The 72,089-nt window shown below is 39.3% G+C and overlaps 1 protein-coding gene across 1 annotated transcript; it reads right to left on the bottom strand.

Annotated features, from left to right (window-relative positions):
* Positions 1-40,688: 40,688 nt before the first annotated feature.
* Positions 40,689-43,448, bottom strand: LOC146002756 (alpha-2 adrenergic receptor-like). Its single transcript, XM_083140691.1, has one exon. The coding sequence runs from the start codon at positions 41,433-41,435 to the stop codon at positions 40,689-40,691; it is 747 nt and encodes a 248-aa protein (XP_082996817.1). The 5' UTR covers positions 41,436-43,448.
* Between the last annotated feature and the right edge of the window lie 28,641 nt (positions 43,449-72,089).

The raw sequence follows: 72,089 nt of genomic DNA, 5'->3' as shown, positions 1-72,089 counted from the left end.
TAAACCTAATATCAGTCCTTTTGTCTTCAGCTAGAATCAGAAAACATTAATTCCTTGCGTTTGTCGGCTTTTTTTGGCTTTTACGTCATTTTGAGTAGTTTTTGCATCTTTTTTTTTGTTACATTTTCCTTAATTTTGAGGCTTATTTCTCTCCTTCCATCTTGTTTCGTGAATTGTAAGTGCATTTGCTTGTATAACTTGTAGGTTTAAATTTCCTCACCTGGTCCTTTTATCAAGTTCGTCATTAAATGAATATATGGTCAACTGAAAAGAACAACTATCATTTTCAAGTTTGGCAATGCATTAAATAATTAATTATGATAAATTTATTTTTCCTACACGAAACTTAAGATATGCTGTGTGAACCAACTTCGTGATTCCCTTACTAGCCTCTATTGTCGCTTTAATCAGTGCTTTTAAAATAAAATTAGTCACAATATTAAAAAAGATATAATCTTATGTACGCCAAACACAAATGTATTTTCAGTGCAACAATATAACAATATTCCAAACTTTTGTAGCTAATGTAATAATATTCCAAACTTTTGTTGCTAATACAACAATATTCCAAACTTTGTTGCTAATATAACAATATTCCAAACTTTTGTTGCTAATTAACAATATTCCAGACGTTTGTGGCTAATATAACAATATTCCAAACTTTTGTTGCTAATATAACAATATTCCAAATTTTGTGGCTCATATAACAATATTCCAAACTTTTGTAGCTAATAAAACAATATTCCAAACTTTTGTTGCTAACATAACAATATTCCAAACTTTTGTTGCTAATATAACAAAATTCCAAATTTTGTGGCTAATATAACATTATTCCAAACTTTTTGTGAGGACTGTGTTATAATACTGCCATCCAGTGGCGTACGGAGGATTATTTTTTTTTCCGGGAGGGGCTGCAATTTTACAAGCGGATACTACATAACCGCTTTCTAGGGACGGGCCATACAAAATGTGATGTTTCGTATTTTCACATTTTCCACTCTCAAAAATTGCAATCAGGGGTCATACTCGAAAAGAAATGGTTAGCATCCATTAACGCTGGTTAATTTTTAATTGGAGTCCAAACTCGAGTATCTAAATTTTTAATCCATCAGTAGTGCTATTCGATGCATTTACATGCCTATTTACTTTTGTGCGGACGTGTAAACAGCGTTTGGATGTATTACCGGGCACCGCAATGCCTCTTTCATCATATCGCTAAGCCAAACGAACCGATGAGGAGGACAATGTTTTTGAAGTTCTGTCGGCTGCGGTTCTCCGGACAACTTCGCTTTCCGGGCTGAATGCAGCGAGCCGAGGCCAAAAGGGAACGTGAGAAAACTTGTATGACGGCGGGGTTAATTCGGACGGAGGGATTAACGGGACGCCCAAAACTCCGAAGATAATCGCCCGAACGCCGGCCGCATGAATGTGTTTGAGCGCCCCGCAAATGATCGCCTGGTTAACTCCATTTACCGCTCAAAAGCAAAATTCCGGGGGCGGCGCAACAAAGCCTTGTGTTTGTTTGTTTCCTCAATTCTCTCGGGCTTTTGAGGGACAAGTGCCGGGTGACGCCTGGTCAGCGCTTCGATTCCCATCAATGCTTCCCAAAGTTGCTCCATGGCAGCGCTGTCGTCACCATGAAACTTTTAACTTGATTTAGACCAGTGATTATCAAGCTTCGTGGGGCTAAATTCGCTTTATGAAATTTGATGCCCGGATCACAACCATTTTTCTCGTAAATAGCTTATAAACTTTCTTTGACTTTATACATTAATGTCAGTCCGTCAAATCATTGTATGAAATTGTATTTTTATTGTGTTTTTGTATTTGTATTTGATTTTAAAATTTTGGGTGCGTCAGCACTTAGGCTATTTTGCACCCGTCACATTATACAAGGTCCAGCCCCTTACCGTTACAAATAACAACTCTAACGTTGCATAACTAAAATTTAAAATATTCTGACTTCCGTTAAAAGCTGAGGCTGTAAACGGGCACTCAGCACACATAAGGACAAAAAAACAGGAAAACACACAGAATTATACTGGTCATAGGGCCAGTCGCCAGAGCCTCGTTTGTCTGCAAAATGCAGTCCAGCGTGTACTACATGGAAGATCACCCCTTCCACCAATCTTTGTAATTGTAGTTAAACACTTTGTATATTCATTTAATTTTGTGCATCTCTTACAAGTATATACGTATTATTATACATGTAGGCCCATATGCAGTTTAATATGTGTTAGTTACATTACATTGACAGGGGTTATATGCCAGAGTAGCCTTATGCTGAACCCACTTAATAAAGAAATTTATTATTATTATTATTTAATGTATACCGTTGAAATGTAATACTAATAGGGCTGAGTCGATACTAATACCGATGTATCGGTATCGGCCGATACTGGTGATATTGTTTTCGTAAAGTATCGGTTAGAATTCATCTACCGATACCAGTCGATACTTTCACGCCATTTTGGTAATTCACTGTGTGTCGCAATTATGTCGCGCGACACTTTCGCGATGTCGAATTATCCTGGAAATTTTGCAAAATTTAAACTTTCTTTTTATTTTGCACAAATTTTCTTGGAAAAACTGTATTTTTTATTACATAACATAAGTCTTAAATTTCTTGGTAAATTCATACATATAATTGGAGAAGAATATTTACACGTCTACCGCCGTATACCCATCTGAAAAGGTTAACCCTTGCACCGCTGGACCTTTTGTGCCGAGCAGGTGAACCCGTGAATAAACACTTGTGAATTGTGTATGAGCGAGTATGTCTGTAGGAAAAAATATCCATTGTTTCTAGTGAAAAACGCGGTCCACATTTATAATATTCTACTGAGAGTCAAGCAACATTTTTCTTATAGTTTCTGTTCAATGAAACATGAAACTAAACACTGCTGATTAAACGTAACTACCCTTAAAATACTTTCCCTGATTTATGGGTACAAGTGAACTATTTTGTGTCACAATTGGGACAGACGAAACACTGCCTCTTCAATTAATAAGTTTATTTTAATTTCTGTAAAATGTCAAATGAAGAGAAATAAATTATTTAAGACAAAGAGAGAAGGTAATTGACCTCTGAATATTCTAGTGGAGTTGAGGGGGAAATGTAAACAGTTAAAAGAGAAATCAATTGTTTTTTTGGTGTCACACGTGTGACACAATATGAAAAAAAGGTAAATAAAAAAGTTATAATCAACCAACAATATGTAAAATGTCTTCTAACTTAATTATGTGCAATACTTACATTTTTATGCAAATGATAATTTTAGATTGTTGACTGACAAGATAAGATAAAGTTACAGAATTGCATTTAATTTTAAGAATTGATATTCAAGAGCACTTTCACAAGGAATGCTCCGTATCGAAATCTCAGTTCTCTCTATCAAGCAGAGGTCCGTGGGACTATGTCAGGTTTCGTCTGATTGGTTCTTTAAAAAGGAAAATAAACATTGCAGGTGCGTGATTAGATTAGGCTTACCCTCAAGGAGGTGTCTTACTGTGAGGCGAAAGGCCCTTGAAACTCCGAGGTTAGTTAGGCCCTCTCTGAAGAGCCTCCACTGTACAATTGCATTAATGAACTTGTTTATGCGTTACCACAGCAACGCCAATTGGAATTCCTCCTCCGAGCACTTTCATTAGGACTTCCAAAGGGGGATTTGAGGAGGCAAAGACGCCGGAAATGCTTCGCAGCGGGACAATATGTGAAGGAGTGCAGGAGGAGTGGGTGTAGTGCGTGTGACAGAGGGAAGAACCAATCATGTCTTATTTATAGAACTAAACGCACGGCCATGAAATTAGGCGGGTGGCAGAAGTTCGCGCTGTTGCCACGTCGGAGCACAACCTCGTGTGTTCGGAGGTTTAAGAGAATGGAAGATCTTGTTTGTCGAGTTGGTCTTTGTAATCCATGTGATACAAACTGACAGTATTTGCTCTAGGGGCCAGGGATGACACAAAAGTACCCCGGAGAGAAGCCGATCTGACGCTCGAACTAGGCAACGCAGCCCAGTCGACGTTGCCACACAGTGCGCGGGAACCAGCGACTTTTGTCCCTCTCTCGTTTTGCTTTTCCCACATGTGGCACCAGCGCAATTCCGTCCAGCCGCCTAGTTTCATGGCAGTGCGTTTAGTCAGCTAAAAATATGTATATGTGAACGCAATTCCCGTATATCTTTGTCCATTGTATATATAACGTTCAATATCGAAACAATGAATTGTTATTGGTAAATCGTAGCCCATACCTGCTACTTTCGTTGTGTATATTCATTTTTTTAAATTTGGCGATTACACCATTGAGCTTATTACCGTCAAATACTTCTGGTTCCACGTGATCGGGAACATAATTCCAAGAAGGCCAATCAGTTTAAGCCACAGAAATATGTGATGATATGGTTCCAAAACCACCTTGATGAAAATGACACGATTGTGCAAAACGTTCTTGTGACAAGTGTGGTGACGTTAGAAACAGCATCAGAAGACTGTACTACTACGCCTTCAAAGCATTTCCCCCCAGGTTTATCATTTTAGTGCTGTTAGCAATATTAATAAAGTTATTAACAGTATTAAAACACCTAAATTCCGTGCCGCGCTTCTTTGGGTTGCGCGTGGTCAGCGCATCGAGTCCCTTTGCAGCTGTTTTCTGGCTTTCGAGATCCGAGCCCGCTACTTCCCATTTTCAGTTAGCTCCCCAACTGTCCTCACGACGCTGGGCAACGCCGAAATTTTGGGGGAATCGCGCCCGGGACCGCTCCCACCAAAGGCGAGAGCGTTAACCACTTTTTTTCTTTTTAAAGGAATACTCTAAGCGTTAGTATCCCCCATTGTTCGCTCTTTTCTCAATTTTCAGTTTTTCTCAGTAGGACAAACACAAATAATGATGTCATGTCTTACACGGGATTCGAACTCGGAATCCCTGGCGTCGCAGCGCGCTGCTCACCACTCCCCAACGGAGGTCGACTTCTTCTATGTGCCTCCGCCGGGTATCGAACCCGTGACCCCTTGATTACAAGGCGACGACGCTACCACTCCTGCGACATCGGGGAGGCACGCCACTTGGCTACGCGAGAGCTCCTTATTAACAGTATACAAATCGGCAATTCAACAAACAATGTCAACAAGAAAATAAAAATACAGTAGTAGCATGCAGTACAATATCCTTTATTACGTCCAAATGCAATGCACTTCATATTTTGAAAATGTTCCCTATTGTAATATACCTCATATATGCCAAGTATGAGTATACCATCATCATCATCAGCCTTCTATCACCGATGGTGTTTTTTTCGCAGAAGTTAAATGTTTTCATCCTTAAATTTAACAGAAATATTATTCAAACTTCATGGACACATGGTGTGCCCTTAACGTTTCACGAAACTTATATTGTACCCTGTATATGTGTGTTTCAATTTGGTGCAATTCCAAACTTGGCATGACTAAGCTATGGCAATTCCATTAGTGCGATCACAGGATAATCCCTCTTTTCAGCTCACTAAACATGAACAATGATAGAGGTTACCTATTCAACACACGGCGCAATATTCATAATATCCTGTTGCACTCGAGTTTATGCAGCGATGCGAAACACTGAGTAACGAGCCCTTCAGTTTGGTACGTCCGGATGGTGATTAGTGGCAGTTATCGAACAAGAGTAACTGCTGATGGTACATTTTATAAGGTAATTTTTAAATTACCACAATAATGTTTCGGTTTAACATGGATTACCAACTGCATTTACTTTACCCTGAAGTTCTATGAACGTTGGTAATCACACAACTACTGTGGAGGAATCTGTCAGGCCGCTGTTTTGTGAACTGTGCAATAGCTGTTGTGCTATTTTCAATTTCTGAAGCGTTTCTTGTGACTTGATATTGTTACAGTAGAATATTCTAAAGCAGTTTTAAATCGTTATATTTTAGTTAAAGAAACGTAACGTTATTTATGAAGAGGTTAAGAAAATCGGTCGAAAATTGGAAAAATGGCTTCTTTATTTATCTTTTTGAAATTCCAAATTCTTAAAATTTCTATAGTGGAACCACACGCAAAGTGGCCAGAACTCGCGTCACTACTATGGTACGCCAATCACACCGCTCGCTGAAAATAGAGTTCAATAAGATTTGAAAAATTAAAGGCAAGGCCTCGTGACTTTTACAGCGTGTAGCAAGCAAATCAACTGAAGGGTGCGAGAAATAAAGTAAAAGAGAAATTCAGAGCGGTCTGAGAGACTGTCAATAGCAGCAGTTAAGGGTTAAGTTATTCATTTCCGTATAAAATAAATATATTTAAAGTATTTCCAGACGTTCTTCCAATTTGTTTCGAGGCTGTTGTAATTTTTTCATCCATTTGTTATTGTTATTATTAATGTTCTTATTTGCAGGTTAGTAAATGTCTGGAAAAAGTATATGCAGAATGTAGGGATCGTTCGTATTTCGTTCCATTGTCCGCAACAGATTTGGAAACGAAACTGAAATGTGGGCCGAGGAGTAGGTGATTAATTTTGTAGTAAAATCAGACAGGTCTGTCGTAGGTTCGATTCCCATCAGCTGAAGATGAGAGAAGATGTTATCTGTCGAAACGTAGTGTTAGAATAAATAGAGTTAAAAGCATTAGACAAGGGATAATGTCCAAAAAACATTGCATACTACTGAAAAACCATTCGCACAAAAATTCAGAAAATTATTAACTTTACCATGCGACTTCTTCATACATATCAAACGGCAAATACATGACTATTTATAGATAAGTAATTTTGATTGATTGATTTTAAGTCCACTTTATGCACAGTAAGGCTAATCAGGACTGGACCTACAGTTTAAAGTGGGATCCGAACCACTATGTGCCTCCACCGGTTATCGAACCCGGGACTCCTTGATTACAAGGCAAGGACGCTACCACTGCGTCATCGGGGAGGCCAAGTCATTTTGAAATTATTTATTTATTACGTTGTTTATAATTTATGTATTATTTATAGTAGTCCCAAAGTCAGTAGAAGCATCTATGTTTCGTTTCTGACCGAAATACGAAAAGTGAAATAATAGGATGTAATGTTCATTTTTCACGTTTTTTTTAAAAAAAGGGAGAGGTGCATTTTATTACCATATTTTGTCACTAAATGATCCGAAATTAACATTAAAATGCGAAATGAAACATGAAATTGAGAGTTTATTTACCAACACGACACTTTAAAAAATCTGAATTATCCTGTCAATTACTCAAATCAAAGAAAATTATTAAATTCTGCTTAAATATTTGAGAATCAAAAATGGTCTTCTTTACACAGGAATTAAGTTGATACTTTAACAACTACAAGACAACTACTAGAAGGGAAAACATATTTTGTGTAAAACGTGTAGTTTTTTAATCAAATTTGGGCTTATATTCACCATTTTAACACCGAAATACCATTTTACATACAGCTTTTGAATCCGAAATGTGCCCAGTTTTTGTACCAAAATCTTGCTTTTTTATTCAGCATAAATATGTGACTATTAATCAGTGATAATTGTGAGCCTGTGCCGCATGCTTGGATACAATCAGGATAACCTTCAGTTTGGAGAGGTTTTGTTCAACAACAAATAACTTTACTAATAAAAATTGCTTGACTTAAAATGGCCTCTATACATAGAAAATTTGTGTGGTGTACATGTTGCATATATACAAAAAAGATACGTAGATCAGTTTCTTGTACAATAAATTGCAACTCTTTTCTTCCATCTGGGCATTGATTGAATAATATAGCGAGATATCTGGCACGCCTCATACTGCCCTCTGACACGACCAGTGTTGTCAGCATACTCAAAATTTTGGAAAACACACATTTTTGTGAATATGTCATAATTATCGCTATAAATCATATGCAATACATAAAATGCGTTTATAAAGTCGATAAATACCCACACAAATCATAAACACACATCGACATTTTTTGCAAGCGACTACACAGCTGTCTTTTATCCATATTTCTTTTTGCTTCGTACAAAATCTTCTTTGCAGTTTAGTAACTTTCCGCACACTGAACGTTCACGTGAAGCATGATTTTCTTGTGTAATGTTTCAAAAATATCCACACAGTCAAAGTCAATGCCTAGTAGAAGATCGCGTCTGTATTGCTTTTTTTTTTTTTACAAAAGTTGCGTACGTTCGAAATCTCGCTTGCGTGGCATTTTAGACACCCTGTACCATATAACGATAGTTCAATACTCGAGACATATTTAAAAATTGAAACGAAACCGAGAACGAGAAATGCATTCAGAAGTCGAGAGGAAATGTACGTGAATCAAGAAATGCAGTCAATATTTTATGAAATGCATTTCCCCCATCAACTACCATGGATCATCCCATCGGATTTATACCAACCTGTCCACGGCAGCGAAAAAAATTGGTAATGACAGTTATACAAGGCGGAAAAGAATATGCAGAAACAAAGCATTTACGTCGAAAATGGTTGGTGAGCCATCAATATTATTTTGGGCCCTGCGTGAGAAAATCTGGCTAATATGCCGGTTGTGTTTTGTTAGTTGCTGTAATCCCCTCGCCGTTCAATGGTGCATAGTGCGGACGCGTTCCCATCGGAAAATGAGTCTCTCCTGATCCTATAAATTGTTTTAAACATGATATTTTCCCCCAAAGGCTGCCGATTTCTAAATCCAGAGATGGATAAATATTTATTTACGGATAGCAGCAGGTGTTTCGAATGCAACGCGAATCAAAAATGAAGTTAAGCCGTTTCTTGTTTGGCCGACTAAATAAAATAGAGTTTGGTGAAATGCGAAAAGAGTTTTACTCTACACGTCCGAAAAAACACGGGTCTCACATATTACACAAGCGTCAAACACTTTCCCACCCTTCGCCTTCTGACGTCAGCCGAAATGCCTTCATTGTTAGGTTAGGCGTGTTAGGATCAGGTCTGATATTCATTGTTAATTGGACATTATCCATTGTCTACTACTTTAAACTATGCTTATTATATCACTACGTAACGAGAGATCACCTCTTCTCTCGTATTGAGGTGAAGAAATTTATTTTGCCGGTTGTGGGAATCGAACCTACGACAGACTTGTGATTTTACTACAAATCCGATGCTTTAGTAATCTAATTACTCCATGGCTCCAAGGCATCGGATTTGTAGTAAAATCACAAGTCTGTCGTAGGTTCGATTCCCACAACCGGCAAAATAAATTTCTTCACCTCAATACGAGAGAAGAGGTGATCTCTCGGAACGTAGTGATATAATAAGCATGAGTGTTACTTTTAAGTCGTTAGTTACAAGGACTTTGCTATAAGAACGCCGCTTTATTACAAGCTTTGTCAGAAAAGTTCCAGGACTGATTTTTTTATTCTTTACCTGCGAAATTCAAACACAACAAATGGGTGTTATGCAGTCACCTGATATGTGTTCTGAATAGAAATAGCCTTGGAAGTTTTTCCATGTAAACAGTAGGTGGCAGGGCTGTGCATAACAGCCCACTCTTAGTTTGTTCGCGCATTTAGTTGGAAGTTACACAAGTGTCGTGATGGACGTGCATTCCGAGCAGAGAGTTAACATTAAGTTTTGTGTTAAGCTGGGAAACCCCTAGTGAAACATGGAATATGATACATCAAGCATTTGGTGACAAGGCATTACCGTGAAGCCGTATCTTTGAATGGCACAACATGTTTCGGAAGGGCAGAGGTTCAGTGCAAAATGATACAAAGACAATGTTGATCCCATTTTTTCATGCTAAAGGTTTGGTGCATCATGAATACCTGGCCGAAGGACAAACGATAAACAAAAACCTTTATATTGACGTACTGAAATATTTGCGTCAAGCAATTCTGAGGCGCCGTCCTGATTTGTGGGCATCTGGGCAGTGGTTCTTATAGCACGACACTGCAAGGCCACATACTGCTTTATCAGTCGAGGAATATCTGGCGAATCATCGTATCTCTGCTCTACCACATCTCCCATATTTACCCGACAAGTTAGCGTGTGATTATTTTCTGTCTCACCGTGTGCAAACACCGCTGAAAGGGAAGCATCATGAAGATATTGGTAGCAATTTAAAAGATTTTGTGACAGATGTGCTGAGAAGCATCCTAGAAGAAGCTTTCCCTGCTTGCTTCCATGACCTCCAGAAACTGTGGCAGCTGTGTATAGATAGCCGAGGGGACTATTTTGACAAAACCTAGGACCATTAGTTCATAAGTTGAATAAATTATTTTTTACGAGCTCAGTCTTGGAACTTTTCTGACAAAGGTTGTATGTTTATATGTTCAGGACGCTCCTATACTACGGCCTCTTTCCAAATCTCAACATGTTATGAAGATCAGTATGAACGCATGTAAATTATATTTTAATAAATAAATAACGCTGCAAATATTAAAAAAATATATAAGTTATACGGATTGATAAAAATTAAAGAATAATCTTAATATCTTAATTGTGAATTATGAAAAGCCAGAAAGGCAGGAAGCTAAATTTTCTCCTTGGTTACCTCAGATAGTTGAAAATCGCTTAGCAACGTAACCAACAAACTTCCGCTATAAAAGCGAGAAATTCAGATAGAAACATTGAGACATGTGTGATCTTAACCTGTGCGTACTCAGCTCCCAAGTCCCTCCAAGTGAGGATCTTAATCCGTTGGATGACGACTTGGCTGATTGAGGATCACTTCGGAAACCTGGAAGGGGGACGAGGTCTTAACCTAAACCCAACCAGGACCTTTCGACTGATAATCACCAGCAGAGTCAGTAATAAGGCGACCCGTGGTCTTAACCCACGTACCTTTTTCTCACCCCTAACAAGCATTTTGATCTTTTCGCAGGAAACAGCAACTTCAGGAAATTCTAAGCAAAGCTACGTCTTGGAGACACATAAATCTGGTGATATCAGTACACAAAATTGTGATCAGGGAAAGCAGCGACAACATCGACAAAATTCAACCAACAATAGAAAACAAGCCGTTCGAGGATTTTAACGGAAGATTTCGACCTGTATCTTTGGCAACGGACTAGGTGTTACCTTAGCCTTAAGATCAGAGTCCCGATATAAGAAGGTAACGATAGCTGTGGTGTCCAAAGGAGCCGAACGCGGATACGTGACAAATCATTGAAGTGAACAATGTGTGTACGAATCATTCATGAACATATTCCCCTGCGAGTGCAAATCAAGCGGGTCACTATTCCCTGTAAAGCACTGATTTTTTATAACCCACTTCGAAATTCAGTAGAAAAACACCAGAGAACAGTTACACTTGACTTAGCTTTTCTGCCCCTTCTCGCCAATCGCGAAGATGGGGATGTGATGATGATATTATTAAATTGATGACGGGACTCTCACAAAGAACGCACATGTCCAGATCTGAATTAGAACCCGGTACTACACTTGCAGAAACCAAATAGAACGAAATCCATGAAATTTGGAAAAAAAGTGAAAGTGCGCAAAGGAGTGAATACGAAGGCAATTTCATCATGCTAACATACAAACACAGCCTCGCAGTATAGACACAGACACGCACAAGCAGACATATACACGTGTGTGTGTGTGTGTGTGCATGAATATAGATCGAAACACGGATTCATCGCTTAAATACACACAGCTTTGGAAATTGGCTGAAATGGACTTCTTCAAGAACAAACCACCCAATCCCTTCCATCAATAAAATAATAAATATAAATAATACTACTACCATAAGTTTTTATAATTTAAGAAAAACAGTGATCTAAATCACCAAAGAATTAATAAATCCAAAAACATCAAGGGAGATATAATAACATCACCAATAACTCCCAAAGCTAATTAATTAAACTATCCCTTCCCACTCATATCTGTGGTCCAAAGAAGGCAATTTTTTTAGAATCGAGGCATTGGGCTGATGATGTTAATTTCTCCGTTCTTTTAACATTGAATGCAGAGGAGACTGGGGCACATTTGAATTTGAATTTCCCGTCAAAACGAAGAAATTGTGGGGAGTTGACAGCAGTGGTGTAGATTACAGCCCTGCAGATGTGCTGTCAGCCGATAGCCGGACCACACATCAGTTCGTAAACATTTAGGGTGAGATCGTATGTCTAACTCCTTGAAAAGTAATCCTTCTCGTCGAAAGTTGTAAGAAGATAACAACCACGTGGAAGGCCAAGAAATGTGTTTGGTTATAGAATATTATTGCTTGCGGATAGGTTTGGGTGCTACTATTGTGAAACTTATTAGGTTTCTCTATGATGTGTGTATTTGCCTGTGGACAGATATCAACAGTCCTGTCGGGGCACATTTGAACAATGAAAATTCCCGTAAGTTCATCATAAATAATTTAACTCATGCATTTCACACCATTTTAAATGGTCAACACTCCATGTAGTTCATGGATGGCAGAAACTTGTTTACAAAATTTCTTGAACTTTTTAAGAAACTTGCAAGATGTAGCAAACTGTAGCCGCCATTGCACTCTTAACCTTACTTTGGTCAGCTTGTCCACACTGTCAGAGCAGTTATAGAGATAGCACCTACCCAGTGGCGTAGTTGCGACGTGGTCACCTTCTAATCAAGGGGTCCCGGGTTCGATACCCGGTGGAGGATCATAGGGGTTCGGATCCCACTTTAAACTGTAGGTACAATCACGATTAGCTTATCTGTGCATAACGTGGACTTAATACACCCAGTAATAGCAAAGTTTGTGCCCAAATGACTTCACCAGGGAAAATTTGCAAGTGGACAAGGAAACTTGCGACTGAACGAAGTAAAGGTTTTACAAATATTGACGACACAAGATCCCAACCTGAGCGGCGGTGGCACCAATTAAGGTAGGTTCGGATGATCTCAATTAAAAAGCCATTAGTCACTGCCGTCCCGAAAGGTGCATTTAAATGATTTTTCCGTCCCTCTTTGATTTCCAATTACAGAGGGAAACCAAGAGTTTGGCACGACCAACGTTGGCCTCTCGCCAGAAACGATTCCGAAGGCTAATTGATAAGTCTTGCATTTGTTGGGCCTTTGCTCCCTCTGTGTGTGGTCCTTATTCCTCGCGGCTTTTGATTTCTCTAAGCACGTGGATCGCTAATTGGATAAAGCCACGGGAGGCGAGTCTCTTTATGCTGGCACGCGTCCTACAACTAATCCAACTGCTTATTTCTAAAAGTGGCTTCCATTGTAAGAGTTCCGGAAATGCCGAATGTGATAACTAAGATTCGGACTTTTGTTTTAACCCTAGCATATACGAATCGGAGGGGGGTGGGGCCTGTTAGACCCACCACATCTATTTTCTTTGATCTTTCAACTGTAAAAACTTTTTTAAAAAATGAAAATAAATTACATTCTTCGATAGGGTGTTATGAATATTTTGTATTAGTTTTGTTAATGAAAAACACAAATGAAATGTAAATAGGAGGCAAAATGCACTTGGAGGGCGTATCAGGCGCCATTTTTAAAACAGTGTTATTCGAGCCACTCATGCTAGTGAAAGTGTACAATTGGTTGGTAATAATGGTATTTTTTTGGAATTAGTATAATTAATAAACAACTGCCTCTCAATAAACAAAGAAGCATTAATAAAAAATATTTATGGCATTTGTGAGTTTCAGCGAATGGTTAAATATGGGTTAGACACTCTTCCAAAAATTGGTTATTATTTTATATAATTGTTGTAATCAATATAGTTAATAAATAACTAAACTTCTAGAAACAAGAAAGCAAGAAGGAATTCAATAACAAAATGGTTTCTTGAATTAGACTGGTCTGAACATGTACTGAAACGGTGTTGTAAAGGATATTCAGTGCTGAAGTGCCTTTACACGCCTGTTGACTTTATTTCACCCAAAATTATATTAAATTTGGGCCAATCTTTAATATATCCTCTCTTCGACTATTGTGATGTTGTTTACGAGCCAAGAATCACAAAAAGCCTCTCAGGCAAAATTCAGAAAGTCCAAAATGCATACATGAAGTATGTCTACAGATTTAGAAATCACGAACACGTTCTCCCTGTGCTTATTACCACAAAATTCTCAACATGGTAAGACGGAGGGAACTGCACATGACCTGCATTACTTGCAAAGTTATAAATAAAAACATCCCGGACTATCTGAGTTTAAAGCTTAAAGCCAGGAGTGAAACGCACTCATACTCCACCAGAAACGCTGCTAATCTCCATATACCTCGCTGCAGAACTTCTGTTTGGCAATCTTCGTTTAGTTACGTGGCACCTGAAATCTGGAATGCACTCCCGAACGAAATAAAACTACTGAACTACAAAAACTTTCGTAGGGCAGTATATGATTCACTGATTGATGATCAGAAGCAAAGTAACTGTTTCCTGTGAATTATTGAAAAAAAAAACTGGACCGGAACTAAGTAATAATACATGTATATTATTATGTTTTTAATTTATTTGCACACACACGCACTTTATATAGGTATTTCGTCATCTAATTTCTTTTTGTGATTCTCTTTATATAGTTTCTTTTTTTTATGTAGTGCCTTATAATCTTCATGTATAATAATGTACCTAGGTACTCTGCTACATCTCTCTTTGTCGGGTTTGGTGGTAGATCAGCATTTGCTGTACCTCGCACAAGAATAAACACCATTGAATTGAATTGAATTGAAATAAGTGTGGCCCTGTGAGCTTCCCGCCCTTTCAGGTAAGTAAATTTCTCGTACGCCACGGGTAAGCTAGGGTTAACCAAAGGAAAGTAGAGCCGGCCTCCGTGATGGAGTGGTTAGCACAGCCAGCTAAGACGCCAAGGTTCCCAGGTTCAAATCCCGGCATGGCATGGGTGTTCTTTGTGAGTGTTCCTTCATCATTTCATCACATCATTATTCATCTTCATCTTCGCGATTAGCCAATAGTGGCAGAAATGCAAAGTAAAACAAACTAAATCAATCAGAAAGCAAAGTAGATTAGTATGTACAAAAGTACGATCATGAATGACTAACCAATCGCATTTTTCGTCCATGATTGACTGATTGATTGATTGATTTGCTTGACTTTACTTCGCTTTTTGTGCCAATTTTGGCTAATCTGCGAAGATGAGGATTAGTGATGATATGATGAAATTGATGAATGGGCACTCACAAACATTCATGCCCAGGCCGGGATTCGAACCCGTGACCCCTGGCGTCGTAGCGCGATGTACTAACCACTCCGCCACGGGCCGACTTTTCGTGCATGATTTTCATTTGTGTCACCATAACAAACTAATTTATGAAGGGTAACCCTTTCGTCCAGTAATAAAATGCTGTGTATGTGTGATGGTCTGTGCACACGCGAACTGAGTACACCTTGAACATATTGGTGTAATTAATACCTGGATATCGTTCGAGCACCGAAAATTACTCTCATGGAGGTCAGATTTCACCTCGAGTCCTTCTCAAAGTAGTGAATTTAGTGAGCAATGTTATCTGCGAAGGCACCAGAAAACAAAGTTAAACATGGATGACTAAGGTGGACGAGAATGTTTTTTTTGGAACGTGATCACATTTAGGATCGATGAAATATTCATATTTAGGCTAAAATAATATAGGGGAAACCGGGGTTATTCCGAACACAAGAGGTAATGGCGAACACCAGATTTTCTGCTTTGCTTACTTGATAAAAGTGATCCAATTGATGCTGCCACATATCACCTGTCACAGACCATGCGTTAGGCTCATAGCGTCGAAGCCAGTGGACAAAGATTGTTCTCTTCAACTTTGCTTGTAATTATGCTGTTTACTTCGAGATATGTGGAGGATGCTACATTATTTTTTTTATGTCATTTACTCTTGTAGATTGTATATTTATTTAGGCAATTTTCAAGCACACTGGAATGCTCCTATACCTATTATATGCAGCACGTGTATTAATAATTAAAAGAAAAATGCGCAGAAGGGGTTAATGGCGAAAAGTTGTTCGGTGTACCCCATTTTCCCTGTATTTTCGTATATTTATTGCTAGCTCTCGCCCTCCTTCCTTCCATGGCACCCTTTCTAAATGATGTTCAATGTAAAGAGCTGATCCGGATGTCCGTGTTAGATGAAACATTAGGCAAGACAATACACTGTCGCCACTGATTACGCACTGTGCTCGTTTTCCACATGCGGGCAACACACGCAATCAATTAAAAGTGACGCAACCGGACGAGTTGCAGATTTTCCATTGAGCAATTTTTACTCCTCGGGGAAAAATGATTTTTTTTCGAACACCAAGGACATTTAGCTCATTAAGGCGTTTTGATGTTTTTACCAGACGTGTTTCCTCCTAACGAACACGCATGACTAGGCTATGGGTCACATACTCGTTGAGGAACACACACTCTCTCGCATTCATACGCAATTGGTCCGCAGGAAAATAGGATTTTAACAGTCGCTAATAGAATAATAAGCAATCCCCCCCCCCCAAAAAAAAAAGGAAGCACGCACAATGAAAATCTGATTTTGTCAACAGACAATGTTTGTCTTTCACAAGATTGTTCGGAAAACGTAGCAAATTTGACACTCATTAACACAATCCCCTACCACCGGCTTCAGTTGAACGCGTTGTTAGCTCGCCTATATTAAAAGCCTTATGAACTGCCTTTACTCTCAGAACACGTAAGTAAATTATGATTCTTTTAACAGTTCCGAGATTTTCGATCACGTCACAGAAGTTTCAGAGTTCGAATCCCGGCCTCTTCGAAGGTGTTCTTTGTGTCTGTCCACATTTAAAAGAAGCTTCAAGCAATTACCTGTTGGAACGACAAAGGGGGAAAAACTAGTTAAAGGACCAGTTACTAAAATTTTGAAATCTCTTTGTCACTTTGTTGACAGATGAGAATAATAATAATAATAATAATAATAATTATTATTATTATTATTATTTAAGTGATGAGCACGATTTGACAACCAGGTACATCACTATGTCAAAATGGGTCATACAAAATTACAGAATGAATACAGAATTATATAATTTTGGGGGAATAATAATAATAATTATAATAATAATACGCCTACTTTAATAAAGACGTTTATTATTATTATTATTGCCGGTTTACGTGGCGGAGTGGTCATCACAGCGCTCTACGAAGCCAGGGGTCCCGGGTTTTTTCCCAGCTTGGACATGGGTGTTTTTTGTACGTAAATGTCTTTTCATTAATTTCATGTAAAATAATCCAAATCAATAAATCAATCAATCATTCTCATCGTTGCAATTACCCAAAAGTGGAGGAAAACGTACGTAAAGTAAAACTACAAATATGGAAGTTGCAGCAGACAGGATGGGGCACTTGTCGCTTCGGACTGAAAGCTCGCTTAAATACACTTCATCTTCTTCAAGAGGAACACTTTCCATTTTTATGTAAATTTTGAGTCTAATGGTGTAAGGTCACGGTTTTCCGCACATTCGCAGAATGTGGTGGGGCAGCATCGTGTTGAAAGGTACTTTTTCACTGAAACGCAGCCATCTCTAATGTGCTATTCATCAGACACCGCTTAATACGGCCTCGCTGCTTTCACACCTAGGTCTCGCTTAGTCCCAGAATTCAGTGCCAGGCCAGAGTTGTATCACCGCTCACGTATACGATATCAATGCAATCTGTCGGGCGTCTGACTCACACGAAAGCACTTTCAGCGTCTTTCAGAGCAATATCACAAAAAGCCTCAGCATTCATTCTCGGAGACCTTGAATCTCTCATTCATTTGCATTCGATTTTCTTTGCCTTGAACACGATACATTAGATCAATGGGAAATCAATGCTCGATATAAGTTGTTTATTTATAAGCCGTGCCTTTCTGGAAATAGCCTACGTTTATATAAGGAGGTTTCAATTTGCACTGCAAGGACAGAGACGACGTATGGGCGCAAGCCGGGCGACTTTTTAATGGATTTATTCATTTGGTTTATTATACTCTTATTTGGCATGATGAAATTGATGAAGGGACAGTCACAAAGAGCAGCCATGCCCAGACATGATTCGAAACCTTAAAAAAAAGAAAAACATAGTTGTTGACAAGAATAACATAACATAACATGAAAAGTATACAGGAAAATCATGTAACTTAAGAGATTACTGTTACTTAGATGGTATTGTGTAGGTATTGAATATACACATACGCACAATAAACGTGTTCTTTAACAGTAACACTCAATATATGTTATTAAATGTTATTTTTCTTCATTGAAACCGTACATAGGTATTACATGGTCATGTTTTTTTCATTGGAAGAAGGTAGAAAGTAGGATTTTGATTGATTGAGATGGTGTTTTAAGTCCACTTTATGCACAGTAAGGCTAATTGGGTCTGGACCTACAGTTTAAAGTGGGATCCAAACCACCATGTGCCTCCACCGGGTATGGAACCCGGAACCCCTTTATTACAAGGTAGAAAGTTAGAGAACCAGGGTATAAACTTGGGGTGGTGGCAGGGTTGAAAATAGGGGGCGCCGAAGTCCACCTTGTCCGGTGCAAATTTTATCGTTAGCCGCTCCTGGTAGGAGAGACGAAGCAATGCCCTGTCTAATTATCTTAACAGCCAAGATTCATAATGAGACCGCGCCCACGTGTGATTTACAGCAGACAAGTTGAAAATTTTACCAGAATTTTCACGAGATAACTCGTTTTGTAGGTGAGAGCCAACTCGAAACCGAAGGTTCCCAGTTCGGAATTCACTATTCATCTTCATCGTCGTGTATTAGCCACAACTGCGTGAAGCGACGTAAAAAAAAGAAAAATGAAAATTATTTAATATCCAGGGATTTTCTTTATAAACTTAAATTTAGGTCGACAATTGTAAACATTTTCTGACAGTTCTGTACAAGTCGTCCACCCGTTGCATCGTGTCACAACTACGAAACTTAACCTTTACAGCCCGATCTGTCGTGTGCTGACCTGACCGATGGCATTTTTGGCCACAGTCCCGGTCGGTCATACATTGACCGATGGAAGAGAATCTTTTTTCGTCACCTTGCAACGCTGTTCATTTTCTATGCTCATGACTCGAAGTACACTGGAAATCTAAGGAAACGTCCCCTCTTAAGGTTATGCAACCCAGAATTTTATATCATCTAGTTTCGCCAGGAAGAGCAGCTCGCGAGAAGCGTAGTGTTTCCAACTCTTGAATCTAGCCACATATTCACGCGACCGGGTGGAGATCTTGCTTTCCTCTTGATTTGATTTCAAAACAAGTTTATTTTGTGAATGTCTCTGGTAATAACAACAAGTGTTATTTACATTTATGCTTGAGTTTTTTTATTATTCTTTTACTACTTCCGAACGAATATCTGAAGAAAGGAAGTATCACGGATTTCGTTATCGCTCGGATACTTGATACCTCCCATGAGAAAGTCATGCAGACGAAAATATAGCATTATGACTAATTCTGTTATCTATTTCAGAAAAAAAGCCCCTTCCGATAGCCTAAAGTCGCCTTGTAATCAAGCGGTCCTAGATTGAATTCCCACTGATGGCCCACCACTCTAGATCATAAGTTCCGATTCCATTAATGTATCTGTGCATAAATTGAAAAAAAAAATCTTAAAAATTTACTTGTGCTCGGAACAACCCTTGAAAGGCAAAAGTAAAATAACGTGGAAATTGTGATTGGTTTTTACATCACACGCGCTAATGCTGACCCCCGAACTCCATTGTTGCAGTTATTCTTTTCGAGATTTTTTCTCGTTGGTCCTGCCACCATCGGTAAGTCCAAAGACAGGATTCTGACCCCCATAACCACCCCCTCCCCGTTCAGTGTGCTTATGCCTGTCACACTTGTCTTTTCCCACTGTATCCTATTTGCACCCATTAGACTTTTTTTTTTCATTTTGCAATAACGCTTTCTGCATTATTTCTTCAGAGTTATTCCTTTTGTTTTTAAATTTTTGGCGACATCTGTTTTGGAAAAAGTTCCACGAAGTTTGTTTTAATTGTAAATGCATCTGGACATACAGTGTAGAGTGGGATTCGGACAACAAATATGAGCTTCCGTCGCGAATCTAACCAGCGATCCTTTCATTATGTTTTTTTTCCACGTTTATTGAAATTGGCTTCCTTCAGCCTACTTCCGATTGTCGTATATTTCAATTCGTATTACAACCTTAGTGACAATGAAGTTCGACCAGTCACAAATATAGGAGTGCGTTGTGAAAGAAGGAGAACACATGCATATGCTGAACATATTTTATTCAGCAGGCTACATGGAACAAAGGAAAACATAAATTTCCGCTGCAACGCAGCAATGTATGGTGTCCACACAAAATAAAACATTTTCGTCCATCTACACGTGACATTGAAGTTCGACCACTGTTAGAGGGGATCCTGTTTACCATGGTGTGACGCCGCCCCGTCGGCGAATAACTGTGGCAATGCGTCGGGGCATGCTGCGGACGAGTCGTTCAAGGTATTTCACATCGATGCGGTGCCATTCCTCCTGCAGGCAGGCGATAAGAGTAGCCAATGTCGTGGGTCCCCTCTGTTGCACACGTCGCTTAAGAACACGCCACACATTCTCAATGGGCGAGAGGTCGGGACTCGATGGTGGCCATGGCAGAGTTCGCACGTGATGGCGAGTCAACCATTCTCTTGTCAGCCGCGCTGTATGAGGCCTGGCATTGTCGTGTTGAAAGATGAGACGCCGCCCGTGGAACAGGTGCCTTCGCACTGTGGGAAGATGCCGCTCCAGTATGCGTGTATAGGCGTGTGCATTCACAATGCCCTCACAGACGTGTAGTGGGCCAACCCCAGATGCCGTCATGCATCCCCATACCATCACTGACGCAGGTTTCTGTACCCGACGTGCATAACATTTTGCTTCATTCTGTTCCTCCTTCCGACAAATGACTGTTTTCCGTATTTTCCCGTACACAACATTGAAAATGGATTCGTCCGTCCACAAAACACTGTTCCACTGCCGAAATGTCCATCTCCCGTACATTCGCGCCCACCGTAGTCGATTGCCTTTGATCAACATGGAAAGGAAGGGTTTACGTTTCGCCTTGTACACTCGGTAACCGCATAGCTGTAGGTAACGGCGAATGGTTCTGGTTGACACTTCAATGTCAAAGCGTTCTCGAATCCACAGTCGTAATTCGGCCACAGAAACATGATTGTTGGTCTGGATATAGCGCCTAAATATCCGTAGGTCGCGCACGCTCAGCAGGCGTTTTCGACCGGGGGCCTTACCTGGCTCTGTAGCACCCGTATTTTGGTGGTGTTTGATGATGCAGTGGACGGTTGAATTGGGTAAGTTCAGTTTGCGCCCTATTTCCCGTTCACTGAGTCCATCCCGTTTCAACTCCACCACTCTTCTCCTCACGGTGTTGTCAATAGGTTTGCCCCTGGCCATGGTGATGATGCACTGCGGTTCCTAGGTGCACAGCACGCGCTTATATACGGCGGACTCCCTTATCGTGTCCGTGACGTCATGCTTCCGTCGAATGCGCCACTATCTGAAATTTTCCGTATGGGTCTGGTGCCGGGTCGAAGTTCAATGTCACGCGTATTGTTCCCCGTTTTCGTTCTTTACGTGACCTTGGGTGCAACATGCTGGGATCACGATTCTTGCCTGCTCACACGCCTCCTCTTACACACATGCGTCACTTCTGCGGGTCACCCATTCCACCGCCTATGCCTCTGTGCATTTAATCACGTATTCCTTTCTGGTCGAACTTCATTGTCACCAAGGTTGTAGTTCTTTTCCCGTTTTTTTTGTTTCATTTGCATTGTTCGAGCCGTGATAACTTTCTCTATTAATCTGGTTATTCGAATACTTTAATACCTTTTTTTTTCCTTTTCTCGATTTTCCCTTCGCACTCATTACAGATTTCGGTATCGCGCTTTTCCATATTTTCAGTAATTTAATTATCTCGTGTATAATTCATTTGACTATTTTTAATTTGCCCTTAGTCCGAATCAAGAAAATATGTTAGGAAATGTTTCCCGTGTAAATCTTATTGTATGGTGGTGTAAAATTGATGCCAGCTTTTTCTTGCGATAAGAGTTTTGAAAGTGCAAGGGTCTCATTTATTTACCATGGTGAGAAGAGGGGGGGGGGGCGAGCGGTTCCAGAAACCTTCCAGACGGAATATGCTTGAAACGAAAAGTAAGTGCAGCATTTGACCGCCCTCTTCCATCAGCAGGTGGGGTGCTGAGAAGGTTACCTGCGAGAGAGGGGGAGGGGTGGCGAGCAACACTGCCACAGCGAGTCGCTGTAAATGATTTCATCGTCTGTGCTGGGTGAAACCGGTTCTTGGTGCTCCTATACTTTTCCGATACATTTCTGCCAGCCTTTTTAGCGAACCGAGGTCATATGTTCCAGATTCGAACTCTGGTCAGGCATGAATGTATCACTGAGTTTGTCCCGTCACAATTTTATAAATTGATAATTCATCCGTATTATCGCGTTTAACTCAAGAGGCAGAAGAGTGATGTAAAATAACCGAAATAGAAATTGATGTATTTGTGCCTGGTGCTAATGTAACGTCGAAGTTAACTCTTTATAAATGATGAAATAGGTAGCCCTTGCGCTCAAATACACTTATACCTTAGAAAAGAAAAAAAATCCAACTTTTCGCTGATCTCTTACTACATTTGGAATACAGCCAAGAGCGACGTAAAGCAATGCAATTACATTGTGAATGTTCACATTCTATAGTATTTCTTTTTCTCGTAGCGGGAGCGGGGGATCATTCATTACAAATATCTAGGAAAGGATTTAGCAGCAATCCGGGATATACTTAAATATCATAACATGCTGCGTAGCCAGGGTTCTTGGGTCCTAGCTTCTGATAATTAGTTTTTCTTTTTCGTTGTTTCTTCAATCTTCATCAATTTCCCTGAAGCATCATTCATCCTCTGTCGCCATTGGCTATATGTAAAGGTTGACATAAAATGAGTAAAATTCGAATAGAAAACACAAGGATCTACTTTTCTCATAGCTCGCCAAACATGCACATTTCCGTATTTTATGCTTTCAGCGCTATCATTATTCTTGGCAGACAATGAAATTGAAGCAACTCTCACAACTAACGTAAACTACATTTCACTCAGGCATGACAATTCTCGCGGGCAAAGTGGATTTTTTTGTATTGGCACATGGTAGCGCAATAACTATCTTCTGGCATCCTAGATTTAAATCCGTACTTTTTATTCCAGTTGAGTGATTGACTCACAATTTCGCCATTGAAGGTTTGGGTTGTATTTGGGTTATACGTATTGTGTTTTTGGTGCGCTGGAAAAAGAAATCCCAAAGGTTCGCACTGAACAGAAAATTGTGTGCTTTCCCTCTCTCTCTCTTCCAACTCCGTCCCTATCTCTCACCCCACGTCCCCACTATTTAGTTAAACTGTTGTTAGAAACATATTTTCCGAAGAATATCCACATTGAAAATAACATTCCCAATTGTTTTGATAGGGCATTTCTGTTGCTCCGAACGAATTATCCCCGTAAGAGGACTAGGGCCTCCCCGTAGGCGCAATCGTAGAGTCGTCATCTTTTAATCAAGGGTTCCCGGATTCGATACCCGGTGGAGGCACATAGTGGTTCGGAACCCACTATAAACTGTAGGTCCAGTCCCAATTAGCCTTTCTGTGCACAAAGTGGACTTAAAAACCAACAATTCAATTCAATTCAATTGAATCATCTTATCAATATTTTTAAATCTGCATGCACCTGCTTAATTTAATACATTATACATTTATATTCATTGCGGGCAGAAATGTGAGAGAAAACAATGCATTTTTTTCAGGGAATGCATGAGTCAATAATAATGTATATTTTACGGTAGATACTCTTTTATATTTCATTGATTCAATAGTCCTTATTTCCCAAAGCAACGTGAGTTTCTTTGCACACACCACTAAGGCCCTGCTTGACGTAAATCTCAGATGCAGTAACTTCACGGTTGCCTTTTGCCACCACGCTTTGGCTTTAATTCGAGCCCCGGTGGGTGCTTCGTTCGAGATCCTGCAGCAGTTTTACTCGTATCTATGCCTTGAGTATGTCACTTGCAACGGAACCAATAAAATGAAACTTTCTGCACCGGAATGGGCGTGAAACTCTACGTGCACCAATGATAAGTTGTTTTCAAGAGGCATGTGCCACGTGTAGCATGTCCCTTCCGTCTGAATGTCCCTTTACGATATCATTTCATCATGCCTTACACTTCGGAATTTACAAGAGAGAAGATAGTCCTGCATGTTCTTGTGCGGCGGATCTGGTGCACTACAGATTGCTACGACCCTTGGTGTGGAAGATTCATGCGTCAGGCGTTGGATTCGGTGTTACGAGGAAGAAGGGGACCAAGGAATGAAGTCAAGACCAAAAAAATGCCGGCCGAGGAAGACAACCAGGGAAGAAGATGCAGGCATCATTGAGATGATCGAGGGCAACCCCTTCATGGCTGCTACGAAGATTCGCCAAGAGTTGAAACTGGAGTGCCATGCTGCAACAGTTTGGCACCGTCGAGCGGCAAAGAAAGAAGTAATGATGCATTTCCATCAGGAAGCACGGTTCAGTTTTACTTTACAATATTTACCAGCTCCTCAAGAATTTTGGCAGAACGTAATTTTGAGCGACGAGAAAGTATTTTCGTCTGATGAAAATGGTCAGGTTTATGTTTGGAGGCGCAACAACACTCGCTACGGCCCCGAGAACATTTCTACCCGTGCTAGGAGTGGTAGGATATCCGTGGCGGTGTGGGGATGGATCAGTTCGCCTGGAGTAGATGGATTGGTGGAAGTGTCCTCGAGAATGAATTCGCAGGAATACGTAGCAGTGCTGGAAAACATATGCTTCCCAGCGTGCGAGAGAGACACCCTGAAGATGAGATACCTTACGTGACTTTCGATCAAGACAACAACAGCGTCCATACATCGAATGCGACCACCACCTGGTTTAATCAGCTCCCAGGAATTTCAAGAGTAGATTGGCCAGAGAAGTCTTCAAATCGAAAACTTTTGGGCGTTGATGGTGAGAGAGTGGGAACCTAGACAGCTGAGAACAATGAAAGCTCTACTGGCTCACGTGTTTGATGTTTGGGAGAGTTTAAGGAGAAGACAAAAATCTGCTCGTGGAATCCTTGTCTCGTCGACTAGATGATGTGCTTGAATCCAACCGCGGGTGGACACAGTATTGAAACTCCGCACGGTTTAACCGATGTTCTTTGCTACATCCCAGAACAAAACTAATTACACACATCTCCATATGCAACTTATCTTTCCAATTCTTTCTTATTGATACGTTGGTGCTCATGGTTACTTTTTCGCACACCTGCACCATTATATTATATTCTATAATATTAATATTCACATTATCGACAGATTTGATTCACACGAAATTCAAATGCGTAGCACACATGCACTCATTCCTAACACTTAACTGTAAGTTACATTACACCTATCACGTTGTCACAGTTCTAAATCAGGGGTGCCCAGGGGCAGGGGCATTATGGCGCAGACTGTGATGGAAATTTGACTGAGTAAACAGGGCACAAGTTGAATTACGTTTTTTTGAATTAGCCATTGCTGTTATACAAATAGTAATCTGTAGATTGCCAGGGGAATTGTTACGGGTAATAAGTAATATTGGTGGGGGGCGATATCCAACTCTTACATATTAGGCCTTAGATTGATAGGGAAATTTTGGTGATCGATTAATGAAGTTAGTTGGATTTCCAGGTAGCGGAATTGATAATTATTTTGGGGGGCAGGGAATCCCAACTCTTGTGTATTACTATTACGTCTTAGATTGCTTTTTTTGAGGGAGTAATATCAACAGGAAATATAAAATTGGCATGGAAATTTTGTTGGGAAGATTGAGTATTAAATTTGAGGTGGAGGGGAGGGGAATGAAGTTTTGATAAAGTGTTATGTCTTAGATTGTGAAGGGATTTCTGAAGACTAAGAAATTGACAAAGATCCCTGCGGTACTCGAACCCAGAACATTCGGTGTCTGGATCGTCAGTCCACCACTAACCACGCTTGGCCGCTTAGCCGGTTCCCTTTGGTGGCCAAGTGCGTTAAGTGGTCCACTTCCGATACCACGAAATTTCCGGGTTCGAGCCACGGCTTCAGTATTGGTATCATGGTATCAATTTAATCCAATCGCCACTCATCCTTATTAGCCGAAAGTGACAGAAGAGCGACTTAACATAACAAAAGATACAAAAACAACTTTAACACTGTAGTAATTTCTGATCAATAGATGCGTATTAGCTTTGATTGTTGACTCTTTAATGATAAGCTTACGATTATTATTGTTAATATGAATTGCCATCCATCAACAGAAGGACGGGTCAATCGATCATTTAATTCATGTCGTTTTTATGGTATTTGTTGTCCCTTCGGATCAGCTTCCAAACCTAAGGAAATTATTAGATGTTTATCTCAAGTTAGTGACAATGGTTCTTTAATTTCCCGTCGCTCTTTCAGCCGGCGCGGGAATCACTTTTATGGCAGTGAACCTCTGTTGCCGCGTTTACCTACGAAGGAACTCGTCGTCATCAACCAATTACGACTACCGCTTGGCCAAGAAACGATAACTTCACAAAGCCCTATTCCCCGAAGCAGCCAGCAGCGAAACAGGATTTTGTCAAAATAACCCTTCTGCTCTGTGAATGAACACCGGTTCTAACAGCGTTTCTACTTAATTGGATATTATCCATTGTTTTTCTTTTTGATTGACCATATATTCTATCTATATATTTCGAGACATTTTAAGAGATCACCTCTTCTCTCATTTTCAGGCGAACAATTTTTGCTATGTCTGTAGTGTGATTGGAACTATGACAGTCCGTGATTCTGCTAGGCAACCAGTCTTAGATGCCCATTCGAAATCGACAGCTATAGAGCAACATATGTTTGAAGTGAAGAGTCTTATGAATGAAAGATAGCTCGACTCACCCTCACATTTGAATTTTTTTAGATAACTTTCGTGCACTTCGTATAGAACGCACCACGAGACTGAAAATTCACACTATTTGGCATGGCAAATAGACCTTATTCCAGCTTCGCTGAAACTTCGATGTATATAAAAAAATTGTCAGTCATTAAGTTCAACGTCCTCTGCGCGTGTGTTGTGATGGGTTACCGTGTTCCAATTTTGTTTTAATTCCATTTCATGCTCAGAAAGACTACCCGAAGTGGGACCTACAGTTCAAAGTGAGATCCGAACCACTAGGCAGTTGTGTCTCCACCAGAAATCGAACCTGGGACTCCGTGATTATAGGGGGCTGACGCGTTCATGACTTTACAGTTTCGTGAATTCAAGGAAGCCAAGATGAGAAAAATGTGAAGAAATGTCTTCTACATGGAACTAACTATGTGTGTGTATGTATGTAAAACTTTCTAGCACATCCATTTTCCTACCTTCATTTTATCATCATTACGTTGAATTTTGCACCAGTGATTTTTCACTACGTTCTAGGTCACGTCACTTTGAGTCGCAAAGTATTGTCTGTAATTCAGTTTTAGTATAGTTTGTAGCCTCTCGCCCAAGAATTTTTAAGGTGGGAGAAGGGAGCTGGGGCTCAACTTCTGGAAAAAATAGTGCGAGTTGAATTGAGAATATGAAAATGGAGCGGAATGATTATATTGCTACAATACGAGCTTCAGAAGAGTAAAGCGTAAAATTGAATTCTGCCTCTGAGTGAGTCCATGATATTGTTTATGTTTGAAAGTAATATATTAAACATGACTATGAGCATAACCGAACGCATATAATGAGATGATTTATTAGTGTTACCATGCTAAAGGTGTGGAGTGCGGCCTGTTGCCTCTTTCATTACGGAATTCCACATGTAAAAATTGATCAGCTCTTATTGCGAGTAACCATTATAGGCTTAGACCAAATTCTGGCGTTTATATTTCAATTCATTTCCTCAACAAATCCTTTCTCGATTCACTAGATTTTAAGCGAAGCGTCATTCAGTTGTCTGTGAGTTATCTTTTTGCAGAAGCAACAGCAGCTCGCTCGCACCCACAGTGCGCCGCCCACTCGACGAGCCGGGTTGTCTGTGCAGTGCAGAACAGTGACAGTGTTGCCTCTCTATTCGATCTTCGTATTCTCTTTTGCCTGCCACTACACACACATTTCACACAATTCTTCCCATACAACTAATGGATAAGCAATCAGGCAACTGTTAAATGGCTCTTTTCTAGATTTTGTATTAACACTTTCCACGGTCAAGATATGTTAACTTGGTTCTGTTTCGTATTCCCACAATTTGGCTTCGTGCAGTAGGTGTTCATATTGCAATCTTAAAAAAAACGTAGGCAGGTATTTTAACATTTTAATTTTCATCCGTTTCATGATTGTATGAAAGAGTATGGTGGAAAAATACACTACTTTAGACAATATCACTAATAATAATTGGCCGCCGCTGTGCCCGAGCGTGGTAAAACGTCGGCTTTTGATCTAGCTGTCGAAATTCCCGGGTTCGAGTCCCGGCCTGGGTATGATTGTTTATGAGTGTTCCTTCCTGAAATTTATCATACACTAATCCTCATCGTTGCGATTTTCCAAAACTAAAGTAAAAAAAAGAAAGATATAATAGTAATAATAATAATATGAATCTAGCCACCCATGGTTTCTTTATGACTGTCCTTTTATCAATTTCATCGAGTCATCATTTATCCTCATTGTTGCGATTAGCCAATAAATGGTAGAGAAGCTGCGAAAAATAAGATGTAAAATAATAACAGATTTTCTCCGCAGAAGGAAAAATAAATGCTCCAGGAAACATGCAATAAAGGAAAAGAGTGTCCTGTAATGTCGGTCTGTAAACTAAATGTAACTCACGAATGAAGAAGTTTACGTGAAGGTTTCGTCTTCTACGAAGCAATACAGGCTTGGATGGCGCAATGTTAGCGTCGTCGCCTTGTAATCAAGGGGTCCCGGTGGAGGCACAAAGGGGTTCGGATCCCACGTTAAACTGTAGGTCCAGTCCCGATTAGTCATACTGTGCATTGTGGACTTAAAACACCAAATCAACAACCAACCAACCAATACAGGGTTGGAAACACTACAGTTATAGGTTTGGAAACACTGCTCCTCTCGGGAACTACACTACCAGGCGCAACTAGATGATACAAAATTCCGGGTTGCATAACCGTAAGGGAGAGCGTTTCTTTCGAATTCCTGTGTACATGGAACTTGAAACCAAGAGTGGATATGCATCGACAGCGACGCTGGTGCTCATCAACTCCTTTATGACGTCAGCAGCAGCTGGCGATTCGGAGGATGAATAATTTCTTCCAGAGACATGGTAGCGGCCAGGGGCAAGCAGTGTGGGGCCTACAGTCGCACAATTTCATTTCTTTTTTATTTTTTTCTTCGGATGGCAAAAGGCATTAGGAACAAAATAAATATTGAATTATAATGTAGACATGTGGTTGCAAATAGTACATAGAATTTCTTCTTGTTCCATGTCTCAACAGGGAGGGGGAGGGGCAAAATGTTGTCTTTCATTTTCTTTTTTTCAATTTTCACATTTGAAGCCATAAATAATAACAAATACATACAGATAGCAACACTTCGTCTTTTCTATGTCAAAGTTCATTTTATTGTTAGTAAAATGTTTCTTGTTTCACTAAATTATCTGCTATAGGAAGGAAGCTATAACGATTTTTGCTAAACCGTACAAAACTCTTTTAAATGGCCTGGGACAGAGAAAAAACTGTATAAGCGCCACGGGACTTTTAAGATAAATCAATATATAAGACGTTCGAAAAGTCCCTGCACTCAAAGTTTGAGAATTTTTTCCTCGTAATTTATTGAACTTGTCAAAAAAATAATGAATATATCCATTTGTTAACCATATCTTGAAATAGACAAAAAACAATTTGTAAACTACATGTGAGTAATATTGCAATCTCTGAGGTCGGTAACTCACTGACAAGACGACAAACCACTTTCCGCGCGTTGATTTGACTTCATTTGATTTGCTTCGCTAATTTGCGAAGATGAGTGATGATATGATGAAATTGATGAATGGACACTCACAAACATCCATGCCCAGGTCGGGATTAGAACCCGGAACCCCTGGCGTCGTAGCGCGATGTGCCGGCTTTCAGCGCGTTGAAATACACAAGAAGAATATTGAAACTAAATTTGAAACAGTCATCCATTGCGGTTTTAGCTGGTCCCGGATAATCGGAAAATATACTTCGCCATTTCTCCACACATATCTCATATGGCATACTCAAAATATGTTTCCAACATAGCGATTCGCTGTGAGCGCGTAAAGCTTAACGCCCATTGAGACGCAGAGAAACGCCGGAACAGACGCGTTTCCGGCGTCTCAGTGGGCGATAACGTGTAAGATAACCTGCAGATTTCTGGCACGGAAAATCCGTGCTTCGGTTCAGCGTGTTTCCCTGTAGTGAGCGTTACACCATTTGATTTCAATAGAAGCAGACAACAGAAGTTCTGTTGCCGCAATTCTCCACGTCTCATAATAATAATAATAATAATAATAATATCGTCTTTATTGAGAGGGCGTGTTTCGGCCTCGCGGGCCGTTCTTACAACAAACCCTTTAAAAAAACATATTACAATTGACACTTTCCACTTCTTGAAAATCTTTGTTGCAGTAGAAAGAATAAAAATACAAAAAAAAAAAGAAATTAAAAAAAACAACATTCCTACTTATAATGTAAACAATTAATGTACTGAAGGTACAGAGTTAAATACCACAATTAAAATACAATTATCACAGCTAAAACTACAACCAATACCTCATTCCCATTCATTACAGAAAAGACAAAGCCAGGCACTATTGTTTGGACAGCAGATGTTTCTTTAGATTTATTTTGTATGTTGCAGGGTTAAGCTCCCCTGAGGTCAGTGGTGGGGGGAGGTCATTCCATTCTTTTATTGCGGTGACTATGAAAGAATTCCCATAGAATGTTGTTCTGTGTACAGGAATCGTGAAGTGTGTTTTTTGACGAAGGTTAATTTGTTTTCATTTCTTCCTGTACGGAGCAATTTGATCATATAAATATCTTGGTTCCTTATTGTTCAGGATCCTGTACAATAAAGACAATGCCAAAAATGTTCTCCTATTCTTAACGTTTAACCAATTAAGTTCCTGTAAGTACGGGGATATGTGTTCTCTTCTTTTGACATTCAGTATAAATCTTATGCAACTGTTTTGAAGTTTTTGTATCTTGTAATTTAGAGCACTGTGGATGTTTATAAAAACTGGGGAAGCATAATCAATTTTTGGCATTACAAGTGTGTTGACTAGGTGAGTTTTCGTTTCTTTGCTTAGCATATGTTTTATTGGAAAAAGTGATTTCAGTTTGGCTATTGAGTTTTTAATTATATGTGTGACATGAGAACCCCATTGTAGTTTCTCGTCCAATATTATGCCAAGGTTGCGTGCTGTTTCTACTTTCTTTATTTTGGAATTATTCAGTGTAGGGAGGGGGAGTTGTAATTGTTCTAACTTTTTGAGGTTACTCGTTGTGCCTAAAGTTAAAATGTAAGACTTGGATGAATTCAATTTGAGTGCATTACATTCAGACCATTTAGATATTGAATTTAGGTCCTGTTGCAATGCTTCTAGGGCCATTGCACTGTTTCTTAATGGTGTTTGTATATATATTTGTGTGTCATCCGCATACTGGTGGTATTTGCAGTATTTTAGTGAATCATTAAAATCTTTGATGTATAGCGAAAATAGGATAGGTCCTAGAATACTTAGTGCGATATGTGCTTAAAAGGTATTGTTGACAAACTGTGATTGTAAGTCTCACACCGAGAACTGTAATATCGGCACTAAATATACGAGTATAACATAAACTTGTTCTTCAAGGTCAAACCAATCCCTAGTGGCAAGGTTGCCAACTCATCCAGATGAATGCCTCAGTAGCTTCTTTTTAAAGTATGAGTGCGGGGACTTTTCGAACGTTTGCTAACATACTCACTTGTCATAAGAAGTGCTGGAAATGGTCCCCGTTTAAATTTTTGTTATCATATGTACGTATTACTTATCTTTTACGATTTAAATTTCAAAGGATTTGATTGATTGACTATTTTTTTGTTTTGAGCCCACTTTATGCACAGAAAGGCTAATCGGGACTGGACCTACAGTTTAAAGTGGGATCCGAACCACTATGTGCCTCCACCGGGTATCGAACCTGGGACCCCAAAATTCCAAAGGAAAATAGACCATCGCGAAAATTGTATCAGCTGCATGCGACCCAGAGACTGTGCTTTATTTTTCGGCTTCGACGTGCAGAACATGTTTCTGCGTTTGTTGTTATGTAGCGTCACATTTATTCCACCTTTGGCTAATTGTGACCATGAGGATGATGACTGTATGAATTGATGAAATGGTACTCACAAATAACACCCGTGCTCAGACCAGGACTCGAACCCGTCAACTTCGGCCACGATATCGAAAGCCGATCAGTTAACACATGCATATTTTGAAATGGTAGCCGGACAATTGTGATGACGGACAATTGTGATAACATTCTAAATTTTCTATCAAATTGAAGGGTGACTTATCACCTCGTACAATATTTCTTACAAGAGAATTATGTGAAAAACTGATATTTTTTAATAGAACACTCATTTGCTCGCACTTTGTCCAGGCTTGAGATTCGCTGTACTTGTAAACGTACTTGCATTACAACCACTTTGGCGTGTTTAAAATCAGTGTTGTTCCACACACCGATAGTGATAACTATTTCCCCATTCTAGTATTTTTGTTATTACTTGTTAAGTTGCGTTGGTGTTTTAAGCCCACTTTATGCACAGTAAAGCTAATCGGGACTGGATCTTAAGTTTAAATTAGGAAACGAACCACTATGTGCCTCCACCGTGTATCGAACCCGAGACCCCATGATTACAAGGCAACGACGATAGCACTGCGCCATCGGGGAGGCTTTTATTATTACTTTTCTCTCGTTTCTTTATCTCTTGTCAGCACAGAAGTGTTTCGTCAAACTTGGCTGGGGATTTGGTTCAATCAAGTTTTTGAACAGTCACCTTTTGAAGTCAGCCGTTTCCTCTAGATTAAGTTTCGTCTGCATGTACTTGATTTTGGTGTCTTGATCTTGGCTCTTGAGGCAGACCAGAACATCATGAATTTTTGGATGCGGTCTTCCAAGCAACCTATTTATTATATTGTTCCAACCTTCTGCAGCATTATTAGTTCTGTGGCGCCTTTGGTTAGGTCGCAATTGTCCAACCATTAATTTGTAAAATGACCTTCCCAAATAATCGCAATTGTCTGTGATTTTAGCTTCATCGCAATTGTCCGCCATCGCAATTGTCCTAGATTATTTTGAAATTTTATACTTCAAAGTATATAATTTCAAAACTGTCAAAACTACATAAGCAATAATTCCTTTACTTCCTCGCAAAATACGACGACTTAGCAGAAGAGCCAATGGTAGAACGAAGAACGCATGTTTCTTGCGAGGAAGTAAAGGATTTTTTTTCTTACGTAGTTTTGAAATTATATTTTTTAAAGTTATATTTTACTTACTGTTATTAATAATTATTATAAGGTGCCTTTATCGTCTCGAAGAATAGTGGATTTTGTTCTTGAAAATTTATTAATTTCATTAATTTTACTTCGCTTTTCAACTTTTGGCTAATTGCGAAGATTATGAGAGATGATCTGATGAAATTGATGAATTCACATAGAACAGCCATGCTTAAGTAGGAATACGAACCAAGGAACCTCAGGCTCCCGTGGCGGAGTGGTTAGCACATCGCGCTACTACTCCATGGGTCCCGGGTTCGAATCCCGGCCTGCGAATGGATGTTTGTAAGTGTCTATTCATCAATTTCATCATATCATCACTCATCCCCATCTTTGCAAATTAGAGAAAAGTGGCACAAAAAGCGAGGTAAAAAGAAGAAATTCAATCGATCAATCCAATCAAGAAACCCTGGTTTCGTTGTGCGCCGTGCTACCCACTCCGCCACAGAGGTCAGCTGCATTTTCTTGCGAAATATGGAATATTACACATTTATATTTCACACCAGAATCCAGCTCTGGATCTCACCTACCTCACCGCGTTAAAAGTTTCATTCGTATACTGAACACGTGCGAAAGATTTAAACAAGGAATATCAGATTGCGTGAAGAACACACAGAATGATTTCGTGAAAGAGCACTTCGTTGTTTTTCAGCTCCCGGTTGCATGTGTCCAGCCTCATTTCTAAGCAGAAGACAAGTGAATAAATAAATCGTGTGAACGCGCCTGGATAAACTGTTTCCAAAACGTCCGTTGGAGTGAGATGCTGACAAACACCGACTGACTTTGAGACAGGTTGGGGCAACTGTTGCGTTGGACGAAGGGATACCCTACGTGACACGGTGGAATGGGTACAAAGTGGGCGGAAAATCTAAAATTATGCCGGTGGAGATAACAAGGGAACGAGGAAAGTGGTCTGCGAGCTTTGTTGGCAAAGCAACTTACTACCTAAGTATTTTACATAAATCGCCGCTATTATATTACTTATTTAATTCAATCATCCCCAAACCAGGGTTGTTAGAGATCCAGGCACCCATCAATTCTAATAGTTCCTCCTACAGGGTTCCGCAACGGGACCGGAACATTTCTTTCTCGCATAATTTAAATTCGGTCCAAGTTGCGTATTGTTCATTTCAATACGGAAATTGGACCGGATTTAAATTGATCGTCAACTAAAGGTTCCTGGACCGTATTTGCATTGATCCGGAAAAAAGATTCTGGACCGTATTTAAATTCACCCGGAAAAAATGTTCCTGGACCGAATTAAACTATTTTACAGACAAAAGGGTTCTTTACGGTCCAGAACTAATTATAATTGCTGATATTCTCACCTGGACCGGAATTTGATTTATTTAAAATTTCTGCACCTTGGACAACCCTGTCCTAAATTACTTCCTCGATTCATATGGAGAAACAATTTGTTTAGACATATTGCGAACAACTTCTCATATTTCGTCCACAAGGACGGACGTCCTATCAGTGTGAAAGAAACCACGTTACCCCTGTGTTAGTTCGGAAGTTATTTTGTCCATGAATATCTTGGTCACAGATGTGTAACTCATTACATAAGGTCCCACAATTTCAATATAAGAGCTACGTATATTGAGTGGTATGTACATTCTTACGTGCAAAATTCCTACACCCCTGCCAGTCGAACAACCAATATGATTTCTCAGGATACATGTCTATTTGTTTAGATCGACTTTGATCTTATAGCGGACATAGTAGTGTTAGAAGCAGGCATAGGTATTAGACTCGCGTACTTTCGACATGGCCTTGCGCGCTCGCAGACGTCAATTTCGGCCATTTTTTGTGGGCTCAGAGACGTCATTTTTAGCCACGTTTTGTGGGCTGGCAGACGTTATCTTTAGCCACGTCGTTTGCGCTCCCAGACGTCACCTTCGGCCATGTCTTGTGCGCTCCCAGACGTCACCTTCAGCCAAGTCTTGTGCGCTCGCAGACGGCACCTTCAGCCACGTCTTGTGCGCTCGCAGACGTCACCTTCGGCCACTTTTTTTGCGCTCGCAGACGTCCCCTTCGGCCACGTCTTTTGCGCTCTCATGTTAGAGATGGGATTCCTCTATGCTCTTAATATCTGAAAATATCTAGCATTGAAGAAAGGGAAACGTTCGCTTGTCTGAAAAGTTTAGAACGTAACTTTATACGTGTATGTGCTCTAATGTTATACAAAATACTGGAAATATTTTTTGTCTATTTTCTTATTAATAAACTGGGTAAGTACTGTCAGTTTCAAAATATATAGATAGATGTTTTATACACACGCATTCAATAGCGACACCTAAATGGAGAAGCAATATTTACTCCTTTTGTTATTTGTAAATTTTTACATTTTTAAAAATAATTGAAAAATCATTGTTTTACGTCATGCCTCTGTAATAAATTCCGAGTCTGATATTTTGAAATACGAAAATTCAAATATGACTCACCGTAATCCTTGAAATTTTCTTGGTGGCGAATGATGAAGAGGTTTTATAGGGATATCATCCAGGTGATTTCCGGATAGACTTCCGAGCTTTCGAGAGCTAACGTCACTCTCACCTCCATGGATTGAAGTCCATTATCGCCCTCATCTTCAATCTCTGAAGATGAGAGCGACATTAGCTCTCGAAAGCTTGGAAGCCTATCCGGAAATCACCTGGATGATATCCCTATAAAACCTCTTCATCACTCACGTTATCCTCGAGATGAAAATAACCTTTCTTTAAATTCCCTAGCAACATTCGTTTCCAACAACAAACGTGCAAAACACGACAATGCTGCATCGCTCAACATTTCATTAAAACAGCCATGATAAGGCTATTTTCGTACTGAGAATCTCCTTATGTAGATGTCACTCTTGCTTGATACACATTTTTTAATTAGGGACTGAATCATCTGCGTTGCTGATCTCGAGGATAAAGTATGAGAAGAAATGTCTGATTTCGGGCCTGAAAACAAACATTGCTAGAGACAAAAAAAAGAGGTATTTTCACCCTTAATAATGGGGTAAATGAGAGATTTTTAAAAAAATTCTCGATGTTTTTAAACAATTTCATGAGGCGCCTCCGAGGCTTGGAGAACGTTTACGTCAGTGAGTGGTGGGATTGGGACTGTGTATATACATTGGACAACTGAAAGTGTCCTGGCCTACAATATTAAAAAAAAAACAAAAAAACTGCCATGATCTCCGAAAAGGACGTTATAGGGCATAGCAAACGTGAAAACCTACAAGAAAATTGATCAACTGTAAAGTTAACAGATGTCATTTTTTTCGGGGTGAGGACAACTTTTGACAAATGAAAAGTGGTAATACGGCACATTTCTTTAAAACAGAGCTTCACATTTTGGCCGCACCCCACATTTTTGCACAAAAAATTGGCGTAAAATCTGGGACGAAATTGTGCGGTGAATTACGTCATTATTTTCTCGCATTAGGATGAAACGGACTCAATGACTTGGAGCCGACGTCACAGAACGGGCCTCCCTCCATTGCCACCCTGGTTACCTGCGGCTGTCATTAGTCATTAACAACAATATCCACATACAACATTTGTCGGACAGATACATGTGCAGATCAAGAGCTCCAAAGGGAGAGCCGTAAATACTATCTAGACAGTATAAAATTGGACCAGACTTAGTTATTAAATGCATACAAAATTGAAGGTCTAATATTTGTGTGAAAGGGTTTATTAGTAGCCTTGTATTATTTCTTTCGGCATTACTATTATTACTATTGTGGTGTTTTCATTTATTGATTCGCGTTGCATTTAAAATTGGATCGGGTTGATTTGTTGTTTTAAGTCCACTTTATGCACAGTAAGGCTAATCGGGACTGGACCTACAGTTTAAAATGGGATCCAAACCACTATGTGCCTCCACCGGGAATAGAACACGGGACCCCTTGATTACAAGGCGACGACGCTACCACTGCGCCACCGTGGAGGTCCGTTATTATAAAAGAGAGTTTCTCTCGTTACTATTATATGTAAGATAATTCCGCGAGAGATTCCCCAGCTAAGAAAGATGGGGAGTAAAATTGTTCAGGATAATAAAAACATACATTAAATTACATGAAAAGATGGGAAATTTATTCATTTTTAATGTTTTAAAAATGTGCGTCTCTAAATATTAAATATCTTAGTTTGAAAGGTAATAGTGTAACACCTTTACGTTTGGCCATTTCTCCCAAGTGTCCGGGTGAGATGCCCCACCTACAAATTACATTACATAAGGAAAGAAACTCACTATAAATAAGAAAAGTACTTCACTTAAAGTATTTTCCTATTCTAAGCTCTTCTTTCTTCCCTTCCACACTTCTTTGCACATTTTCCCGTACATTGTGTTGGATTCGTGCAACCACTTTGTTGCTCCGTAATAATTTTCGTAGCGTTTGATGTAGTTATGATCTTCCAAATTGGAGTTGCTCTCGTTGGCATCATCAGTTTGATGTTCAGATCTTTTAAAAGTTTAAAAGAAAGCTTTTAAAACTTTTTTTAAAGTTTGGGTAGTTTTATATTTTGCTTATTTTACGTTACTTCTCCCCACTCTTAGTTAATCGCGACGATGAGGATCAATGTGATCGGATGAAATTGATGAGAGGAGTCTTACACGTATGTCCAGGCTGGGATTTGAAACCAGAACCTTTGGTGGTGACATCGTGAGTCGAGCACCCAACACACTAGTCCACCAAGGTAGGCGTTACGTTTACGATACAACCTACCCTTCCGAACGCCCATGCACGGCACCTGGTTTTCCACCTGGGGGGGGGGGGGTAAATTCGTATTTGGCGGTGTAAGTGTAAATTTAGAGTCGAAATGACCATAAATTGCGCCTTTCTTAAATATTTAAAGGGGGTGTTGATGAAATTTTGGAGGGTTTTAGGTAGGGCGACCATAATATTTTGACACGAAAACGGGGCATTTCAAGTAGGTGAGTTTCCCCCTCCCGAAAAGTCGGTTAGGCCTAATTATGAAATTATTAATATTATTAACGTTTTTTTATTTATTAAAGTATTGGTCACATAAATGATACATCATAAACAATAAATGGAGCATAATCTCCAGTTGTCAAAAGGTATCAATTATTATAATCTCGGTGTGAGTTACATAGTGCTTCTGGTCTTCTAATCAACCTTTGACGTTAGTCCTACGCTGAAGCAGAGGAGTGCCAGAAGAACCAATCTTCTTGAGAGCAGCTTTATTCTTCACCAACCGTTCATAAAACTACGCACATATCTGATATCTAACGCGAGATTTGCCTTTTGAGTTTGTCAACATGCAGGAATTTAAATTCTAGTTGCAGGTTCACATTGAAACTGGATATACGCTTCTTGGTCATGCTTATTCATTGCTCTACAAATAACGGAACACTCGCACAAAGCAATACAACTCGAGAGGAGAGATAGCTTGAACAGTAAACTGCTGTCTGCTCGAACATTCTCGACTACAATGGAACATTTTGATTGTCATGAACACTGTGTGAAATAAACATCTTGCTTTTGGGGGACACGGACTCCCGGAGTATTTTTCCTCGGGAGTGGGCATAATAAGATTTCACGTCTTGCCCTTAAGTCATACAAACTTGTATCTTTGTTGTTTTCTTGCTTTATTATTGCTATTAGTATTATAATTCATTATTATTATTATTATTAATTTACAAATCATAAATTAAAATTAAATTTAAAATACTTTGGCGCTGTATACAAGTTCAGACAGCAGTCTGCTATGTAGATAGAAACTGGATTCGTCTTGCCTTTCCTTAAACATCTAACAGTTCTTGGTATTTTTGTACTTCTTCAGAAAGCACTTAATCTACTGTCCTTCGTGGAACCTCATCCATGTTTTGGCATGCCGAAGGGGGGTGGCCCTGCTGGCGCCGTTGGTCCACTCAGTGGCTTACTTGTGATTTCATTTTGGATTTTAGGTCTGCAAATGTTTTATATGTTACCAGTCAGTAAACTAAACTATTGCCCTATGGTTCTAAGTACCTTAGAACATTCATTCTAACCTAGGTCATTAAATCTTATTTAATACATTTATGACGTAATTTAGAATCAGTGTATTTACATTATAAGAAAACCCAAACTCGTACACAAAGAGCGCTATCGAACTACTAACACCGGAAACTTATGTAACTTTCCATTGGCAGGGTCAAACTTAATGCTCTAGGCAGGTCTCTTGTGAATACTTGAATACATATTCTGTGAGATTGGTCAGTTGCGGAATGGTCCTCCTTTAATCCAGACGGCTGCTCCATACTTTTCGACATGGAAATCTTTGATGACGACAATTAATTTTTCAATTGCGTTTGTTACAGTTAAGAAATTGTATGCTTTCAATTCAATTTTCTTTGCGGGAGATAAAAACATCCCTGGCGGGGATAAAAATATATTTCGGCGGGGATAAAATGTTTTGTGGAGAGGAGAATCTTCGGCATCCCCCTTCCCCCCGTTAATTCGCACACTGGTCATAAAGTACTTGAAACGCAGTCGTTGCCATGGCGCTAGTTTTAAAGTTCCATCAACATTTATTTTAGCATGAAATGTCTTCAGTGTGCAAGGAAAGCATTATACTATACTGATCTTATCTCTAGAGTACAGAAGAAAATTTTGAATGAATGGCTGATTGGTGTCGAATGATGTTTAAGAATCATTCAGGTCATTTGCTGAATCAAACCACCCAAACAATGGTTGCATCATGTCAGTGGTACAAGGAATGTATTTGTATTAATTAATAGACTGAGATCACGTCATTTATGTACTAGGCAACATTTACTCAGAATTGTAATAACGAACAATAAGAGATGTGAATGTGGCTGGGAAAGTGCAGACGCGCAACATATAATACTGGAATGCTCAAAATATAATAGACAGAGAAATATCTTATATAAAACAGTATATAATTTAAAGGTTCAGTATCTAAGTTTAGTTCTCGATCCGGATGTTTGGATTGGTTTTAGTTTGTTAACATTTTACAGAAAGTTGTAACGTAAATTGTAAAGGGGAATGTTTTTCTTCTTGAATCTAATGTCTGTGAAAAAAGGGGAGAAGACGGATATTTTTAATGTAAAGCAATCTTGTATATTTTATATGTATATTGTAATGGACATAAAACGGTATAAAACCATTAGGTCACAAATAAAATGAATGAATGAATGAAATGTCTCTCAAATTTAGATCTGGTTTTCAAGGTAACTCCTAGACCTTTGGAAAACGGGACTGTCATGGTCAGAAAGGGACGTATGGTCATCGTAGTTTTTGGGGATGTGCTAAATCACTGGAGTCAACACCCCGAAGACCACAGGGTTCAGAAAGAAGCCGAGGAAAGGACCTTGAATGCCTTTTTGCGATTGGCGAGGGGTTTTAACACTTACCTCGCATTTCGGGAACGTCTGCTCCGGCCGGTCCACCTTCCACCCCAGAAGCGGAGGGATGCAGATGAGACCACTGAGGATCCAGACGAGGGTGATCATGATGGCCGCCCTGGCAGGGGTCCTCTTCTTCAGGTAGTCCACCGCCTGCGTGATGGACCAGTAGCGGTCGAGGCTGATGAGGCAGAGGTTCATGATCGAAGCCGTGCACAGGAGGACGTCCATCGCCGAGTGGATGTCGCACCACCAGTTCCCGAAGATCCAGTAGCCCATGAGCTCGTTGGCCAGGGAGAACGGCATGATGACCAGGCCCAGGAAGAAGTCCGCCACTGCCAGCGACGCTATGAACCAGTTCTGGATGTTCTTGAGAGCCTTCTCCGTTGCTATGGCGATGATGACCAGCATGTTTCCGACGACCACCACTATCATCAGCAGAGTGACGACAATGGAAGCGATGATGATGTGCGGGATCGAGTATCCGCTGGGGTAGGCGAAGGTGTAGTATGTCTCATTGGTGTCGTAGGTGATGTTGGTGTTGTTGCTGTAGTTCGCAAAAATATATTCAATCGTCTCGAGTCCCTCTTCGTTATAATCGAAAAGAAATCGCGTGCTGTTCGTGTCGACCGACTCGAAGAGTTCCTCCATGCTTCGGCCTTTCTACAACAGTCTTCTGGGACAAGTTGCCAACACTACATTGTCTTCCGCTGGTCCTACCTTCACACGAACCGATGCATTGTTGATTTGAGCCACATTGCTGTGCATAGATGGAATTGGGCTTACGCTGAAAAGACTTAAGTTGGTCCAGACACTTCTAGCATTTACCAAAATCGTGGAAGGATGTCGATGGACAGGAGTTGGTGCTGTGTTTTTCGTAAGGACCGGAAGAATTTGAAGGGAAGAAAATATGCGGCCTCTTTCCTACGGGAACACTCGATTCTTGCAAGCACAAGGGTGCCAACACTGTGTGACAACATTCCTATTCAACCTTCCGTACACCACCTCCAACTCCAGGGAGTAAAACAAGTTTTGATAAACCAAACCGTGACTTAAAAAAATGGACGAAGACACCAAACGAAATGAAAAAGTTAACAATTGCTACACCACAACAATGATCAGTTAAGAGATAGTCAAACGAAACTTATAAAATCGAAGACCAAGTCAAATACATCCTTTGGAAAGTTTTGTTGGGAATCAACAACAGAAATTATCAAATTGGAAGTACTTCTGGGGAAATTATATTCGGCACAATTGCTCAAGACTTGACGGCTACAGATGCATAGTATTGAAGGTTTCTATAAACTCTAAGTCAACTATTACAAACAAAAAAATAAAAACAACCCTCCTGTATTGTTTTCTTGGCAATGTCTCCACACCTAGAAAAGTCCTTTGTTATCTTACGGTTCAACAATTAAATTCAACAACCTCCACAAAGCACAAAAAATAGTTTTGCGAATGAAAAGAAATTATCACTTTTTTTCACTTTTGAAGAACAAAGAAAATAGTTTAGTTTATAATTATAGCAAGCAGGAAATTTAGATATGCCTCGCTGAACAAAGCTTTTTCTAAATGCTCTAAAAGATATAACTACATGATAGGAAAGTAACCAAAGATATATTTGTTACCCGTTTCACCGGAGTGTCTTGAAGACAGAGAAATGAAAAAGTGTCAAATACAAACTTAACCGTTTGGAACAAAATTTTCACGCTGCCTTCGAAGCAGTAGCTCTGTACGGCTCGAGAGGCTTTCAAAAATTTCTAACGACTGTTACCCGTTTTGCCCGAGATAAAATCCTCAAAATCGGAGAGAAAGATTTAACTTTTCCTCACTCTCAGAGAATTCTGAACGATTTGTTTTTGGCATTCCAAAGAACAAAAAAGACTTATTTCAACTAACTGAAATGTATAAAACATGTACAAATTGACTCCCCTATATATCTACACGACTACTTACTAATTCTACATGTAGAGTGCGAGAAAACACACACATACACTCAAAGCGACACACATCTCAAAACGACAGGGTCCAATCACATCTTTAGCATTTTAGGAGGCGAAGTTTAAAGCTAATTTGGTTTAGAGGAGGGTTGTTGCAGGGTATCAACAGCTCCAAGGGAGACGGGATTGGTTGACTCGACAACGACACGACACGGCCTTGATGTTTCACATAGTAGTGAAGTTTCGTAACAACGCTTTTCAGGAAGGTTAGTGTGCGATTGTTGCGTAAAGTGACCTTCCTAGAAGTGAGGGGTGAGTTTGTCTGAACGGGGGTTGAATGTCAGGTAGCTTCTTGCTTGCCCTTGAGTAGGGTCGTTGTGTGTTTTGTCTTCTTTTGGGTCATCACTTAACGAAAGGGACATCGCTGTTCCTAGCGTCTAGATTTGCCAACGGGAAGGCAGAAACAACTCTTCACAGACGCTGTCACTGTATCACTGAAAACGATTCTTTCCACCAACTTGTTTCGCACTATCCTGAGGGGTAAGTTTTGGAGCCAAATTCCTTTCGGACAACACGAGCTCACGAAGACACGCGACCGCGTGCGGGGAGTGTGGGAATTTTCGGCGACCTCGCACGGGTTTCAGCCGGAAGGTTTCCGCTTGGAGAACTCAAAAACGCTCTCATCGTCCAAAACGCGGCCCGCGGAGTTCCGAAGCTTTAGAGCTCTCCGGGACTTCACTACTGCCGGGATCGCAGCCTTCGCTTTCCCCGAGCGGCCTGCTCGAAATCGATGCTAAGCGCATGCGCCGAGGTAGTCACCTCCCAGACCGACGACGGCGCGCTGTTCCTTCCAACTGGAGCGGGTTGGATGCAGCGTTGCCAACCCACGGATCAGAAAAACTGCCGATTATATCTAGCTTACCCGTGCCTTGAACTGAACCATGGTTTACAGAATAGGCGTGCAATGGGGGGCAAGGGGGGCAGTTGCTCCTCCCAATACTATCACTTAGAAATGTCGTATAGAGAAATGTTATTACCGTTATTACAAAATATTATTATCTTTAAAAAATAAAGTATTTTTTTCAAGCCGGCCCCCGTGGCGGAGTGGTTAGCGCTACGACGCCAAGGTCCCGGTGTTCTATCCTGACCTGGGCATGGTTTTTTGTCCCTTCATCAATATTATTGTATCATCACTCATTCTAATCCTCGTAATTAGCCAAAAGTGGCAGAAAAGCAAAGTAAAATAAACCAAATCAATCAATCAATTAAGCCGACGAAGAGTTCCAAGCAACTACGGCGGATTCATTTCCTATGTAATTGGACTCTCTCACTTCGCTCTCCATAAAATTACTTGTTATTAAGACTCACGCATTTTATTCGATAGCCTAGTGTGCTGCTACCTTTGTGGTCGCAGAATAAATTGGCGACACATTGGAAATGAATAAATTATGTGTAGTAGTTTTGCATCTGTTGTGCGAAATCATGCTTATGTGTAAATTAGTCTGAACCACAGAGAAGGAAAATACAGAGGAAGGGGAACGGGAAACTTTTCTGCCACGGAAGCTGGAATTCCTCTAATAGAGTGATTTTCGTTGGGTCAGGACACACACTATGTACGCCCGTTTAGTGCCCATCAATACAATAAAACAAGAACATGGAATGAGTTTTTTTTCCCTCCGGCTGAACTTTCAAGGCTTTTGTTTTCCTTAATCAGAGGCTCTACGTCAGTGGATTTAAGTACACTTTATGCACGTATAGACTAATCGGGACTGGACCTACAGTTTAAAGTAGGATCCGAACCACCGTGCAATGCGCCTGTGCTGGGTATCGAACCTGTGACCCCTTGATTACAATGTGACGACGATACCACCAAGCCATTGGGCAGGCCCAGCTCGGGGGGGGGGGGGGGTGCAGAATGGAACTTGGGGCTCAACTTTGAGGGGAGGGTGCAGAATCGAACGAGGAGCTTAACCTTGGGGGAGGGGGCAGAATCGGAAAGTTTTCCGTCATAAAAATTGCGGGATTATTTGCTAAGTAACTGCTACATTTACGAAATCACAATTATTACTCTCTATTATTTTGCTCCTTAGGTCCCAGGAGGTTTACAAAATTAAACTTGTAAATTTTGATAAACTTGAAAATTAAAACTTAAAAAGCAGACCTTTCGGAAACGGCCAGTTCAAATCATGCTAGGTTTAGCGCCATTATGCTAGGGTTGGCATCAATGCTCGGAAGGAACTGGGACACTGGGACTGTTGCGCGCAAAGCGGGTCAGGGGGAGGGAGGCGTCGTCGAACCTGACCTACCTCCCGTGCGTTCCCTTACGCATCTGGGCAGAAAGTTTCTTACGCAAATCGACGACAGATTTGATGGCGTCCTTGTGGACGGAAGGAAAAGTTACATCTTGGGGGAAGCACGGAATGAGTTGCGTGACCGACGGCGACGTGAAGCGCTGTCAGAGGCTATAAAACCACTTCCTCTGCTGTTCGCTCTCCCAAAGCTTTCTTTCATTAACTTCGCACGCAGTACGGATATAGAATAAAGTCTAAACTAATCTGACAGAGATAAACGTCGTATCAAGATATAAAAGGTGAGCGGAAAAAATATTTAAAGCCAGAAGATTACGATTTATGTTTGTTTGAGAAGGACTGGTGAAGGCAAGATTGCACGTTGCACCTTATCTTCTAGGCGCAGTGGTTAGCGCAACGGCGCCAGGTATGCCGGGTTCGAATCCCGGCCTGGGAATCTGTGTTCTTTGTGAGAAACCATATTGGTTATTCCAAAAATGCAGGACTCTTGGGCGTAGGAATATAGCGCATGTGATAAAAGCCATACCACTCAACGTACAGTTATGGGACCCTGAACAGCTACGACCAAGAGTGAAATTTAACGGTCTCTCAACAGGGAGATAGTGCTCTGCTTTGTTATGTTAATTCATTCTTAGCTCTCCTTGATGCCACACACCTGGTTAGATTGGATAAAGCAAGAACAAGCAGAAAATGAAGCGTCCATGAAGCAGCTTGAAATTGGCAATCCAGCTAAATGACAGATTGAAGTGGAGACTTCTCTGCCTACTAAAAGATAGACTAAGAAATTGAGCCATTTTGGATTCCAATAGAAAGTACATATCTATGATAAACGCCCCCGGCTGCTAGATTGTGTGACAATGCACCCGAGGCAGTCCATTGTTACGGGTGGGATACGCTGACTACATTTTTTATATTGAAGTAACGATTCTACCGAAAGTTAAGCAACATTTTTCTTACAGTTTCTATGCGATGAAATATCAAACTTATCACTGTTGATTAAACATAACTACCCTTAAAATACTAGGTCATTCATATATGACCGGGACTGATGTTTTTTTTTGTTTTTTTTACCAAATCCTTTATTGTCAAATACGTATTTGCACATGTCACCCTTCAAAGTACTCCCCCCCCCCCCCCAGAGTCCATACATTTTTTCCAACGTTCTGGAAGCATCTTAATGCCCTTTTCATAAAAGCTTTTCGGTTTGTTGCGTATCCACTCCCGAACACTGTCGATGACGGCGTCGTTATCCGCAAACCGCTTGTCTTCCAAGTCTGATTTAAGAATTCCAAACAGGTAGAAATCACTTGGGGCCAAATCGGGACTTTGTGGCGGGTGTGGCAGAAGGTCTAATTTCAATTTGCTGAGGGTTGCCATAGTTGTTTTGGCTGTATGAGGCCGTGCATTGTCTTGAAGGAGGGCTACCGCCCGCTTTCCACCTCTCTTCCGCTTAGATCGGATCTTTTCCTTCACTTCTGTTGTCTGGAGTTCTGAGTAATAAGCTGCAGTGGCTGATCTGGTATCTGTAAGAAAGTCTACATGGATAACCCTCTGCCAGTCCCAAAAGAAAACGTTGCCATCACTTTTCCTACCGAACTGGTCCTCCTCGCTTTCTTGGGTCTCGGTGACGGATTTTCGCGTCCAACGTTCCTGCGGTTGATTCTCCACGCGCTCTCTTCCCTCTCTGAAGTACTTACACCACTCAAACACACGGGTTCGTGAGAGACACTCTTCTCCATACTGTTGTTTGAGTCTTACCAAAATTTCAGATGGCTGGACGTTTTCTCCAAAGATAAATTTGATCACAGTGCGTTGTTCCATGCTCCGCGGCACTTTCTGTTCACTCGTCACTCAGATACGACTGAGCAGGTTCTAACCTGCGCGGGAGGGAGGGTGGAGGTTGTGGCTCTATTCTCCCAAGGACACACTATGACAGATCTTAAGTTCTCAATTTCAAAAATGTTGCGTAAAAATTAATTGCATATGACAATCACGCTGCATAAATTATAACTCGGAGAGCGATGTATAGGAAAAGCCATATTGGCAATCATGCTGTACAAATTATTACTTTGTCAGCAATGTAAAGGAATGCCATATTGGCAATCACGCTGTGTAAAAAATAGAAATGGAAGTGTGATGAGATCCTGTGGCTTAGTTAATGGAAGCCGTGGTTGTGAGTAGTTCGATGCATGTGAATTTAATTGTTTTCTAATGAATTGCAAGCATGTTACATGTGAAACGTAATAACAAACAGGAATCATTAACTACAGAAATTTGCATGAATTAGCGTACATTCTTATAAGCCTGAAAGGTAAAAACCCAAGTAAGGAAGTTGGTCCCCTGCTATTCTCCAGCTGCAAACAGTGGAACGAGGATGGATAGGCGGTCACAACACAACTGCTGCGCATGGCAGGTTGTTTGAAAATAAATCAGTCCCGGTTATATTTGAGTGACCCAGATTTACAGCTGTAAATGAACGATTTTGAGTCACGGGTGGGACAAACAAAACACTGCCTCTACACTTCCTAACAAATTTATGCTTAATTTCTGTGAATTTTCAAATGATAAAAATAAATTATTTAAGACAATGATAGAAGGTAATTGACCTTTGAATATTCTAGTGGAGTTGAGGGGAAAAGTAACAGTTAAAGGAGAAATTGTTTTTCGGTGTCACGGGTAGACAATACAAAACACAAGTAAATTAAAAAGTTAAAATATACTAATAATATGTAAAATAGCTTCTACTGTCTAGCTTAATTATGTATAATACTTGAAATTTTATCCAAAAGGCAATTTTAGATTCTTCAATCACAAGATATGATAAAGTTTCAGCATTGCATATAATTTTAAAAATTGAGGTTCCGGGACACTTTCTACATGCAATACCCCTCCTTTTCAGAAGCAACACCCGACTATTTGGCTCATGTGAGTGTTCGTAATTAACATCGGCACATGTTGCGAATTGTTAGGTGTTCACGTTGATCACGGTCGCAATTTCCTTCTCTTGAAATATTTTCCTGAGGAACGTTTTAGGGCGAAATGGTTGTGCTAATTTCCAAGACCGGATAGCGGCCTGGACATGGAAGCTCTTTGTAAGCTTACTTCGTCAAATTCATCATATCTTCTCTCATTCTCGTCGTCGCGATTAACCAAATGTTGCAGAAAAGCGACGCTAAATAACAAATATCAATCAAGTAAAACTCACTGGTGAGATAATTGGGTTAGCACTCAATGCTATAGCCAGGATTTTTTTTTCTGGGGAGAGCTTATCTGCACAGGCGTCGCCAGAAATATTTGTAGAGGGAGCAGACCACTGATAAAACTCAAATAGTAGACAATAGGGTAGAGAGGGGATAATCCGCCCATTCAAATTTAAGTAATTTTAAAATAAATAAAAAATTTAGTTATTGTAAAGATCGAAGAACGAAACACACCTTATTATTCCCTTCAAGCATACAAATACTAATTTTAAAAATATCTTACAAACTACGGCTTTGTTTAAACAAAACAAAGTGATGCAAAAATTGAAAATCTCAAAATGAGCGGGGCTATTACACCGGGTACATGGGGCTATTTCGCTCAAAATGTTTCATGATTTGTATTACAAATATTTGCCACAAATGAAGTTGTTCCTGCCAACAGCACCAACACACAACTCGTGAAACCATGTTCCACATTTTTCACACTTTATCCAGTCACCCTTTGATGTTGATTTCGTAGAATAATACATCACTTCACAGAATCCGCATGGTGCATCTTCCTCCTCAACGTCTTCGAGTTGGATTGGCAGTACCTCGTCACTTGACTCACTATTCCCTCGACGCTGTTTAGTAGGCCTAATAGGTGCGATGTCATTATTTCTCTTCATAAAACGTGTAAACCAATCCTTGCCAGCATATTTTGGTTCCCTATTCCAAGGATGGTTTATATTCTTCATGGTGGCATATACATATGCTGCCCTTCGTATCTGGTCCGGTGTGTACCGAAAACCTCTTGCAGCCAAGTTCTTTAAACTGGAAACAAAATCCTTCTCTTCCTCCAAATTTAAAACTGATGTATACACTACTTTCTCTCCTAATGATTCCTGATGTTTATGTAAATGAACACGATCCTTCAGTGTTGAATAAGGCACTCTGAAAAGACCTGCTGCTCCTCTCATACTTACATGACCATTTAGTACACTGGAAATGGCTCGATTCATATCTTCCTCCGTCCATTTTTTGCCCGGACCTTTACGTTTGTACGTCCGTACCATCTGAAATGCAAGAACTAAACACTATGTTTAGTTATATGAAGTAATAATATTATTAATATCAAAAAACTTTGACTTTGCATATGAGAGGAAATAGCCCCTCTTTTCGCGGGCGGAATAGCCCCAAATACAGAAATTTGTAATCGCGCGCCGTGTGAGGACTCTGGATAAAGAAACGCGCCATCTCTTGTGCATGGATATACACTAACGTACATTTTACCAAGATAATGATTTTCACGGGAATATATCAATATTTGCAGATGCTAGCTTCTAAGTTATAAGCAGCATGTTTTTATGAAGGGTAGCAACACAATGAACATCACGTACCTCACCAATATATTCTCCTGGTTTACTTGAAACAGGAATCGGATAGCCGGAATCGAACAATGGATGTTGATCGCACATGCACCAAGCTTCCGACTGAAAGCGGGGCGAGGTCATCGCCAAGTCCAAGGCCCTTCGAGGGCTGTAGAGCCACGGATTATTATTATTATTATTATTAGAACATCTTTGGAAACGTACTATGACTATGAAACAGGCAATTTCAGTAGTGTTACCAGATTATACCTCTACCAAGTAGAAATTCTCCGCCGAATATTCTGACTTCCTTGTCTTTTTTTAAAAAAATGTGCATGACGGCCTAGGTCCCTTGGGAAATCATTGAAAATTGGTGGCACTGGTAGGGGGGGAATGATTTTAATCTACAGACACACACACACAAATATATTTATTTATGTACACATACATGTTTATAAATTATTATTATAATGTAATTAAATTACTAAATGTTGAAAAATACATTATTATGAAATACATAAAGGAATAAATTTGTAACTTTTATGAATATCATATTTATAAATAAGTACTGTATTACTTTCATAGCTATATTTATCTTGTTATCTTCTATAGCTTTCATTGTGCGCATATTGCTACTGGTGTAGATCTGTTGAAAGAGAGAGAGGTCTTTTTTAGCAAACTTATAGCTTATCTTTTGTTTTTATGACAAAAACTCTCGCCCCGGGTATTTTTTGGTGGATTTTTGAGGCCAAGATTCTTGGTGGGGGGAAATGTTCCCTATACCCGCTAGGATTTCGCACACTTTAAAGGCCTGAATTTACATATCGTAACAACTCTGTGGTTCAGCAACACATCCCTTGAGGAGTGTTCCTGCTAAGCGACAGTTGTTGCTCGCTACACTAGCAGATCTCTCAGACTCTCAGCATCGAATTTCTCCTCTGAATGAAACAGCGCCGACTGCCAAGTGCTCTCAATCATTCACAACTGCTTTCCAGTGGCTTCACCAGAAGACCTACATGAATAACTCAATATTCGGAAAACGAAGATGCAGCTTAACTAAATAATCCTTAAGTTGTGGGGTTAGATTTCCAAGGTTGCCAACCTGTGGAGTGTTGCTTGGTTTGGTTTGAGTTGGTGTTTAAGTCCACTTTATGCACAGTAAGGGAAATCGGGACTGGACCTGCGGTTTAAAGTGGGATCCGAACCACTGTGCCATGTGCTCCACCGGGTATCGAACCCGGGACGCTACCACTGCGCCATCGGGGAGGCCCTGTGTGGAGTGTTGCAGAAGAGAAGATAGCACGGATTGATATCTCTGAAAGAGAAGTCCACAAAGGGATGAGAACGTTCGTTATTTGCTACTTTGGCTCCTTCTACAACGGCAGCAAAATGAAACACAGTGAAGCAAGGGCTCCCGCAGGATTCTTTTTCAGGGGGGGAAGTTATAGAAACTTTTATTATTATTATTATTAAAATTATTATTGCTATTATTTTTGTGGTTATCATTTTTATTATTATTATTAATAAATGCTTTTTGGTTTCACTTTAATAGAAAGAAGAGAGAAAATACTATCACTGAAATTATTTATGATAATGATGTACTGTTCAATGAATATGATATTGCTAATGCTTTTAGTGAGCGTTCTCACAAATCTTTCTCAAAAAGAAGTCATGTAAATTTTAAAAATATTAATCTTCATTCATACACCAACTTAATTGATGTACCTGTTATCTTGGAATAGGATGTAAGTGATACAATTAACAAACTAAAAGGCAGGTCTTCAATAGGTCCTGATGGCATACCTAATTTTATCTTGAAAGCAAACAAAGATGTTTTCGTACCATTGTTAACTAAAATTTACAACATGTCACTTACTTCTGGAATATTTCCAGATATCTGGAAAAATGTGTTTATTGTACCTGTAACTAAAAACAAAGATGGAAAAGCCAATGATCTTAATACTTATAGACCAATTACTATATTAAATTACATGGCAAAGGTTTATGAACACATAATTGCTGACTATTTGTCTTTTTCTTTTAAACAATATATTGATGGAAACCAGCATGGATTTTTTAGAAAAAGGTCTACTATCACAAATTTATTGGTTTTAATAGACACTCTTAAATCTAACATTAGGAAGCAATCCCAGACCGATATTTTATTTATTGACTTGGCTAAAGCCTTTGATAGTGTCAGCCATCAGCTATTAATTTACAAACTTGACCAAATGGGATTATCACCACGATTTCTGAAATGGCTTTCCAACTTCTTAGTAAATAGAAGTTTCTCTGTTAAGATTGGTGAAACAACTTCTTCTAAAAAAGAAATACTTTGTGGAGTACCTCAAGGGTCGCCACTTGGCCCAATTCTGTTCGCTGCTTTTATCAATGATGTTACATTATGTTTTAAATCTAATACATGTTTACTATATGCAGATGATATAAAAATTTTTAAGAGTATTTTAACAAATAATGATGTCGCTCAACTTCAGGCAGATCTCGATAGAATGACATATTGGTGCAAGATTAATGAAATGGAAATTAACTTGAAAAAGTGTAAAGTTTTAAGATGTACTAAGAAAGTTCATTATATAGTCTCCAACTATTTTATTTATGAAAATAAAATCCAAGTGTGCGACAGTCATAAAGACTTAAGAATATTAATAGACTCCTCTCTCATATTTGATGAGCACATTTCAGAAATTTGCAAAAGAGCAAAGAGAATGCTTGGTTATATATTTTTCTCATGGAAAGATTTTTAAAAAGAAGATACCTTAATATTCCTGTACAAAACGATAGTTCGTCCTATTCTTGTATAGGCAAATGAATTATGGTTTCTGACTGCAACCAGTCACCTTCAAAAAGTTGAATCAGTTCAAAAACTTTTTATCAGGTTATTATGCACAAAGTTTAAAAAAAAAAATACTATGACCAACATTACTCTGAATGGTTAACACAGTTGAATATGTTTTCCTTAGAAGAAAGAAGAAAAATGAAAAGGATAAATTTTGTAGAGAAGATATTAACTTTCCAAGTTGACAGTGAATACTTTTTGAATAATATAGCTTATAAAATTCCCAGATATTCCCATAGGTATATCTCAATTCTCACATGCCTAAACAAGGTCAGAGGTTTAGTAGCTGATCTTGTTGAAACCTACAATTTGGATTTATGTTGGTGTATAAGATTGTAGGATCCACTGTTTTATTTTTATAATTATGTATTATTTTTTTTAAAATTTTGAATAACCAATTTTGACATAGTGATATACCTGGTTGTTTAATTTTTATCATCACTTAAATAAATATGATTATTATTATTATTAGAACAATACACAGTTAATTGCACAATATTATACAACAATAAAGAATTATTAGTATCAGATATATAATAGATCTCGTTGAAAACTGTAACTTGAAGGGTAAATATGCTAACTTGTTATGTTATGTTATTCTACAGCTTACGTATTTTATTCGTGTAACTTTGTACTTTTCTATTTGACTTATTGCTGTATAAGGTTTCATACTGTGCTCAACACTTAAAATAAACGATTATTATTATTAATGTTACTACTAATACTACTTATGTTTATTTTTAAATTACATACATCTGTAATTTCCGTGTTCTGTATATTTATAGGCTATAGAATTTGCATAACTGGATATTTAACGTATTAATTCTTGAAGGACAAAAAGGTGTTTCTTTATACTTAGATGCTAAGTGTAAAATATACTGGCCTAAGCTTAAATGTAACCCTACTTAGGATTAATAATAATAATAATAATAATAGTTGCTGTAACGTACTTCCTGTAAGTCACAGAAAACAATATTTTTTGTTACAAGATAACTCTACAATTTTACCATTCGAATTTCATTAACTCTTTGCAGAAATCTCAGAGGGGGCAAATGCTTCCTCTTGCACCTCCCTGTGGACGCCCTTGCAGCGAAGAAAAATACTGAAATTCTTTCTTTCCTCCACTGACATTGACGACAGGGGGAGGTCATGGTTTCCAATGTAGCTCGCCCAATCTGAGCCAAGAAAGGACAATTCTTTGATATATGACCAGCCGGTATGTATGTATGTGTGTGTGTGTGTATGTATACATATTGTTGAGTAATATGCTGGGCTGAGCCGATGTCGATGTATCGATATCGGAAAGTTCTCTTGAAATTTATTTATCGATACCAGCCGATACTTTTTCGGCATTTTGGTATTTCACGTCTCACATGGTTCGCAACACTTTCGCGGAGTATAAATCCTGGAACTTATAAAAATTCAAATTTTCTTTATATTTTGCACCGATTTTGCGAGAAAAAACTGTTTTGTGTGTGTGTGTGATAACGTAATATCTCTTTATACATTCTGATGTAATTTTTTAATATTGTGAGGCAAATTTGTTGGTAAATTGATGTAAATTATAAATTGGAATAGAATACTTAACATAGAAATATTGAACAATATTTTGATCAACTTTTAAGTACTCGTATTACAATTTTTAAGTATCGGCATCGGAATCGGTAAGGGTATCGGCTCAGTCCTTATACCTTATATATATATATATATATATATAACATCTTGGATGCATCATAAGCAATGATGTGAAATGCAGCCAATAAATAAAAGTAAGAATAGTAATGGCGAAGGAAGTCCTCAATAGATAGAAATATATTTTCGTTGGATCTATGAACAGAGAACTGAGGAAAAGACTAATGAAATGGTTAGTATTAAGTATAGTTCTATATGGTGCGGAAACATGGACACTGAGAAGTGAGGAAAAGCGACTGAATGCCCTGGAAATGTGGTTATGAAGACGAATTGAACGGGTGAAATGGACAGAAAAAGTGAGAAATGAAACAGTGCTTGAAAGAGTTGGCGAAAAGATATCAACGCTGGAGACAATCATGAAGAGAAAAATAAATTGGTTGGGTCACTTGATGAGACGAAACTGTATCCTAAGGGATGCTATTGTTGGGATGGTCAATAAGGTGGAGTGAAAATATAGGGCAATTTTTTTTTTCAAAAAATGAAGATGCCTGTAGTGGGAAAAGCTGTGTTATTATACAGTTAATTAACCCTAACTATTTCAGAAAAAAGAATTGATTTTTAGTGGTGCCCCAGGATCACTGAAGATTTCATATTGAAAATCAGCATTTATTCACCGAAAATTATAACTTTTTATTTATTTTTCTGAACTGAAACACAGAATACCCTGTTTCCTAAGTAAACAAGTGCAAAAAATAGATATTTGAATACAACCATAAAGTTGTGCTAACGAAATACATAAAATAAACTACCCAAGTACCCATTAGTACCCAAAATATGTAACAATGTTAAACTTTTACATTTACATATAGCCCAATATCGTCTTAGTGTGAAATGTTTTCATCAATGCTCTTAACTTGATAGTTGAAAAGATAAATCCATCTCTTTGCACTGGAGTATATACCATCACCACAAAGGTCACAAGAGTTGTCAAATTATTTGAGTGTTTATCAGTCGATACATACAACCTTAGCAGTCTTGTAGCTGTTTTATCCACCTAGAATGGTTTAATGGGCCTGGTTTGCGATTCGCTAATTCATCACTGCAGTGTCCATTTGTTACACTAATACACCAATTATAGAGATACCTCTGATCAGTACTTAAGTCTTCAAAGTCAACATTCCCAACAAGCTGACAAGAAGAAGGAACATTTATTGGATCGAATTGCACAAGAGGTTGTTTTTTGCAAGTTTGTAGAGCTTTTCCTATTTCCCCAGAAAAATATTTTGGACCAGTTGTGAATCCATCAATTTTCTGAAAGAGATGGCGCAGTGGGAGTTCATTTATATGCAGCAAACAAATAAGCCACTGTAGGGGTCTACCAAGTTCTTTTTTGAGTAAAACAATAACTCCTCCTTTGTTTCCTGTATTCACATTTGTACCATCACATCCAACTGCTAAAAGATCGTCCATACTTATTTCCTTCCTAGCACAGAAGCTCAAGATCTCATTTTTTTATAGTGATACAGTGACGTGTCCTACATATACTTGGAATTTGGCTCCTGGACTAAAGTCATTTGCTCTTCTGTTACGATGCGACCATAATTCTTCACTCCTCTCTTCTCATTAATTCTTCTCTGGTCCTTCCTGCCATCAAAATACAATCCAGTCAGAGTATCCAAACTATCAGCAGCTGTTTTCCTGACTTTACTTCTTTCCCTTCTAACCTTGCTCCCATCTATCACTTTAGAAACATCTGCATCACTAATAACACCTACATCTTGAAGAACTGCACTAGCAATTTTAGCTGCACTTCTGTCAGATATGCGATGTCTGTCACACTCTCTAGCAAAATTCTTAAGAGGCAACCGCATTTGAGTTTCGTTTGAGGTTAATGAGGAATTCACTGAAGTGGAAGGCATTTCTGATTTGGTTTTAAGTACTTTACTCGTGTCGCTGTCAGTATTTCAACCTTCTTCCCCCAGTTCACTTGATGGACTTGATTGAGGACTACTAGTAGCAGCATTGACACTACAGCTTGACAAATGTTTCTGAAGTCTTGCTTCTTCCATAGCTTTCCTTGCTTGCTTCTTCTGCAATTCTTTGGATTTTTGAAATCAGTTTTTTCAATGAACATTTTTCTCGTTGTTCCTTGATCCAAAAGAAATTCTCTTTCTTGAATAGGCACTTTCTTCTCTCTAGAACAAACACAGGTTGAAAAGTCTTTACACTTGCAACACGATATATCAAATAATGTAGAGTTAGCATGTGAGCAATACAATGCAATTTTTTCTTGTAGTTTTCTTCATTTGGCTACGCTTAAAGGGCTTTAAGAGATTTCGATAGTGTTCGTGAAGTTTTTTTTCACTTTTGCAACGACGTGCTGATGTGACAGTGATAGCGATGAAGCTTTCATCAAAATTCCTACCACTTGGTGAGAAACACTTTCACTAATTTCTGAAACATGAGATTCCTGAGTTTTTCTCATTTTGCTTTAAAAGTTGAATATGAAGATATAATTTCATCACATCCAGAATTCTCCATGTATCTTTCAATACGCTAAAATAAGTGGAAATATGAAAACTTCGGAGGCCTTGGGGCACCAGAAGAAATTGACCTAGAGAGCTGATTTTTTTATTTGACCATCTGATACCAAAATTCAACTTTCTTGACTACAGGCATTTCGAAATTTTAAAAAAATCTCTATGTATCTTTCAATACACTAAAATAAGTGGAAATATGAAAACTTCGGAGGCCTTGGGGCACCAGAAGAAATTGACTTAGAGAGTTTATTTTTTTTCTGTGCCAGTGACCATTATTTAGTAATTGCTAAATTAAGAGAGAGACTCTCAGTGATAAATCATAAGCAACAAAATCTAAAAGTTACAAAATTTGATACAGGAAAGTTTGCTGATGAAAGAATTAAGAAAGATTACCAAATTAAACTGTCAAATAGATTTGATGTTCTGCAGGATTTAAATGATGATGAAAATATAAATGAAACAGACGTAAATAAGAATTGGGAGCACATACGTAATGCAATAGAATCAGCAGCTAAAGAAACTATAGGATACCATAAACCAAGAAAAAGTAAGCCATGGTTTGATAATGAATGTCATAATCTAATAGAAATAAGAAATCAGGCTAGACTTAGGTGGTTAAATAACTCGGATGATACAAATCTAAACAATTATAATACAATAAAGCGAGAAGTTAACCGCACGTTTAGAAGTAAAAAAAGAGATTACTTGAAAAGCAAAATTAACGAAATTGAAACAAACAGCAAAAATAAAAATATCAGAGATTTATATAAAGGTGTAAATGAATTTAGAAAGGGGTGGCAACCTAAAGTAAACTTGATAAAAGATAAAGACGGTGATTTTCTAGCTGACCCAAGCGATATTCTAAATAGATGGAAGAACTACTTTAATGACCTTTTAAATGTCCATGTAGGAGATAAATCAGAAGTAAATGAAGTCCACACAGCAGAACCTTTAGTTCCAGAACCTAACTTGACTGAAGTTAAAGATGCTATTAAAAGGCTTAAGAATAACAAAGCACCTGGCATTGATTTAATACCAGCTGAGTTAATTAAATATGGTGGAAATTCATTAATATGTCAAATTCATAAATTAATTTGTTTAATATGGAATAAAGAAGAAATCCCTCAACAGTGGAAAGAATCCATAATTGTTCCTGTGTTTAAAAAAGGTGATAAAATGAACTGCAATAATTACCGTGGAATTTCTCTACTCTCAACAACATACAAAATATTGTCTAACATTCTTTTAACAAGACTAACCCCATATGCTGATGAAATTATAGGTGATTATCAATGTGGATTTAAACGTAACAGATCAACTACAGATCAAATTTTTCACATCAGACAGACACTTGAAAAAAAGTGGGAATATAATCAAAATGTCCATCAGCTATTCATTGATTTCAAAAAAGCATATGATTCGGTCAAAAGAGATAAATTATATAATATATTAGTAGAGTTTGGAATACCTAAGAAGCTTGTTAGTATGATAAAAATATGCACCAGTGAAACAGAAAGTAAAATTCGTGTGGGTAATAATATGTCTGACAAATTTATAATTCATGATGGGTTAAAACAAGGAGATGCATTATCTCCATTGCTGTTTAATTTTGCCTTAGAATATGCTGTTCGGAAGGTAAAAGAAACTAAAGAAGGACTAAAATTAAATGGTGTGACTCAGTTGTTAGCATATGCAGATGATGTAGACTTACTGGGGGATGATATAAATACGATTAAGAATAATGCTAAAATATTTTTCAAAACTGCTAAAGAGATAGGTTTGGAAGTTAACAAAGAGAAAACTAAATATATGCTTACAGGCCGAAACCAAGTGTTAGGTAATAATCCAAATCTAATTATTGATAACAACTCGTTTGAACCAGTTTCCAAATTCAAATACTTAGGAGTAATATTAACAAATGAAAATTATATTAAAGAGGAAATAAAAAGTAGGCTTAATTCAGGAAATGCATGTTACTTCTCTCTTCATAAACTTTTGTCTTCTCGTTTAATATCTAAGAAACTAAAAGTTAAAATATACAAAACAGTAATTTTGCCTGTAGTATTATACGGGTGTGAAACTTGGTCCCTTACATTAAAAGAGGAACATAAATTGGGAGTATTTGAAAATAAGATTCTTAGGAAAATATTTGGACCTAAAAGGGATGAGGAGACAGGTGAGTGGAGAAGGTTACATAATTTAGAACTACATAATTTGTATTCATGTCCAGATATTATTAGAATAATTAAATCAAGAAGACTTAGGTGGGCAGGCCATGTGGCACGAATGGGAGAGGAAAGAGGAGTTTACAGGATTCTTGTTGGGAAACCAGATGGTAAGAGACCTGTAGGAAGGCCAAGACGAAGATGGAGGGACAACGTTGAGATGGACCTAAAGGAAATCGGTAGGGATGGAAAAGAGTATATAGATCTTGCTCAAGATAGGGACAGATGGAAGGCCTGTGTTGCTGCAGCCATGAACCTTCGGGTTTAAGAAGGCTAGAGAGTTAGTTAGTTAGTTAGTTAGTTTATTTTTTTTATTTGACTATCTGATACCAAAATACAACTTTTCTGACTACAGGCATTTCGAAATTCAAGAAAAAAAATTTCACTCCACCCTAATGGTCAAGGAAAGAAAATGCGGAGAAGAAGAAGATTCCAAATGAGACGACGTCAAAGTCAATGGGTCCTATGCTGCTACAAAGCGAAGAGCTGAAGATCGAACAGCATGGAGGTTGCAAGGAAAGACCTGCTCCTGGGCAGAAAACAATTAATGAATGAGTGAACGAATACATGTTTATATACACACACACACACCAGGCTGGCGACCAAAATTCCCCCACTCAGAACCCTCTGGAGCCCATTCGAAACACCGGATTGCGGTGAAACTTGGTATAGAGACTATGGAGAAGCAAATTTAATGGAAAATATAGTTCAGATTTCCACCAGGTGGACATTTGGCGTTGATACAAAATCTGAGGAAAACTCTTCGTGCGGACGTTGATCACGCTGTCTTACTCTTCCAAAGGATAAATTGAACACTGCAGTCCTGACATAAACCATAAATAGAGTTTTGTATGTCCGACTTCTGGTTCTTGTTATTTCAGCGCCACATTTCAATCTGTTGTTGAAGATCTGAATTCAAAGACACACAAATGTCAACCTCCTACCACGTAGCACTCCCTGGACTGTATTTTGCAGACTAGCAAGGCTCTGCCGTCTGGACTCACAGCCAATGCGGGTTAAGTTCAGTGATTCCTTGTGTGTATGTGTTTGTCTTTTCATCACTTTCATCTCTCACCATTCATCATCATCTTAGCGATTATCCAGTGGCAGAAAAACTAAGCAAAATAAACCAATCAAAACACTAGAAAAATTTGCTCCAAACGGGTTGAGGATGAATTCGTCGTAGCTGAGGTTCTATGTAACACCGACAAAAATTAAGGAAAGAATACAATGGAAGAAATGAAAGTATTCACTTGTGTGTTATTCACTATTCACTACTATGTACGTACGTTACATGTACAGGTGACAATTAATGAACTATATGAAATAAAACAGTCATAATTTCTGAACGGTTCGCGTGATGACGTCCAAACTGCGTGGCTGGCCACAGGGCATGATGGGAATTCATATGCGTATGCGCACGCAACGTGTTGATGTCGGCAAGTGAAAATGTCCTGGAGGAGTATTTTAGGGACCGCATTCTGGCTCGGGGGTACCCAGAGTCCACTAGAAGGGGTGTTAAGGACAAAGTGTACAGAAATAACCCCAAAACCATTGCCGAGCTGAAAACTGCCATTCAGGAGGTAATGGATGTTTCGACACTTCAGCGGGTCATGCAGAATTTTGCTTTTTCTCTGCCCCACATCATCGCCAGAGATGGCAGACAGGACATGTCATAACCTAAATCCGAATGTATGTAGTGCCGTTTACATGTGCAATACAGTTTGTGTACTACGTGCTTTGTCACTAATTTCCGTTTTATTTCATATAGTTCATTAATTATCATTCTGTATGTATGTATGTATACAAAGTGTTTATTTCTGGGAAGAGAGGATTCGGTAGTCTCCAACTGTATTTGTCATTGTATTCACCATAAGAACAACTCAAAATATTGTGGAATGATGGACATAAAGGATTACATACAGAAAGGTAACGGTACTGTGTACCGTTGCATACTGCCAGAAAAAGTACTGTGTGTGTGTGTGTGGGGGTGTGTGTGTGTGTGTGTGTGTGTGTGTGTGTGTGTATAGGTATGTATATACATATACACGCATATGTACACACGGTGTTTCCAACCCCCACGCACACACATACATGCATGCACAAACTTGAGTATAAAGCTTGTGTGTTCCAATCTTTCACTCCCGGAAAAAAAATATGGTGTCACTGCCATGGAGTATAGAGGCAAGCACATTCAAAAGAGACGCGAGCACAACTCCTGCAAATTCACAGAGTTATATTTTTTTATTTCCCTGACACTAAGAGAGCACGCCGGGCATTGTCGAGAGGGACACGGTTTGTCAACCACTCTTTCAAATGAACCCAACCACCATATAAGCTTCCTGAACCATTTTAATGCAGACCAGCAACGTAAGAGAACAATGGGATTTAGGAAAACCTTTTCAAATAGGATTCCTCCATCACTCGAGCCTTTTGTTGATTTAAGACCCGCATTCGGTGTAAATTCACTGGCATGAATACAATGAGCGAGTTACACATGGAACAACTTTTTATGTTATCTCCTCTCACGGTTCTGAGGGGATTTAATAAAAATGCCCTCTAGGAAAAATGTAAAATTCCCCTCCAATGCCATACATACGTTTATTTCTCATCCTGTTGTGACTTCATGTTCGAAGCAGAAAGGATGCGCCACGACAACAGCAAATATATTGTTTAAACTCAACAAATTTACAACAAAAACGACTTCTTAGAAATTACGGTCCCTAGACCAGCGATTCTAAACCTTTCAATTACTATGACCCCCAGGGTCGATCGGCCCTAAGTGAGTGCGGGGCCTGGTGCACACGATATGCTCGCACCCTAAAATGAAAATATTTCAAAAGTTTGAAAAAATCAGTAGTTTTTGTTCCTTATTCTGACTAACGAACTAACTCTGTAGCCTTCTTAAACCCGAAGGTTTATGGCTGCGGCAACACAAGCATTCCCTCTGTCCCTACCCTGGGCAGCATCAATCCAACCGATTTCCTTCAGGTCCATCCGAACGTAATTCTTCCATCGTCGTATTGCTCAGGTCTCTAACCACCAGGCTTCCCAACAAGAATCCTGTAAACTCTTCTTTCCTTTCCTCCCCCATTCGTGCCACATGGCCTGCCTATCTAAATCTTCCTTAGTCTGAGGTACACAATTTAAACAAAGTAACCAATTCATTTATATATTGTAGAGATATGGAGACTATTAAACCGAGAAAACCTCGTCATGTTAATATTCACACTTGTTTATTTCCTGAACTTGTCCGACCAGCGAGTGATCCCAAGAATGCGCTAGCTTGTAACTTCCGTAAAACAAGGAACTGGAAAGGCAAACGCGTGGATCTAAACAGGATCTACCGCGTTTGAAAGGTTTAACAACCTTTCGACGCCTAGAATGATAAAAGCAAGCTCCTACCCGGAGCTAGCTCTCTTTTGATTCTGACACTCATCGACGCTACATGGATAACTAGTCCGATTACTCTACAACACGTTACACTGCTAACTACGACGATGGAACACGGAGTTACCGATGCCTAGCATGCTACAAGGCGCAAGGGATCTCTTGGCTTGGTGAACTGAGGGTCGCTGGATAGAACCTTGGAACTATCACGATTCGGTCTGCGAGAAGCATTAGGACAAGACATCACACAAATCTACCAGGTATGAACAAGCGTGAATAACCCTTTACACCAACTTTTCATATCTCTACCCTCCTACGGAGCAGGTTCAGCCATCAGATATTATTAAGCTCTACCTAAATGTTTAAATGAAACTTCCCTGTGACCTCAGAGCCCAGGTAAAACGGGCTTACAACATGGTGGAGGTGCTTCAGGCCCTTTTTGCAATTAAGTACCCTCCTGTACGAATTGCTTTACATTAAACTAGTCTCCCTCCCCCCCTCCCTTCCACTTTGGGAGCATTTTTAAAGTAAATTTTTAGTAATTTCAACTCATACTCCCACAGTACGCTTAAGATGCGTCAGACCCAGTGACAATTTTGTGTATTACCCTATGGAAAACAACCCCTCTTTTTCTTTTATGCCGAGCCCCCCCCCCTTTTTCAACAAAATCTAGTTCTTCTGCATAACATGTATTCAAGCATCATTCACACAGGAATGAGAATACTTGCTTATACTTCTTTGACCAGCGATATATTAATGACATAAATAACTGTATACCCATACTTTCATTTGTTCTTTGGTCAGCACGACGAACCTTCGTTTATGAATACGTCACAGATAGCGTTGCACGAACACCTAGATTCCTCCCTCGACCAAATCATAGAGTTAGCAACTGCATCACGGCAAATCCAATAAATTCACGACCTTTATCCCGACCATATTCCCTCCCCTCCACTAACACGGTTAAGGTCTGCTAATAGAAATTACCCTCAATTTGTCCTTGGACTACAAACACCCAACAAAAACCAACCCCAACCCTTAGCAAGTACCCCAGCTCCCGTTTCAACTTCCTCTAACACTGTTAATATTCTGGTAACGTAGCTGTACAAATTTCCACCACTAACATGGCCACCCCAACCCCACTGCATTATACCCGGCACCATTTAGCGGAAATGACCCAAAATACATTGACTCATTTTTCCTCAAGTTCCAAAATGTAGCACACGCCGCAGGATGGACGGAAGCTAAGCGTAAAGAGATGTTGCCTTTATTTTTGACGGACACCGCTTTAACTTATTTTCATGACATACAGAAACGACCCAATTTTGTAGACTTGACATACACCCATATCAAAGACGAGCTAAGTACGCTATTTAAGGGATCGTACCTGTCAGCAGATCCTGTACAGATAATACTCCAAAGAAAACAAGTGGTAACCGAACCCATTCACACCTACGTTATTGCTAAAAAGGCATTAGTCCAGCAATACTTCCCGAACGCCACTGAAGAACAAACTCTCTCTTATATCATCACGGGACTGCGAGCCAAATACATTGGCTGTTTAACCAACAAGCATGTCGCTAGAACAGAAGAATTAATTGCCCACCTACAGAATTTCGAACGCCAGCAGTCATTAATTAATTCACGTATGTTGGAAGAGAAATTGAAAATTGATCAGGCAATCGCTCAGGCGAGCTTACCCCAGACATTCATCCCGACACCACTTCACAGCTGTTCGCATGCACAGGTCTATTCCCCCCTCCCCAGTAGTGCACACAACCCGAGTCAACAGTTTGTACCATACAACCAGTGTCCATCTCCTTTTTTCCCACCATCGACACATCAAGTCCAAAGTCTACAGTCCAATCCCGCTTCCGTAAATAGTTCCCACACAGTGTATCAAGGAATGTATCATGTACCGAGTTGTGATAGTGTCCGCTGCGCGGCGACACCATCCGTAGTCGCTGTGGAACACGCTCAAAGTGCTACCTCTGGTGATGAAATAAACAAACTCTCGTCACAAATGTCGAGCATGTCTCTCTTTTCGAACGAACAGATGAACGCGAGTTCTCTTTTCAATCTTTGTTCAAATGTACTGGAATTTGCGAAAACGGCTAATCAAAACGTACAGAACAGAGATTTCAACAAGGGGAATAATAAGTCCTCTTCCTACAGAAATAATAATAATTCTAGAGCAAATCACAGAGGTAACTTTCGATCGAACTCACGAGGCCAGTTCAGAAGTAATAGTAACAAGAGGTTTCAACGTCGAGATCAGGCTAATCGCGACGATGCAAATACCTCAGCCTGTAAGTTTTGTGGTCGTTATAATCACGAGAGCGACAACTGCTTTTACAAGCCACAACGAGAGAGTAGTTTAAACTAAAATCGTCTTCGACTTGCAGGAACGAAATCGAAGATAATACCAGATTAGATAAAGTTCCTATAATTGAGAGAAATGGCCTATACTTTATTAATAGTAGCATACAAGGAAAACCGGTAGATTTACTTATTGACGTGGGTTCCCAAATCTCAATTTATCCTTCCCACCTTCTCCCTACTGAAAGAAAAACATACAAGGTACAATCCACAATCCAAGGTGTGTCCGGATCGAAACTGAGTGTGTCTGAAATTGTAGTTCTTCCTATCATAATTGGAAAGCGTAAATATTCGCACCCATTTAGAATAGTAGATTCAACTAACGTCCCTCCCCTTTTAGGAAATGACTTTTTACGAACGCAGAGGTGCGAAATGTCGTTGAAAGACAACACAATAACTCTTTGTCATTTAGGACGTACTCCTAATTATAGTATTTTAAGATCAAAGTACAAGACTCACCAGCTGTCACATGACATATTTACCCAAATTGAGAATGTAAATGTGTATGAGGGAAAAGCTACTCTTTCAAACACAGTTCAGTTAAGTCCACGATCCAAGACTTATATCAATTTGAACATTAACACTACGACACCTAATACCCATAAGCCTGTACTTTCTACACCATCTGCTTCCCTTATGAGCCAGCATCCAGTAGTCCTTCCCAATGCTGCAGTAAACCCGCAGTCACCTGTCATTCACATACACAACCCTACGGAAACCACAATCACTTTGGAAAGTGACACAATAGTAGGCGAAATATCGACATGTGAAATTTTAACTGACGTTACTTCCGTTTGGGAACATAAAAGTGAAGATGTTGCATTTTCATACTCTTGTAATGAAAATACTACAGTAAAGCAACAACTTAGTGAAAGTCAAAAGAAATTTGACCCCTCCCTCCTCACAGTTAACCCTGATATTCCCCGAGAAGAAAGAGAAAAAATCCTAAAGCTCGCATACACGTATGCAGATATTTTTCTCTGGCCAGGGGATAAATTGACAAAAACCAATGTTTTGGAATATGATATCAAACTGACAGATGACACCCCAGTGTATGCCAAAACCTACCTTATTCCTTTTCATTACCGAGAACCCATGAAACAGGAAGTTCAGAAATTACTAGACCAAGGTGTTATAGAGCGCTGTGAAGGGAGTCCCTATCGACACCCAGTCCTATTAGTTAAGAAACCCAATGGGACTTACCGTTTTATTTCTGATTTGAGAGCGCTTAATGACATAATAGCTCCGATTTCCTTGCAATCCCCAGACATAAAAACCATCATGACAGAGATGGCTGGAAAGAAATATTACTCAATTTTAGATATGTCCAGTGCATTTTTTCAGGTTGCATTAACAGAACGTTCTAAAGACATTACCGCCTTTTCTATTAACAATCTTGGTAGTTTTAGGTATGCTAGGTTATGCCAGGGATTGAAAACATCCCCCGGTGTAATGAACCGAGTAAGCGAACTTGCCCTTAGCGGAATAGACAGTTCAGAACTTTCTGTTTACACTGATGATATTATTATTTACAGTTCAAATCTCCCACACATGCTTAACATACTAGACAGAGTGTTTCAAAAGTTACGAACAGCATCCCTTAAATTATCACCCTCTAAGTGTAGGCTAGCTTTTACCGAAGTAAAAGTCCTTTGTAATTTGGTATCTCAAAAGGGAGTTAAGATTTCAGAACACATTCTTAAAGCTATTTTGGAATATCCCACCCCTACCACCAAACGCAAGCTTCGTAGTTTTCTAGGACTTGTCAATTTCATTCGACGATTTGTGCAAGGTTTTGCAGGACCAACAGAATGTTTATTTAAGCTTCTTAAAAGAATGTTAAGTTTCAATGGACTGATGAACACCAGAAAAGCTTCGAAACACTGAAAGAAATGATCACGTCCGTCCCTATCCTAAGCCCTTATCACCCTAAACGCCCCTCATATGTATACATTGATGCGAGCGGAATTGGGATTGGAGGAGCCTTGTTACAGTCTGATGAAGAAGGAAATTTACATCCATGTGCCTACTGTTCACGAGCCTTAACAGAAACAGAGAAAAGAGCTGACACATTTTCACTCGAAATTGCAGGTGCATATTACGTACTGAAAACTTTCAAATTTTTTCTTATGAATCAACATTTTGTGGTTCTCACAGACAACAAAGCCTTATCCTATCTTCGTTCAACTAAACACCATAGTTCTATTTTAGGAAGAAGAGCCCTTTATTTTCAGAATTTTGATTTCGAAATAAGGCATGTCAGCGCTAGTAAAAATGAACTTGCGGATGCACTCTCCCGTGCAAGTTTACCGCTTGACAAGACTAATCATGACAAGAAAGATGATGATGACTTATTCTTTCATCAAGTATTTCATGCACAAGCAGCAGATTTTGATATTAGTTCAGAACAACGTAAAGACCCCTATTTCAGAGACATTATTGATGTATTAGAAAACAAAGATAAAGCTAGTGACCCTAAACTAGAAAAGCTTTCGTATTCTTATGTACTCAAAAATGGAGTCTTATACAGGACTAATAAAATCAAAACTGGTAATAGGGATAGACTTTGTATTCCTCATGCATTAAGAAATCAAGTATTTGACCTTATTCATGCACACAAAATGAATGGAAGTCACCAAGGTGCTCAGAAGACATATAATTTAATGCTTATGCGTTACTTTTTCCCTAATATGAAGAAATTTGTGTACGATAAGGTTCGACATTGCATCCCTTGTCAGATTTCAAAGAAACCACAAGGTTCTAAGCCGCATACGCTGCAAACATTTCAACCAGCCCAAATCCCTTTCCAACGAATTCATATTGACGTATGTGGTCCTTTAGTCTCTTCAAAAACGCACAAATATAAATATTTCCTATCAGTAGTCGATAGTTGTACAAGGTATGTAATTACAGCTCCTTTGGCTAATCACGATGCACAAAACATAGCAACAGCCCTAGTTGAGAAAGTCTTTTTAGTCCATGGCATCCCGGAAACGATCTATTTAGATCGTTCCACACCCAATTCAAGTTTACTCTTACGAGAGTTAGCTAATATTACAGGCGTACAACTAAAATATGTAGATACTTGTGCCCATTTCACGAATGGATTAGTTGAAAGTTCATTTAGTTACTTAAAGAAGGTTATGAGAGTCTTTGTGTTAGAAAAGAAAGCTTCATGGTGTGACTATTTAGCTAGCGCAGCGTTCAGCCACAACGTTACAATCCATTCTGGATCCCTCCAGAGCCCGTATTTTACTTTGTTTGGCTACAACCCAAGGATCTTAGCTGACGCTGTCCTTCCTTCGAACCCCGACAATGTTTCCCAGACGAACGCACAGAGACTTGAACTACTGACATCCATACGAAATACCGCTCACGACAACTTGAATAAGCGTTACGAACAGCAGAAAAAGTACGTAGACCGCACTTCTAGGAAAATGCAGTACTCACCAAGACAACATGTATGGATTCTAGATGCCACTCCAACTCCAGGTGTGTCAAGAGCTTTTGCGTCCTCTTATAAGTATAAAGGAACTATTCTTCGCAAAGTTAATGAGAATTCCTACGAAGTAACTTACATCGCCGGCAGGAATAAACAAAAGACTGATACTATTACTATTTCTAGACTCAAAGTCCGCTACGACTAGTGCCATGATAACCCCACTAACATTCATTAACACGCCATTCCGTTGTCACTCGCTTTAGCCTCCTCGCTTCTCGTTGCGTACATTGCACATGCTAGCATCCCCTGATCCAGCATTTTCTCACGCTCATCGACCCCCCCCTCTTTCCACTTCCCGTCCTCGCACTGCATTTCTGCGTTAGAACGAACTCATTTTTATTTTTTAATACAACATGGTAATTTTTATTTTTAACAAGATCAGGATTACAGAATGCTATCTCAATCGTCGGAACATTTATAATACATCTCTTGCCTAATAATTAATTTTTTACAGATATTTTAATGTTATTTTATAATTTGCGTTTAAACGCATAGTAATAGTCAGAACATATCACTTAGCTGATTTGACTAATAAGTACTTAGTGTGTTTATGATTCTAACTAGCAAATATTTTTTTTTCCCCATTTGCTGGTACATATACGCTCAAATGAAGAAAAAGTACAAAGAAATAAAGAACGAAAGAACTAAGATAGAACAAGATCAATGATTTAAAGAACAAATGAACTGCGTAGAACTTGCTTGAACAATTGGCTTTTTGGCCATAGCATTTTTTTATATTTACGCTTAGGTGTAACGCGAACTGCTTCTTTGAAAGCTGCAATGCACTAAATATGTTAACAAAGCATATAATAAAATAGGCAAATGTTCCCACTCTCTCCGTTAATTTTATAGTTCAAATATTGATAGCATACAACATGGTATAGCTCATATCCCATGAAATTACAACCTACTCTATTTTTCAATGAACTTTTACACAAATCTATTACTTACTCTTTTTCACTTCTTTTTCAATTTTTTTTTATTAGCAGCGAATCGAAGGCGCTTAAACCTTTGTCCACAAGACACGTAAAATTCTTGCAATTGCTTTTATAAACGACATTTACACATATTACAGAAGGAAATGTCTCGTAATCACCTAGTTCGTTCTATTATCGCTGAATTCTTCTTTCTTTTCTCATTTCATTCCCGGCTAAGCCGACTATTCTAACTCCCCCCCCCCGTTGCGCCCCGGCGAACTTTCCTTACAACATGGAATTATTCCACCTACTTCCCCCCCCCCCGTTGCCCCGGCGAACTTTTCTTCAGGTAAACCTGTTAATCAAAAACAGGTCCCCTTAAAAACTCTACACCATACAAGTAATAACGCCCCTTCGCCGTCATTCAAATCAGATATTAACTCTATATGTTGATTAACTCTGCTCCACTACCTTTTGCTTTTTCCTAATTTTTCCCTTTTTTGCGCTTGTTTCATTATCTCATCGCCACGGATGTTAACGGACCCATGACGACCACCGGCTTGTACCATCGAGCGACAGACCTAGGCTCATCGCAGAGACCGACGACGATCTTGTGGAGTTCCAGCACCAACAAGGACCCGTTCCCGTCTGGACCCATGGCTGATTTTTCCATCTCCCACGCCGCGACCCAGATGTGGAGCGCTTTACCCAGGACGTCTCTTGACCCAAAGCGCCATTCCAAATTTGACTTCCAGACTGCTAAGGCTCCGCCCACTGAGTGCATCCTGCTCTTGTTTACTGACGACATATGATACTTATTGTTATTTTTCATCGGCTCAAAGTGTTCCGGTGCTCAGCTACTTCAAGTACCGTAAGGCACACGCAATTAATACAAACATATGTCATTTACAGTGCCAAAGTTTGTGCCCATGGGTACTACCCATATTGGATTAGAGATACGTCTCTTTCTTTTGTGTTTTTTTTTATAGTCAGCTGCACAGAACGTCCAGCCTATGGCGGCATGCAGTTTACAGAGTTGCCATAGGTAACATACCTCAAGGCTCCGCCCAGCATCGTGTATGTTCCGCCGAGTGTACTTTGAACTCAGCAAACAGTAAATACAACCGCGTGCGGTTGCCTGCGTTTCTTCACACTGTGCTGACATGTGTTTTTTTTTATTATTATTATTGTGCTGTGATCACTCAACCAAAACTAGTTCAGTGTCACACTTAAGTAATTATTTTATCCATGCCTCAGAACTTAGTTATTTGTGCTCGTACTTTTTGAGTTTATACGAGGCTATGACCTACAATTTTATTTTTTTTCTCTACGTGTTTTTATATTTTTTTCTCAACGGTGTTTGGTGCCACGATATGGTCACTATTCTGGTGATTTCAATTTTTTTTTATGGTGATGTGATTCTTCTACTGATTGGTTTACTGTATTGGTTTTCTACGAGTTTGATTTGTTAATAAATCCTAATTTTTAAATATAACCTACTCCGGACGAGGTAGTCGACCATCACAGAGTGGTTCGATTATTTCAACAAGGGGAATGTAGAGATATGGAGACCATTAAACCGAGAAAACCTCGTCATGTTAATATTCACACTTGTTTATTTCCTGAACTTGTCCGACCAGCGAGTGATCCCAAGAATGCGCTAGCTTGTAACTTCCGTAAAACAAGGAACTGGAAAGGCAAACGCGTGGATCTAAACAGGATCTACCGCGTTTGAAAGGTTTAACAACCTTTCGACGCCTAGAATGATAAAAGCAAGCTCCTACCCGGAGCTAGCTCTCTTTTGATTCTGACACTCATCGACGCTACATGGATAACTAGTCCGATTACTCTACAACACGTTACACTGCTAACTACGACGATGGAACACGGAGTTACCGCTGCCTAGCATGCTACAAGGCGCAAGGGATCGCTTGGCTTGGTGAACTGAGGGTCGCTGGATAGAACCTTGGAACTATCACGATTCGGTCTGCGAAAAGCATTAGGACAAGACATCACACAAATCTACCAGGTATGAACAATAATAACCCTTTACACCAACTTTCCATATCTCTACCCTCCTACGGAGCAGGTTCAGCCATCAGATATTATTAAGCTCTACCTAAATGTTTAAATGAAACTTCCCTGTGACCTCAGAGCCCAGGTAAAACGGGCTTACAACAATATTTACTCTTCTTATCTAAGAACAATAAGCAAAATGGGTTGAAAGTTTAAATAATTAATTATAGGAGGCTAAAAACAGTTTTCAAATTAGTGTATCTTCACATTTCCGACGTGACACTGGTGCGATGTTCATTATACTCGTATTTAATTACTGGGTGTATAATCATCAATGGCGAGAATTGTTACCAAAATCATACTACAAATATAAAATCGAATAATATGGATATTTAAAAAAACGAAGCAAGTAGAAATATTTAAAGATCTAGGAGTTCTTCTTGAATTCTAAGCTTACAATTCATGAAAACTTTAGCTTCATATCAAGTGAAGTTTATAAACTTCTTGGATTTATAATGCTTGCATTCAAGGAATTCAAAAGTATCGGAACATCTGCTGATGCTCTATAATGAAAAACCAAAAACTCAGTATGCTGACCAAGGCAGAATTTATTTTATTTTAAAACATAATCTAAACGTTACGATTCAACCTTATAGCAAGGTCTTCTTCAGACTCTGTACCAAATACAAATACAGTAAAAACTGCATATCCTGGAATCTCTATAAGAAGGAGACCTGTAAATACGGAAAAAAAAGTCCCCAGAACGTACCGATTTTATACCTGAAAATGACCTGCTTAAGGCGGAAACCTCCTTAACGCGGAAACGGAACACCATTTAAAGACCAACGAGATGTTTGTATTCTCAGTAAGACGGAAATTTCTTCCTTTATTTTTTTCGCTCGCAAGAAAACAATGCAATACTGTAAGTGAAACATGCCTCTGTTGCCACTCGCTTATCGGTAACATTGTCGATATGAAAGAATGCACTACAATACTCATAGCTGTTACGATTCAGTTTCTTTCTTTCATCTCTTACCCTCCTTCTCCAC

The sequence above is a fragment of the Lepisma saccharinum genome, chromosome 19 (genome assembly GCF_977018435.1).
Source record: "Lepisma saccharinum chromosome 19, izLepSacc3.1, whole genome shotgun sequence".
Lineage (NCBI taxonomy): Eukaryota > Metazoa > Arthropoda > Insecta > Zygentoma > Lepismatidae > Lepisma > Lepisma saccharinum.
The sequence above is the reverse complement of the archived record's forward strand: the minus strand, read 5'-3'. Positions and strand labels throughout refer to the sequence as shown.

Bases quoted from the DNA above. Each gene is read 5' to 3' on its own strand.
- LOC146002756 (XM_083140691.1), bottom strand. From the start codon at position 41,435: ATGGAGGAACTCTTCGAGTCGGTCGACACGAACAGCACGCGATTTCTT.